The 69309-nt window shown below is 44.1% G+C and overlaps 5 protein-coding genes across 16 annotated transcripts; all 5 read right to left on the bottom strand.

Moving 5' to 3' along the window:
* Positions 1–21733: 21733 nt before the first annotated feature.
* Positions 21734–25685, bottom strand: LOC127005174 (uncharacterized). Its single transcript, XM_050873848.1, has 3 exons — positions 25588–25685; positions 22847–22897; positions 21734–22380 (listed from the first exon to the last, which is right to left on the bottom strand). Exons 1-3 carry the CDS (start codon positions 25597–25599, stop codon positions 22000–22002), a joined length of 444 nt encoding a protein of 147 aa, XP_050729805.1. The 5' UTR covers positions 25600–25685; the 3' UTR covers positions 21734–21999.
* Positions 25686–31152: 5467 nt separating this feature from the next.
* LOC127005169 (repetin-like) lies at positions 31153–35998 on the bottom strand. 4 transcript variants are annotated; one of them, XM_050873820.1, is made up of 3 exons: positions 35207–35998; positions 33670–33732; positions 31153–32336 (listed from the first exon to the last, which is right to left on the bottom strand). In XM_050873820.1, the coding sequence occupies exons 1-3, from the start codon at positions 35219–35221 to the stop codon at positions 31446–31448; spliced, it is 969 nt and encodes a 322-aa protein (XP_050729777.1). In that variant the 5' UTR covers positions 35222–35998; the 3' UTR covers positions 31153–31445. The 4 variants fall into 4 exon arrangements, 2 of the variants coding, with proteins under 2 accessions (XP_050729777.1, XP_050729776.1); XM_050873819.1 differs by lacking the exon at positions 35207–35998 and adding an exon at positions 34817–35157 and having other exon boundaries at positions 33670–34753; XR_007758359.1 differs by having other exon boundaries at positions 32215–32336; positions 33532–33732.
* A 7123-nt stretch (positions 35999–43121) lies between these two features.
* LOC127005168 (keratin, type I cytoskeletal 9-like) lies at positions 43122–46436 on the bottom strand. 6 transcript variants are annotated; one of them, XM_050873818.1, is made up of 5 exons: positions 46385–46436; positions 45104–45178; positions 43587–44800; positions 43386–43424; positions 43122–43340 (listed from the first exon to the last, which is right to left on the bottom strand). In XM_050873818.1, the coding sequence occupies exons 1-5, from the start codon at positions 46394–46396 to the stop codon at positions 43280–43282; spliced, it is 1401 nt and encodes a 466-aa protein (XP_050729775.1). In that variant the 5' UTR covers positions 46397–46436; the 3' UTR covers positions 43122–43279. The 6 variants fall into 6 exon arrangements, with proteins under 6 accessions (XP_050729775.1, XP_050729771.1, XP_050729770.1 ...); XM_050873814.1 differs by having other exon boundaries at positions 43386–44800; XM_050873813.1 differs by having other exon boundaries at positions 43122–43457; positions 43491–44800.
* A 3289-nt stretch (positions 46437–49725) lies between these two features.
* LOC127005289 (protein starmaker-like) lies at positions 49726–51988 on the bottom strand. Its single transcript, XM_050874083.1, has 3 exons — positions 51977–51988; positions 51616–51726; positions 49726–51511 (listed from the first exon to the last, which is right to left on the bottom strand). Exons 1-3 carry the CDS (start codon positions 51986–51988, stop codon positions 49904–49906), a joined length of 1731 nt encoding a protein of 576 aa, XP_050730040.1. The 3' UTR covers positions 49726–49903.
* A 6790-nt stretch (positions 51989–58778) lies between these two features.
* On the bottom strand, positions 58779–64709 carry LOC127005173 (pro-resilin-like). Of its 4 annotated transcripts, XM_050873846.1 has the most exons (4): positions 64613–64709; positions 64411–64473; positions 64214–64285; positions 58779–59301 (listed from the first exon to the last, which is right to left on the bottom strand). In XM_050873846.1, the coding sequence occupies exons 1-4, from the start codon at positions 64622–64624 to the stop codon at positions 59062–59064; spliced, it is 387 nt and encodes a 128-aa protein (XP_050729803.1). In that variant the 5' UTR covers positions 64625–64709; the 3' UTR covers positions 58779–59061. The 4 variants fall into 4 exon arrangements, with proteins under 4 accessions (XP_050729803.1, XP_050729804.1, XP_050729801.1 ...); XM_050873847.1 differs by lacking the exons at positions 64214–64285; positions 64411–64473 and adding an exon at positions 59498–59557 and having other exon boundaries at positions 58779–59373; positions 64613–64639; XM_050873844.1 differs by lacking the exons at positions 64214–64285; positions 64411–64473; positions 64613–64709 and adding exons at positions 59498–59557; positions 59714–60153 and having other exon boundaries at positions 58779–59373.
* Between the last annotated feature and the right edge of the window lie 4600 nt (positions 64710–69309).

Here is a 69309-nt window from a genome sequence, read left to right as displayed (position 1 = left end):
TTTTGTTGGTGAGTGATATCATTAAAAGTTCTTGTGCGAGACGTGACATTTTAATACTGTTTTTATTTTTTTTGCTACGTTGTGTTACTTTTGTGTCCCTGATTCGGTGTTCACGTTTTTCATTCTCTTTATGGTTCGTTTAGTCATGATTTTGTGAGGCGACTTTGCTTTGTTATCGTGGGTTGTGCTGCGTTGTGCTACAGTAATGTTTATAATTTGGTGTTCAGGCTTGTCTTCTCTTCTGGTTTACTACTTATAATTTTGTTGGTCACTGCTGTTATTGAAAGCTGCTGTACGCTGGCATTTGAATGTTGTCAGTTGTGTTACGCTTGCCTTCGTGTTCCTCATTCGATGCTGTTTTGTTTTCCGCGTAGTCAAGGTTTTGTTGAGTGGTCATTCTTGGTAACGATTCTCAGCCGTGTTTTGGGGTGATTTTATTATTTATTTATTTATTTTTGCTTGCGTCAGCTTTTTCCAAGGCCTCGTGAGATTTAACATCATTGTTGTTATTGTTTTTATTTTGTTTTTCAAGTTCATGGTTATTTTTATTTTTATTTGTTCAGTTTTGTCAAGGTTTACTGAGATTTTTCATTGTTATTGGTAATCATTATTTTTATGGGTTGTTACTTTATGATTTAACACACTGTAACATAACCCAACACACTCTAGTATCGCCTACTACTTAGGATTATAAATACTTCCACGTTTTTGCCCTTACAATGATCTAACGCACTCTAACCTAACCCAACACATTTTAACCTAACCTTAACACTGATATCCCCTCTAACCTTAGCATTACAAATATATCCCCGTCAGCCTCACACGCCGCCGACGTCTCAGTGACCCGACACATTTCACTTTTCCTCTTACACGCCGCTTTCACGTTTCATAATCGCGCCGGTAATACTGATGGCAAGACTTGCACGCCGGGCTCGCAACACTCGTTTCTTCAAGACACTTTCCTCCTTCCCTGTTTATCACTTTATTTAAGAGATGGGAGCTAAATTTGGACTCGCCAGACCCGTGTGTTTGGTAAGATTGGCATTGCTACATTTGAGCGAGAACTTTTGGATAAGATTTGGCACGGATAATGGAGAGATTTATTTATTCTATTTATTATTATTTAGCTTCTATAGAGTGATGCGTCTGTGAAATTCCAATGAAGGTTAGGGAAACATTATGGTCCATATTCTGAAACGTCTCGGGCTCCCACCACGACCATTTCCCAAGGCCACAGAGAAGATTAACCGGGGTTTCATGGGTGATTTTCCCGTTCCTGATGCAGAGGTCGTGTAAAACTATCAATAGGTTCACAAAACACTCCATGAAAACCCAAGCAACTTATATGAGAGGCTATTCAAACAGGCGAACTCGGATGTCGATACGTTTAAGATTTTTTTTTTTTTTACAACAAAGGAGACAGCTCAAGGGCACACAAAAAAGAAAAAATAATAAAAAAAAGCCCGCTACTCGCTGCTCCCAAAAAGAATCCAAAGAGGTGGCCGAAAGAGAGGTCAATTTCGGGAGGAGAGGTGTCCAGATACCCTCATACGGGCTTATGTATGTTTTTTTAAGAGAAGCGCCCACGAATATATAAGTCCTTGCTCCGCGGTTAATATGATAAAATGAAAGACAAACTCATGGCGGGTTGACGGCGCTGAAGTTTGTTGTAAGACTCCACAGCAGGTCCATTAGTGTGTTTAGCTGCTGTTGTCTGCTAGGGTTTGCTCAGACTTATTTATGTGTTGTTTGTAGACAGGAGGAGGGAAGATAAGGGTGTGTGTGTGTGTGTGTGGGGGGGGAACTGGTTGCTGCAGAGAGAGAGAGAGAGAGAGAGAGAGAGAGAGAGAGAGAGAGAGAGAGAGAGAGAGAGAGAGAGAGAGAGAGAGAGAGAGAGAGAGAGAGAGAGAGAGAGAGAGAGAGAGAATATTTGCTGCTGAGGTCTAATGAAAGTGAAAGGCTAATGGTAGCTATACTTGTCTTCTCACCGACTCACAGGCACGTCTTGTTTCTGGTCTGCCTCTCAGCTTCTTTTGCCGCCCAGTCCCTGTAACTCGTTTTAACGCTCGGTTCTTGGAAGTCAGTCTATGGTAATTTCTTCATAGGTTGTCAAGAAGTTGTTTTGTTGGGCTGTTCCTTGTAGGTAGAGTATGGGGGTTGCTGACTTACTGACTTGGTAACCTGCTGACATTTGATGTTTCCTTCGTTTCTTCCTCCTTCTTTGCTCTCAGGTGTTATTTTCCCAGTCCCTCCCGACGCGTGTTATCAGGGGTGATGATGCACGTTCTCCCTTTTTTATTGTCTAACATTCAAGGGGTGGTTGAGCAAGGAATGTGGTTGCTGCCGTGCTCACGTTGGCGTCCTGAGCCAGCGCCATCTAGCTGGCAGGTTCGTGTGGAAGAAAATGGGAGGTGTAACGTTCCAGAGAGAGCGAATCATTCAATCGGAGACTTACCTATATTAATAATTTTAGCCTTTAATCGAGGTACGAGAACAAGAAGGGCAAACGTCATAAAAACACGTTTTATGAAAAACGAATTTGAAGTTTTGTACGGATCATTAAAATTCAGCCAATAACAGCATCGCAGATATTCTTTTCAGTAAATATTAAAACTATGATCTGTCAACCGATGCCTTAATAAATTGTCTTTTAACATTAACCCTTTTTCCACAAACTTTGAAGACCATTTTTAAAGTAAACTTATAAGCTGAAACGTACTACTAATATATACACTCGGACATTACTTCATAATCCATGCGATCACTCCAGATTTTTTCAAAGAAATATAGTGCATCATTGGCTTCGAATATATTACGAATTTACTTCGTAATACTGAGCCTTTAAGACATCATAATTTTTTTAGTGTTTTGTTTCAGTGTCCGTGGCCCATAAACTGAAAACTGCGAAAATCATATTGCCACATTGGCTTCAAGAAAACAATAAAATTATTAGATTAGGTACTGTGAGCCATTGCCTAACCTTACATAAGCTTACAAAATTTCCAAAATACAGCCACTTGGGACAGTGAATCAGACATTGGGACCATCATCCAAATAATCACCGTGTGCACCGCCCGCTGCCTGGAAGCTCCTATACAAATGGCCGTATCTTGCAGCAACAAGTGGAAGGAGATTCAGCAAGTCCTTCAGCTGTTTTGAAGGAAGTGTTCCTGGTCCGTCTTCAAGCTGTGGGAGTCCAGCTTGATGTTCTTCCTTTGTGCCGTTCTTTTCAAGCCAGGCTGCTGCGTTGAAGCATCGTGGCTGAAGGATGTACTGCACGTAAATAGTTCAACTTAATTTGGAATGTTCTCCCATCCTTTTTTGTGACGACTCTCCGCCACCGGAGGCCCCCACGCGTAGCCAAGATTCTTGAATTCCTGAAACCAGTTGATTGCATTTCTCTTGCCTGTAATTCCTTCCTTCAGAGAATGGCTGCGATGGTTGTGATCCAGTCCCTTGGAACCTCAACAATGACACTTGGTGATTTCTAAAGTTTTTCAATCGCGGCATGCTTCCGTATCTGTGTGTATGGGCAAGCTCTAAGAAGGAATGAGTCATTCTCATCGTTCAAGGTCTGGACACGTACACAAGTATGGCTGCGAATATTTAGATTCTGTTCTGGCAGCCGCATGCGTCGCTACGGAGCCTGACTTCCTTGGTGTCGTCTGGCGGCCCATTCAGCCATTTTAGTACACACGACCCTATTTCTTGACCACTTCTTCTTGCAAGTGTTTCATCCCGCGTCATGCAGTGCTTGACTCCATCCACACTAGTTTCATGAATGGTTAAACTGTTCACTATAAGTTGTCTCTTGTAGTAGACCACTCCTGTCTGCCAGGGATGCATTTACTACTTCTGAGAGAAGATTGTTCCAGTGGCGGATGACTCGATTTGAGAAGAATCTCCTGCCAGTGTCTGTACTACATTGCCTCACTTGATTGGATAAATCGTTATTTCTAGTTCTTAAGTTGGTTTGCAGTTCAAAGGAGTGATCGACGATACTGAACTTTATCAGGCACTTAAGACTTGAATCATATCTCCTCGTAAGTGTCTTTTCTCCAGTATAAAGAGATTGAGTCGCTTCAGTCGTTCCTCGTAAGGCTGAGCCCTTAAGGTTGGAATAATTTTCGTGGCGCGTCGTTGCACCCTTTCCTTTGCAATTCAATGTCTTTCATGTAATTAGGGGACCAGAACTGTACTGTATATTCGTGGTGCGGTCTTACCATTGATTAAAACAAGGCTAACACTACTTCAGGCGTCTTTCACTCGAAGCTCCTGGCCTTGAATCCGATCAAAGTGTTGGCATTGTTATATGCTATTTCAGAGTGCTTCGCTTGTTTCAGGTCACTGCTGGTGGTGACTCAAAGATCCGATTCCTCCCACACAACCTGGAGAAGTTTCCCATGCATGATGTATGTGTGGCTACTATTTCTGGACCTTATTTGCATTTTCGAACATAACCTTTTCACACACACAAGCAAACCAATACTTCCCCAACCTAACTATACCCTGTAAATGCTATGCCGAAGTTATTACCACACTTACTTTTAACATGATGATTAAAAATATATTAGTCACTCCTTTAGCTTCGCTGTAGAGGAAGGTGAGAGGCTTCAGGATGCTGGTGTGAAGCTGAGGTGTTCGAACAGGACGCGACAGGAGAGGCTGAGGGGGAGAGGGCGGCGGGGAGAGGGTCATCATCAGTGTCTTGTAATCAGTTGTCAGTCAGTGCGTCCGTGTGTGTGTGTCCGTGAATGGCGTGGGTGGTTGGTCACTCTCCCAGTACATCGCTGCGGAAAGGCAAGTTGGTAGTGGTGATGGTGTTGGTGATGAAGGTGATGTTGATGGTGAAGGATACTGATGATGATGGAGAGAGAATGTAATTTGATGTGGTGGTGGTGGTGAATGTATAGTTGATTGTGATCGTGGTGGTAATTGGCGACAAAGGAAGGATGGAATAAGATGTGTTGGTAGTGACTGTAAGAATATTTGTAGTTGTGATGATAATGGTGATGGTGGTGAATGTAGTGTGGATGGTGGCTGAAAATGAATGATGAAAGAAAGAGACGGAAGCGTGTGGAGAGGAGGAAAGTAAAAGTGAAAGGAAGGAAGGGATGAGGGAGGGAAGCAGGTGTGTGTGTGTGTGTGTGTGTGAGAGAGAGAGAGAGAGAGAGAGAGAGAGAGAGAGAGAGAGAGAGAGAGAGAGAGAGAGAGAGAGAGAGAGAGAGAGAGAGAGAGAGAGAGAGAGAGAGAGAGAGAGAGAGAGAGCATATACGTTTAGCAAATAACAAGATCGCACATTTAAGGCAACAAAGAGAATTTCAAACATTACACAAAAAGGTTCGTGACTACATCGAATTCTATTTACCGCTTCATTAGGTTCGGTCAATGTACCTTCGTAATTATGTAAATGTAATAGTAGCAGTATATTATTAACTATGCATTGATTACGTAGTTATATGAAAATTTAATGGCACAAATATAATATCCGGCGTTCGGTATTCACGGATATTACAGGAATTTGATTTGAAGTGAATATATATTAAGTACAACGCGCCATCTATATACAGAACAACTTGTCGACTCAGTACCGCATAAAACTGAATATACTGAGAGGAGTGAACCCGCTAGTTAATAATGAAAACAATGAGAGTCAAAGCAACACGGAGGCTTGTCAGTGTCAGGATTGGAGGGAGGGAAAGGAGGGGAAGGGAGGGAGGGAAGGAAAGGGAGGGGAGGAGAAGGGAAGTTAAAGGTGGGGGATGCAGGGAAGGAAGGGAAGGTAAATTAAAGAGGTAGAAGTAAAACTGGATACTCAATGAGCTGTGTATCTTTCCGTCTACTGTGTTATGTGTTGCTCCTTATGACTCTGGCACCAAAAACGTCAACAGTTACTCTCTCTGATATTTGCAAAGTTCAGAGGGCGGAGGAGAAAGAAGAAGAAGAAGAAAGAAGGAGAAAGCTGGATAGTTCTGCAGAAAGGTTGTCTTATATTTTCATGAGAATTTAGAAAACTTAATTAAAGAAAATCCATCATATTCAGCTGATTTCGTGAAGGCATTCTGAGTGGTAACAAAAGTAGGACCTCTTTCTATCCAAACTCTTTAAGGTGAAACAGAAGCGAAAGTAAGTCAGAGAAAAAAGGAGTTAATGAGCTGGAATTGAGCAGCGGAAATGTTAGTACAAAATGGATGAAGTAAACGAGATAGAGATAGATAGATAGATTGATAGATAGATAGATAGATAGATAGATAGATAGATAGATAGATAGAGAGAGAGAGAGAGAGAGAGAGAGAGAGAGAGAGAGAGAGAGAGAGAGAGAGAGAGAGAGAGAGAGAGAGAGAGAGAGAGAGAGAGAGAGAATAAAATAAGAGAAAAAAAGAAAAGAAAAAGCCAAGCAAAGAAAAGAAAAGAAAATACAAAATAAAGAAAAGAAAAGAAAAAAAGAAGAAAAAAGAGGAAAAAAAGGAGGACAAGAAAAAAGACAAGAAAAGGAAAATAAAAGAAAAAAAGAGAAGAGAAGGAAAGAAAAGAAAAGAAAGAAAAGAAAGGAGAGAAAGAAGAAAAAGACAAGAAAAATAAAAAAAGAGAAAAAGGAAGATAATGAAACGAAAGAAAAGGAGAAGAAAACAAACGAACACACACACACACACACACACACACACACACACACACACACACACACACACACACACACACACACACACACACACACACACACACACACACACACACACACACACACACACACACACACACACACAAATTCCTGCTGTATCATTCACCTCGAGACCTCGCGCGGGAGTCACGGACTGCAATTACGCGAGATGGAGGAGGGAAGAAAAACAATTAAAAGAAAAAGAAAAAAAGAAGAAAAAAGCAAGGTAAACATGACAGGAGTGAACCCAGGAGTTAATAAAGAAAATAATGAGAGGAAAAGCAACAGGGAGGCGAGTCAGTGTCAAGGTTGAGGGAAGGGAAAGGAAGGGGAGGGGCGGGGAAGGTGGGGAAGTGTGGGACGGTGAGGGGAGGGGAGGGAAGGGAAGGGAAGGAAGTGGAGGGGAGGGGAAGGGTGAGAAGGTGAGGGGGGGGAGGGAAAGGAGGGGAAGGGTGGAAAGGTGAGGGGAGGGGAAGGGAAGGGAAGGGAAGGGAGGGGAGGGGAAGGGAAGGGAAGGGAAGGGTAGGGAAGAATGCAGAGAGAGAGAGAGAGAGAGAGAGAGAGAGAGAGAGAGAGAGAGAGAGAGAGAGAGAGAGAGAGAGAGAGAGAGAGAGAGAGAGAGAGAGAGAGAGAGGAAAGTAAATGAAAGAGAGGAAAGGCATGAAGAGAGGGAGTATGGAGGAAAAACAGAATAGAAAGAGATGAAGGTGGAGAGAAAAAAAGAGAAAGGGAGGCAAGTAGAGAGAGAAGAAGGTAGAGGAAGAAAAAGGAAAGGAAATAGAGGGAAGTAAGGAAGCGGAGGGATGAGAGAGAGAGAGAGAGAGAGAGAGAGAGAGAGAGAGAGAGAGAGAGAGAGAGAGAGAGAGAGAGAGAGAGAGAGAGAGAGAGAGAGAGAGAGAGAGAGAGAGAGAGAGAGAGAGAAAGGAAGGAAGAAAGAGAGAAAGACAAAGAAAAAGAAAGAACAGACGAGAAAGAGAAGGGAAAAAAGAAAAAAAAAGAAATACAGAAACAAAGAAAGAAAAGGACGCATGAGACCGAAAGAAAGAAGAAAAAAAGAAATATAAGGAGGCGTGAAAGATAATGAGGGTAAGAAAGAAGGAAAGAAAAGAATGAAAAAAGAAAGAAAAAGAAGAAAATGGGGCATACATGAGTGAAGGCTATTACTCTTCCCCCCTTCCCCCCCCACCCCCCCCACCCCCACCCCCTCACACCAAGCAAGACAACAGGTACGGCCAACACAAGAGTCCGCCGTGAGCCAACTGACCTCCACAGGCTTCTTTCCTCTCCTGCCTCGCCACCCCACCCCTTCCGAACATGCTCCTCCTGACCCCCTCACGCATGACCCCCCCCCCCCCCCCAGTTGATCCAGTGGCTGGCAGTCCCTCACGCCACTATGCTGAAGAGGAAAGAGATAGGTTGATATGAGGCGGGGACTTGGAAGGTGTGGTTATGCAAGGCTAGCAAGTGTTACCTGTTGGGGCGGGGTGATACCTGGCGAAGCGTGAGTGACCGTGATTCAGACAGGTAGGGCAAGGTGGGCAGGTGTAGGTGGTCAAGAGAGAGAGAGAGAGAGAGAGAGAGAGAGAGAGAGAGAGAGAGAGAGAGAGAGAGAGAGAGAGAGAGAGAGAGAGAGAGAGAGAGAGAGAGAGAGAGAGAGAGAGAGAGAGAGAGAGAGAGAGAGAGAGAGAGAGAGAGAGAGAGAGAGAGAGAGAGAGAGAGAGAGAGAGAGTTGAAATAAGAGAAAAAAAGAAAGGAAAAGGAAAAAAAGAGAAAAGAAGGAAAGGAAAGAAAGAAAAGAAAAGAAAAGAAAGAAAGAAGAAAGATTAAATTTTCCATCTGTGTGTGTGTGTGTGTGTGTGTGTGTGTGTGTGTGTGTAAGTTTGCCTCACTGTGTACACATTTCATAATTACCTGGATTATTTATATTTTCCCTTTTTCCATCTGAGTCGGGACGCGCCACGCCCTCGGAAAGGCCCCGCTTCCACTTCTTCCCTCACGCTTTCTCTTTCCTCCCTCGCTTCCTTCACCTTCTCCACTCTACACCAATATGCACTTCCCGCCTCCCTCGCCACGCCCTGTCTATTCAACTCTACCTCTCACCTCGTTTACATCTCCTTGCTGAAAAGATGCCGAACCCAAATCGTGAGAATAAACCAGCGTGAACCCAATACTCTGGAAACTATGGAGAGGCACTTGCGAGTCCGTACATTGGGAAGAGAAAGAAAGGTGGAAGGCACAGGTCGATTTTCTCACACGTATTATCAAACGTTCGGGGCTCTTGTTAGGAACGTTTTTCAAAGCCAGAGAGGAGCTACATCGGGTTATCATGAGTGTTTGTCCCGTTCACAGCGCGGAGGCCTTGCAAAACTACCGCCAGGCTCAGGAAACCACCCATGGAAACTCCGACAACTGCGAGAGCTTATTAAAATAGACGGACTAAGCCGAAAAGACCAGTCGGGCTCCAGTGAGTGTCTTTTTGGGTTCATGGTGCAGAAAAAGGGTCAAGCTACCAGAAAAGAAGAAGAAAACGAAGAAGTATAAGAAGAGAGAGGTAGAGGAATAAAGGTAAGAAAGATATAGAACTACATATGGAAATACTCAGAAGTCCTACGAAAGTCTTGTCAAATGTGTGTACGTGGGCGCCGAAGTGTTTAAAAATTTGGCCCACAGAGAGTTACAGTGTGATGGAAAGCTGTGATAAAGGGCTTCCTGCTTACTCCTGAATACCGTTGCTTCTTAGTTTCGATGTTATGGATTTTAAAGAAGATAATGAGCCTGTTACCTCTAAATCTTTACTGTGTTGTTGCCGTTCATATTTCCTTCACGTATGTATCGTTTTGTTTTCTTACGTTTGTCTTCTAATTATCGTGCAAATAGAATCGAAAGTAGGTCAGGAAAGTTATAAAAAGCGCTTATGTGGATAGGAGGTCAGAAGATGAATAGAAGAAGAATGGAAGATGAGAAGCGAGTAAATAGTAAGAAAAAAAAAGGAATTAAACCGGCAACTGAATGGAGATGAAGAAAGATGATTAGACGAAAAAGAAAGAAAAAGAGAATGAATGATAATGAAAGCTCAGAATTGGAAGAAAAATGGGGTTTGAAGAAGAAAAAGAAAAGAATAAAAAAAAGAATGAATGATAATGAAAGCTCAGAATTGGAAGAAAAATGGGGTTTGAAGAAGAAAAAGAAAAGAATAAAAAAAAGAATGAATGATAGTGAAAGCTCAGAATTGGAAGAAAAATGGGGTTTGAAGAAGAAAAAGAAAAGAATAAAAAAAAGAATGAATGATAATGAAAGCTCAGAATTGGAAGAAAAATTGGGTTTGAAGAAGAAAAAGAAAAGAATAAAAAAAAGAATGAATGATAATGAAAGCTCAGAATTGGAAGAAAAATGGGGTTTGAAGAAGAAAAAGAAAAGAATAAAAAAAAGAATGAATGATAATGAAAGCTCAGAATTGGAAGAAAAATGGGGTTTGAAGAAGAAAAAGAAAAGAATAAAAAAAAAGAATGAATGATAATGAAAGCTCAGAATTGGAAGAAAAATGGGGTTTGAAGAAGAAAAGGAAAAGAATAAAAGAAAAAGAGAATGAATGATAATGAAAGCTCAGAATTGGAAGAAAAATGGGGTTTGAAGAAGAAAAAGAAAGAATAAAAGAAAAAGAGAATGAATGATAATGAAAGCTCAGAATTGGAAGAAAAATGGGGTTTGAAGAAGAAAAAGAAAAGAAAAAAAGAGACTGAATGATAATAAAAGCTCAGAACTGGAAGAAAAATGGGGTTTGAAGAAGAAAAAGAAAAGATTGAAAGAAAAAGAGAATGAATGATAATGAAAGCTTAGAATTGGAAGAAAAATGGGGTTTGAAGAAGAAAAAGAAAAGATTAAAAGAAAAGGCGAATGAATGATAATGAAAGCTCAGAACTGGAAGAAAAATGGGGTTTGAAGAAGAAAAAGAAAGAATAAAAGAAAAAGAGAATGAATGATAATGAAAGCTCAGAACTGGAAGAAAAATGGGGTTTGAAGAAGAAAAAGAAAAGAATAAAAGAAAAAGAGGATGAATGATAATGAAAGCTCAGAATTGGAAGAAAAATGGGGTTTGAAGAAGAAAAAGAAAAGAATAAAAGAAAAAGAGAATGAATGATAATGAAAGCTCAGAATTGGAAGAAAAATGGGGTTTCAAGAAGAAAAAGAAAAGATTAAAAGAAAAAGAGAATGAATGATAAAAGCTCAGAATTGGAAAAAAAATGGGGTTTGAAGAAGAAAAAGAAAAGAATGAAAGAAAAAGGGAATGAATGATAATGAAAGCTCAGAATTGGAAGAAAAATGGGGTTTGAAGAAGAAAAAGAAAAGAATAAAAAAAAGAATGAATGATAATGAAAGCTCAGAATTGGAAGAAAAATGTGGTTTGAAGAAGAAAAAGAAAAGAATAAAAAAAAGAATGAATGATAATGAAAGCTCAGAATTGGAAGAAAAATGGGGTTTGAAGAAGAAAAAGAAAAGATTAAAAGAAAAAGAGAATGAATGAAAATAAAAGCTCAGAACTGGAAGAAAAATTGGGTTTGAAGAAGAAAAGGAAAAGAATAAAAAAAAAGAATGAATGATAATGAAAGCTCAGAACTGGAAGAAAAATGGGGTTTGAAGAAGAAAAAGAAAAGATTGAAAGAAAAAGAGAATGAATGAAAATAAAAGCTCAGAACTGGAAGAAAAATGGGGTTTGAAGAAGAAAAAGAAAAGAAGAAAAGAAAAAGAGAATGAATGATAATGAAAGCTCAGAACTGGAAGAAAAATGGGGTTTGAAGAAGAAAAAGAAAAGAATAAAAGAAAAAGAGAATGAATGAAAATAAAAGCTCAGAACTGGAAGAAAAATGGGGTTTGAAGAAGAAAAGGAAAAGAATAAAAGAAAAAGAGAATGAATGATAATGAAAGCTCAGAACTGGAAGAAAAATTGGGTTTGAAGAAGAAAAGGAAAAGAATAAAAAAAAAGAATGAATGATAATAAAAGCTCAGAACTGGAAGAAAAATGGGGTTTGAAGAAGAAAAAGAAAAGAATAAAAAAAAGAATGAATGATAATGAAAGCTCAGAATTGGAAGAAAAATGGGGTTTGAAGAAGAAAAAGAAAAGAATAAAAAAAAGAACTGAACAGATCAATAAAAAAAATGGGGGAGACGACAAAGAGGGATTAAAAGAAAGAAAAGATAAAGAAAGAAAAAGGAAGTTTCTTGAGGGGCTTGATTGGTAGTCGGCCCCAGCTCGTCATGGCGCAGGCAAGTGTTTATAGTGGCGCCATCTTTTCTTGGCTGATTCTGCCCCCCGGAGCTCGTTCTTGATTCACTTGGACGGTTTCCTCTAGAGTCCGGGTTGATGGGTGGTCTTCAGGACAGCATGTGGGTAGTTTTAAGCCACTCGGCGGTGACTGAAAAATCTCAGGTGGTAGCGGCGGATTCAAACACGCGTCGTCCATCACGCGGTGAATATGGGGCCCGCACGCTAACCACTCTGTCACCGCCTACCCAACATATAAACTTGTTATTAAGGAATGGATGATTAGCATAAAAAAGAAAGAAGGAAAAAAGAAGAAGGAAAGAAGGAAAAGAAGCAAGAAAAATAAGAAGAGAAAAAAGAAAGAAAAAGAAAACAAAAAGATTAGTAGAAGGAAACAAATAAAACAATGAATAGATTACCAGAAAAAAGAAAGAATGAAAGAAAAAGGCGAAAAGAAGAAGACTGATAAAAACAAAAACAAAACAAAAAGAAGAGGAGAAAGATGAAAGTAAAAGTACCAGTTAGTTAAGGCCTTTGTTGTTTTTGCTGTGCCCGATGACTGGCCAAAACAGGGCAAGCAGGAGAGGGGAGGGAGGGGGCGGGATTGCAGGGGAGGGGGAGAGCGGGGAGTAGAGGACAGAGCAGGGGAGAATAGGGATGGGATGGGAGGGGACGGAAGTGAAGGTATAGGAAGGGCAGGGCAGGGGAGGGATGGGACGAGGAGAGGGGGGGAAGGGAGGGGAGGGTAGGGTAGTGTGGGAGAGAAGAGGGGAGGGAAGGGGAGGGTACTGTGAGAGAGGGATGGGGAGGGGAGGGAAGGGCAGGAGAGGGAAGGGGAGGGAAGGTATAGGAAGGGGAGGGAAGGGAGGGAGGGGAGGGTAGGGTAGTGTGGGAAAGGAGAGAGGAGGGAAGGGTAGGGTAGTTGAAAGAAGGCTGGGGAGGGAAGGGAAGGGCAAGAGAGGGAAGGGGAGGAGAGGAGAGGGGAGGGGAGGGTGGTGGAGGGGAGTTTAGGCAGGGCAGGGCAGGGCAGGGCAGGGCAGGGGAGGGGAGAAGGGGGAGAGGGGGGGGCAGAGTGGTGTGTTGCACGAGCAATGGCGGCCCCAGCAGGTCATATGCTGAGAACTGGAGCAAAGAATCATCGGACCACCACCACCACCACCACCATCACCACCACCACCACCACCACCATCATCATCATCATCATCATCCACATCACCACCATCACCACCACCACCCCAGTCAGAACCTCAAACACCACCTCTACCACCCTTGTTAATCCTCACTACCACCACCATCGCCTCCTACCCCGACCACCACCACCACTACCCAATCATTGTCCTCCACCCTGAGCTTCGTCACCTCCGCCACCAACACCAGTCTCACCACCACCACCACTAATATCACCACTATCATCACCACCATCATTATCACCACCTCCACTAATACTATCATCCTCACCACCACCCTCACCATCACCACCATAACGCCACTTAACCTAATTTACAACTCTTCCTTTCACAACAACAACAACAACAAAATGACCCTGGAGACCATTTTTTTACACTAGAAAAACAAACAACAAAACAACAAAAACATATACAACAAAACAAACAAACAAAAATGTAGTGATATAATTTAAGTGTGATTTACATTTACTTCAACTTCTTTAAAACTGAAAATGGTGACTTAAGGCGTATATGATTATGTTCTACTTATTGTATCTTGTTATCTTCGTTAAAACAAATAAATATCAGAGTTTACCTTTCAAAGTTAAGAGAGACAGTGAAATGGTGTTCCGTAGGCTTAGGAGAGTGACAAGGCCGTGTAGAGAAGGGCGTGTACGTGTTAGGAGAGGGCGTAGGTAAGTGCTGTCTCTCGTTAACGTCAGCCACGGCCACCTTCACATCAGTTAGCGTCAGCGTGGTTAGGGGTCGAGAGGAATGAACAGAAAACGGATCAAGGTTTGCCCGGGTATACGTCCGTTCTCTCAGACTCCAACTCTCTCGATAGATACTTCCAAATGCCACAAGAGAGATTATTCAGGTTCTCAGGAGTGTTTTTTCACATTCATGGTGCAGAAGCCTTGTCAAACTATCACTAGACTCATGAAAGTACCCAAGGAAATGCTCACAACCTCTTCGAAAGCCTTATCCAGCGTGGGTGTGAAAGCCCCGAACTACTTGAGAATATGGGTTCAGACATGTATTCTCAGTTGCTTTCGGCTCTCTTAACAAATATTTCACAAAGGCCGCGAAGGAGATTAGTTGGGTTTTCATGAGCGTTTTCACATTCATGGTGCAGAAGCCTTGTCAAACTATCACTAGACTCATGAAACTACCCATGGAAATACTCACAACCTCTTCGAAAGCCTTATCCAGCGTGGGTGTGTAAGCCCCGAAATTTTTTAGAATATGCAGAGTCCCGGGTTGCTTGGTGGGGGCGATGACGTGTCTCTTATAATAAATAAATAGACACTTGATGCTTTTGTTAATATCTGATTAGGATAAAATTCTGACTCATAGAAGACTAATATAATATGTAATTTCTTTTTATGTATTTTGTAGACTGCATTACCTAGCTTATCAATCTATCCATCTATCTTTCTCTCTGTCTATCTATCCATTTATCTGTTTATCTGTATCTATTTATCTATATCTATCCATTTATGTCTGTATCTATCTATCTGTGCTTCAAGGCTCTTTACTGATTATCGTTACCAGTCGTGTCAGCCGTAGTGTTAATGTTTTCAGCTGAGTGCGTGACTAATTTGCTATCAAACGGAAAATAAATATCTCGGGGCATAATTTTTCCCTATGAGGATAATCGATTTGATGGATTTTCATATGAGTTTCTTCTTCTGTCTGTATCTGTCTGTTTGTCTGTCTGTTTGCGAATCCAACATCGTTTTTACCCTAGAGTTGCCTTGTCAGTTTACGTTCTGAGAGAGAGAGAGAGAGAGAGAGAGAGAGAGAGAGAGAGAGAGAGAGAGAGAGAGAGAGAGAGAGAGAGAGAGAGAGAGAGAGAGAGAGAGAGAGAGAGAGAGAGAGAGAGAGAGAGAGAGAGAGAGAGAGAGAGAGAGAGAGAGAGAGAGAGAGAGAGAGAGAGAGAGAGAGAGAGAGAGAGAGAGAGATTCTTTTGATGTATTATTTTCATTCTTTCTTAATTCCATAATGATTTTTATTTTTTTATTCATATATTTTTGCGTCTTGTTATTTTTATTCCTACTACTACTACTACTACTACTACTACTACTACTACTACTACTACTACTACTACTACTACTACTACTACTTTTACTACTATTATTACTGAGATCATTACTATTATTATTTTTGTCATTATTATTATTATTATTATTATTATTATTATTATTATTATTATTATTATTATTACTCCTGAGCGAAGAAGAAAGGCATTATTTAGGTCGATTTAAAAGTTTTCTGATATTTCCGAGGGAGTGTCAAAACCAGTTCGCTGTTCATATCATGCATTTCCCTTTAACATTTACTCGCCGCATCTGTGTCTGCATGAACTTTATTTTTCTCTTTAGACCTGGCGACTTCTTTTTATTGTCTTTCTCCCTCTGTTTGTATGCATAACTTCCTTTCACTACACCTCCCTCACAAACAAAGTGCAGCTTGTTACAACACAGTGGCGTATTTGTGTGTGTTTACGAGAGAAAGGTGTGTGTGTGTGTGTGTGTGTGTGTGTGTGTGTGAGGGGGGGATGGGGCAAGACTTAAGACAGGTGCCCAATAAACAACTACATCAGAACAATTAACGAACTAACACCATACAGCTATTATTATTATTATTATTATTATTATTATTATTATTATTATTATTATTATTATTATTATTATTATTATTATTATTATATGAGGCGAATCAGGTAGAGAGGGAGGAGTGCCGACGCTATAAGCCGCCTGTACAGCATCCCCCAAACACCTGAGATGAGAGAGAGAGAGAGAGAGAGAGAGAGAGAGAGAGAGAGAGAGAGAGAGAGAGAGAGAGAGAGAGAGAGAGAGAGAGAGAGAGAGAGAATGAAAGTGAAAGCAATGTGTGAGGAGGAGGAAGAGGACGAGATAATTTAGATGATTATATTTTTTAATTAATTATAGAAGTGGTGGGACAGAGATATACATTCACATTGTCTTTCCTCCTCCCCCCAACTGTACCTTCCTTCTACATATATAACGTTTCCTCCCTCCTTTCCTCCCTCCCTCCCTCCTTCCTCCATCTCTCTCTCTCTCTCTCTCTTCTTGCTGTACTCTTGACAAAAAATAATAGTCAAAATAATAATCTCAATTCTTTTTACCTCTCCTTCAATTATATACGTTAGTTGTGTAGTCAGTCCTTATAAATGGTTTATTCGGAGACATTTGACCATACGAGTGCGCCGCCATGGTCACATACATCAATCAGTCAGTCAGTCAATCAATCAGTCAATTACTTGTTCATTGCTTTCATTTATCTTTTTAGGTGCTCCCTGTAGTGGTGGTAGACAGTCTTGAAGGGCCTCCCGGATGGCCCCAGTCCTATAGTGGCACAGGCGTATTTTATTTATAGTGGCGGCCGTGATAAAAAGTGCTCCAACGCTCAAAGGAAGGAAGCAGAACGGATTTAACTTGAGGGGATAAAGAGGAGACCTGGCCGAGTGACCCTTCCACTTATATTCGCTTTTGTTATCATATGTTTATTTTTTTAGGAGAATCAAATTACCTTCATAAAAAAAGTGTTCCAACGCTCAAAGGAAGGAAGCAGAACGGATTTAACTTGAGGGGATAAAGAGGAGACCTGGCCGAGTGACCCTTCCACTTATATTCGCTTTTGTTATCATATGTTTATTTTTTTAGGAGAATCAAATTACCTTCATAAAAAAGTGTTCCATCGCTCAAAGAAAGGAAGCAGAACGGATTTAACTTGAGGGGATAAAGAGGAAACCTGGTAGAGTGACCCTTCCACGTATATTCGCTTTTGTTATCATAGGTTTTTTTTTTTTAGGAGAATCAAATTACCTTCATAAAAAAAGTGTTCCATCGCTCAAAGAAAGGAAGCAGAACGGATTTAACTTGAGGGGATAAAGAGGAGACCTGGCCGAGTGACCCTTCCACTTATATTCGCTTTTGTTATCATGGTTTTTTTTTAGGAGAATCAAATTACCTTCATAAAAAAGTGTTCCAACGCTCAAAGAAAGGAAGCAGAACGGATTTAAGTTGAGGGGATAAAGAGGAGACCTGGCCGAGTGACCCTTCCACGTATATTCGCTTTTGTTATCATATGTTTGTTTTTTTAAGAGAATCAAATTACCTTCATAAAAAAGTGTTCCAACGCTCAAAGAAAGGAAGCAGAACGGATTTAACTTGAGGGGATAAAGAGGAGACCTGGCCGAGTGACCCTTCCACTTATATTCGCTTTTGTTATCATATATTTTTTTTTTTAGGAGAGTCAAATTACCTTCTACCTCACAGTTTTGTCTATCAACGCAGCGACTGATTCTTCTTCTTTTTGTTTATTTGCTCAGCTCCTGCAAGAAGTCACATGCACGAGGCAGTTTTATAAATAGTTACCGACAAAAAAACTTATGCTGAAAATAAATCACTTAAAAATTCGTACCAAACACAAAGCAAGAATATTAATGGTAAAAAAATTAATTACATAAACTTATCATTCCTTATCAGCGTTTACACACCAAGTTTATTCCATTCATTTATTAGTCTCTCTCTCTCTCTCTCTCTCTCTCTCTCTCTCTCTCTCTCTCTCTCTCTCTCTCTCTCTCTCTCTCTCTCTCTCTCTCTCTCTCTCTCTTGTCTCGTCCCATTTTCTTTACGCCTTTCTTATTTCTCTCATTTTTCCTGCCCCACATCCGTCCAGCATTCCTCCTCCTCCTCCTCCTCCTCCTCCTACACACCCTTACCTTGTCATGTGTTGCAATAAGGAAGGGAAGGAAAGGAAGAGAGAGTGAGAGATGAAAAAAATACATGGAGGAGGAGGGAGGGAAGGGAGGGAAGGTTACATGTACAGAGGGAAGGGAGGAAAGGCAAGGGAGGGAGACAGAGGAAAGGTGGAGGGGGGAGAGAAAAGAGGAGTAATGGAGATGGACAGGAGGGTATGTAGATGAGGGAGGGAGGGAGGGAGAGAAGACTGATGGAGAGAGGAGGAAGAAGTGATGGAAGAAGGGCAGGAGAGATTTTGTAGAGAGGATCGGAAGAGGAGAAAGGGAGAAGGGGAGGGAGAGAAGGGAGGAAAGACAGAAGGGAGAGGAGAGGGAGGAGAGAAGAAAGAGGATAATGTAAACATGGAGAGAAGATACGAAGGAAGGAAGAAGAAGGAGATGGAAAGAAGGGAGGAAAGGTACAAGGGAGAGGAGAGGAAGGAGAGAAGATACGAAGGAAGGAAGAAGTAGATGGAGAGAAAGGAGGAAAAGTAGAAGGGAGAGGAGAGGAAGGAGAGAAGATACGAAGGAAGGAAGAAGGAGATGGAGAGAAGGGAGGAAAGGTAGAAGGGAGGGGAGAGGAAGGAGAGAAGAAAGAGGATGATGTAGATAGGGAGAGAAGATGCGAAGGAAGGAAGGAGTAGGAGAAGGGAGGAAAGACTGAAGGGAGAGGAGAGGAAGGAGATAAGAGAGAGAAGATAAGAAGGAAGAAAGGAAACTGTGAAATGAATAACAGAAGCGGGAGGAAAAGAAAGGAGGAGGAAAGGGAGGGAGGAAGGAAGGGTGGAGAACTCAGATAGAGGGGACGAGAAAAAGAAAAGGTCAGGGAGGAGGAAAAGGAGGGAAGGAAGGAAGGAAATGGAGGAGGAAGAGAGGAGAGAAGGGAGGGGAAGAGGAAAGAGGGAAGGAGATGTGGACTGGAAATGGAGGAGAAAAAAAAAACGGGTGGAGGAATGCAAGTGGAAGAGGAGGAGGAGGAGGAGGAGTCTGTGGGAGGAGTTTTGGGCGTCACACACACACACACACACACACACACACACACACACACACACACACACGACCTTGGTACACACACTTCCCCAAGGTCAAACGAGGTGCATATGTTCGTACCTCCTTTCCCTTTCTCTTGATTTGCTTTTAGTCTTTCCTTCTTTTCTCTTCTTTCCCTTTATTTCCTTTCCTCTCTTGTCTTTTCTGTCATTTTCTTTCTTCCGCACAGTTTGTTCGTTTGTTTGTTTTGTTGTTTGGTTTTCTTTCTTGTTGCTTTGTTTGCGTGTGTGTGTGTGTGTGTGTGTGTGTGTGTGTGTGTGTGTATCAGAGAGAGAGAGAGAGAGAGAGAGAGAGAGAGAGAGAGAGAGAGAGAGAGAGAGAGAGAGAGAGAGAGAGAGAGAGAGAGAGAGAGAGAGAGAGAGAGGTATACCCAACACACACACACACACACACATACACACACTAACGAGATCACTTTCACTTGAACAGGTCGCTTGCTCAACCACGCCGTGCAGGCATTAAAAAAAAAGGCATTAGTCCCTTCTCTCTCTCTCTCTCTCTCTCTCTCTCTCTCTCTCTCTCTCTCTGTCGTGTAATAAAGGTGATTTTTTTTTTTACCTGCGTTTCTCGTCTTCGTGTAATAAAGTGTAATTTCCTTTTTTCTTTATTTATTACTGAAGGAGACAAAAGACCAAGGAGTGTATTGTTGTTGTTGTTGTTGTTGTTGTTGTTTTAATGTGATGTGTTTCTCGTCCCGTGTAATAAATTGTGATTCTTATTTTTGTTTTGTTTTATGTGGGATGGAAGACTGAGAGGTGTAATTTTTGTTGTTGTTGTTGTTGTTATCATTGTTGTTGTTCTTTATTTCTCGTCTCCTTCAACTTGACGTATGGTGTTTGTCTTGCCAGTGTTGCCATCAGTGTATTTTGGCAGGCGACACGCGTGGGCTCAGTGTTGCTAGTGGCTGTCTTTGTTTTTATCATTTATTTTATTATTGTTTCATGTTTTTGACTTGCCTGTTTTTATATTTATTTTTTACTTTTCTATTTCCGTTTTTTATGCTTTTTTTCAGGTACTTACTATTTCTTTTAACTGTTTTCATGAATTTCTTCTTATTATTTTTGCGTTTATTGTATATTTTATGCTTCATTGATTCATCATGTTCGTTTTTAAAGGTATGATTGATTTGTCACTATTTATGTTTTTCTAATTATTATTTGACGTTTATTATAATTATGTTTTTATGTTTTCTTATTGATTAACTATTTGTCTTTGTCTTTTTACAGGTGTTTATTATTTGTCACGTTTCATTATTTTCTTATTATTATTTTGATTTTCATATGTTTTTTTTATGTTGTCTTATTGATTAACTATTTGTCTTTGTCTCTTTACAGGTATTATTTTTTGTCGGTTTTCATATTTTCTTATTAATATTTTGCGTTTTTATTTGTATTTTTAGTTTTCTAATTGACTGACTGTTTCTGTTTATCTCATTTTACAGGTGTGTGCTATGTAAAACCAGAAGCGTGGCGGGACTCAGGTGTGGAGCAAATAAATTAGACGCAAGTTGTTAAGAGCAATAAGAGATAAGTTTGAACTTAAGGTAAATAGAGTTTGATTTGATTTGACATTTATATGATCAAGTGTACATTTGCACAATTTACAGATAATAGCATGTGAAATATATGATATCCTCATCTTATAATTATTACGTTTAGGATTATATATATATGTATTTAAAATGGTGGATAGTCATGTATTATTATGAGTACGGGTTGAGGTAACCATTATAAGAAAAGTATATTTAAACTGAATGATTTATTGAATGATACATATATTTACAGCAAGCATCATTCTTGTATTAATTGCAGAAGCACAGAAAGGAGAGGACGGGAGACTGTTTTACCGTGAATGAAACAGACCAAGAAATAAACACACACTCGCAAGAAACAAAAAACAGAAACTGAAACACGTTGCTTCTATAAAGAGAACAGAAGATTAGCAGCATAAGGAAGCAACCAAAAATGTAGCGATCAAGGTTGGTTCCAGTGATGGCCGCCAGAGGGATGAATCTCGGTGAGTGTGAAAGTTCCCTGTGCTTGTGTTGTTCCTTATTATTGTGCTGTGACTTTTTTGGCGTTTATAAGGAAGTGAGTCGAAAGGGAAACAAATATGTACTCTCTTTCTTGTTTCTTTCTTTGTCTCCGTCTTTCTTTCTTTCGTCGTTTCTGTTTTTTTTGTTTTTTGTTTTATTTGTCTCTTTCTTTTTCTTTTTTTCTTTCTTTGTTCGTTTCTATTTTCTTTATCCCCCCCCCCTCTCTCTCTCTCTCTCTCTCTCATTACACCTACCTCATTCGTGCGTTATCCTCACCTTAACATAACACAACCAAGCCAACACGTCAGTCACCACAAACAGAATCAGTCATCTCAGTTCAGTCTCTGCAAGTCGCCTCTTTCACCCTCCACAACAGGCAGTCCGTCAGTGAGTCAGGTCGCCCCACATAACCCGGGTTCGGAGGTAAGAGGAGGTAAGAGGTGCCGCGGCCTCCCTCTTATAACTTTCTCAGCGGCGAGTGATGTGCGGTGTGAGAGTGGAAGTGGAGCAGGGCGGGGTGGGGCGGGGTGGAGTGTGTGTTGCCTGTCGCTGGGGAAATGTGTGTGCTGCCCCATCCTCTTATGGAAAGGTGTTATCTCCGTTCTCCACAAAGGACCTCCTCCTCGGTGCCTCGTATGCGGAGGTGTATTATGGCAGACAAGCACATTATTGGCCTTTATTCCGCCGCCACAACTGTTACCGGAGAAAACAACCCAAACTCGTTCTTTTTTCTGTGTCAAAGTTGTTTGTCTTCTCAGCCTAATGCTGCGGCGTAGATAAGAAAAAAACAACAACAACAGAATTTCGTTTTATATATTTTATTTTTTTATTGTAAAGTAGTTTTCTCAACTTTCAGATAAACCCTTTTTGTCTTTTTTCTTAATTTTCTTATATCAAAATAGTATTCAAAACCTTATAACAAAGCAAGAGGTGAAGACACATGGTGTCACAGAAAGCGAGACTAGCAGGCTTGGCGCAGCAGCCGTCAGCGTCGCGGCGGCTGTGCCAAGCCTCGACACATCACAGCCCAGCCGACGCAGCCCGCAGCCAGCCACGCTTACTTTACTTGGACTCGTTAGAGCCGTAAGGCGGCCTGTAGGACTCCCGGGAGCCGGAGTTCTGTCGACCGTAGTACTCCCTGGACTCCCCGGAATCATACCGGGCCTCGCCCTCGTAGCTGACGTCGGCCACGTAGCCGGAGTCGCCGTCCACATAGTAGGTCACTTTCTGCAGGCGGCCGTCGGGCAGGTGGTTGTAGTAGAAGCCCTCCGTCAAGTCGTCGTCTCGCTTCTCCTGGTGGCCGTAGTCGTTACCGTAGTAGTCCTTGACGGAGTAACTAAATTCGTACTTCGCCTCCCTGGACTCATCGGATTGGCCGTAGGATTCTTCGGAGGAGCGGTCGTAGGAGGGGCGGCCGTAGGACCGCAAGGAAAGAGAAGTTTGCTGTGGAAGGAACGAAGATTTTCAATTATTAGGAAGTTATCCAGGAAGGAAAGAGCCCCCCGTAAAGTAAGACTGAAGAAGCTACCGGAAACAAGGTTCTGGCGTAATACTAGAGGTGTCGATGCTTCCCTTCTTGACAGGTGAAAATACAGGAGAAAGAAGACTGTTCTAGAGTTTACCACCAGTGAGATGGATGAAAGACTGGAGATATTTATCAACTCTTGCATTAGAAAGTCGGACAGCATAGAATGATGAGCTTGAGTATGAGTAGAAAGTCTTGAGTTGCGAAACCGTGGGAAGGGCGGAGACATGCAGTTCACACATTTACAAAAACAGCATCAAAAGAGCGATAAAAGACGTATCATGCTGACTACAGAGACCCACCACCAAGTGTTTACATCTATCACCCTCAGGCACTCCAGTCAAGCCTTAACATGTGTGATAGGGCCGCGGCACTGTCACCTACCTCACGAGACTCTGCGGCGACGGCGGCGGCGAGAGCCAGGAGGAGAAGGACCTGTGTGGGAGAGAGGAGGAGAAGGATTAGTGAGGGAGAGGCAACGGGAGGCAAAGGCAGGATAGAGGGGCGTTATAGAACATCCCCTACATTACAACCACTGTAGTTATGGAAAATACGGGGAAGAGAGAGAGAGAGAGAGAGGGAGAGAGAGAGAGAGAGAGAGAGAGAGAGAGAGAGAGAGAGAGAGAGAGAGAGAGAGAGAGAGAGAGAGAGAGAGAGAGAGAGAGAGAGAGAGAGAGAGAGAGAGAGAGAGAGAGAGAGAGAGAGAACGGAGAACCAAGAATTTACCAGTAACAAATATAAAGTTGAAATAGATAAGAGAGTATGAAAGATTAATGAACAACACGTAGAGAAGGAAAAAGATGAGCATGCTGAGTGGCCGGATCAAGATAGACAGATAGATAAAAGAGAGCGAATAACTTACCAGGAGGAAATAGAGTTGAAGTAATAAATAAGAGTAAGAAAGGCTAATGAACAGCACGTAGGAGTAGAGAAAAAGCTGAATAGGATGAGTGGGCAGATATGATATAGTTCACAAGGTTTATGAAAGTGAACATACAAAAAGTGGAGAATAGAAGGGTATGAAAGGTTTGTTAGCAGCACGTCAAGTTAAAGAAATAGATGGAACAGTTATTTAACCGGAAGAAAATGATGACTGAGTATGTAAAAGTGAACCAACCTGCAGAGAGTAGAATAAATAGATAGTTTGAAAGGTATATAATCAACACCAAGTTAAAGAAATAGAAGAATCCGAAGAAATTGATGACTGAGTATGTAAAAGTGAACCAACCAGCAGAGAGTAGAATAAATAGATAGTTTGAAAGGTATATAATCAACACCAAGTTAAAGAAATAGAAGAATCCGAAGAAATTGATGACTGAGTATGTAAAAGTCAACCAACCAGCAAAGGGTCGAAAAAAATATTGTTTGAAAAGTTTATCATCAACACGCCAAGTTAAAGAAATAGATAGAACAGTATGAAGAATCAGAAGAAATTGACAACTGAGTATGTAAAAGTCAACCACCCAGCAGAGAGTAGAAGAAATAGATAGTTTGAAGGTTTTATTAGCAACACGTCAAGTTAAAGAAATAGATAGGACAGTATGAAGAATCGGAAGAAATTGATAACCGAGTATGTAAATGTCAACCAACCAACAGAAGGTACAAGAAACAGATGATTTTTTTTTTTTTTTTTTTTTTACAACAAAGGAGACAGCTCAAGGGCACACAAAAAAAGAAACAATAATAATAAAAAAAAACGCTACTCGCTGCTCCTAAAATGGCAGTATGTGACGTTAATCATCAATAGATAGATAATTAAGAGAAATAGATAAGAGATACCAAGACACCGTTAGAGGCAGCATGCTGATTATAAAGTCAGCATTTTTTATCATATGGTGCTGGACTCAGTTTTGGAGGGTGCTGGAATAGGCCTCAGTGTTGAAAATGTCCAGCAGCTATGTCCCTTTAACCAGACCTAAAGGGTGCTTAAAATTGGGTACTCATATAGGAGCGTAGGATAGGGATGTAGGATAGAAATGTTGGATCCTTGTAAGCAGATATAAATGGGTGCTTAAAAACGGTTTTACAGAAGTATTTGAGCTTTATCCCTGTAACCAGACTTAAGGGAGAGCTCGAAAAAGGTTAATTCTTGTATAAGTGTAAGGTCAGTATTATAAGATACTTTGGCTTCTCACGTCAACTATTTCTAAGGGTCAAAGAGGGGGTCAGACGGGTTCTAATGAGTGTTTCTTTAGGTTCATGCTTCTGAGGAAGGGTCAAACTACCACCAGGCTCATAAAACTACTCCTGGAAATGCCTAAAACTCCTACGAAAGCCTTGTCAAATATGTGTTCTTGGGCGACGAAATGTTTAGTAATACTGCTCTAAGAGTTTTGTCCTTGTAACCATGTCTAAAGGGTCAATGCCAAGACAGGCTTACTCGTGTAGAAAAGTATGAGCCGAATACCAGTGACCAGACATAAGGGTGTGATAGGTAAGGCTTATTCCTGTTGAAGCTTCGTAGGCTCGTCCCCGTGATCAGATGCAAGGGGATGCCGGACTGCTGGAGCTAACCACAAAGAATGCTGTGCTCGGAGAAGGCTAAGGATGGCATTCTCAGACGCTTCTTCCTCTCGCAACAAATATTTCCAAATGCCACAAAAGTTATCAGAAAGGTTCCCATGAGCGTTTTTTCACGTTCATGGTACAGGAGCTTTGTCATGTTACCACCAGGGTCATAAATCTACCCATGGAAATACCCACAACTCCTACGAAAGCCTTATCAAATGTGGGTGTGTGAGCCCTGAAACGTTTAAGATGTGGGTGTGTGAGCCCTGAAACGTTTAAGATGTGGGTGTGTGAGCCCTGAAACGTTTAAGATGTGGGTGTGTGAGCCCAGAAACGTTTAAGATGTGGGTGTGTCAGCCCAGAAACGTTTAAGATGTGGGTGTGTCAGCCCTGAAACGTTGAAGATGTGGGTTTGTGAGCCCTGAAACGTTTAAAAATATGCCCCTTTGAAAGTCTTGTAGAGGCCTAGCAACCTTATCCCCCTAAGACATGTGAGGGATGGTTGAACTACCTGGGCCTGATTACAAGCAATGTCGAAATAGGAAAAGGTTAAAAAAATGGCTGTGAGTGGAGACAGATGTGTAGGGGGAGGCTGTGTAATGATTTCCCGGGCTCACCTTGGCGTTCATTGTGCAGTGGCGGCGGAGGAGGTTATGCTGGAAAGACAGACTCCGCCGGTATATATATACTTACTTCCTTTTTTACTGACAAGAAGAGAAGGGGGTGGATGCTCTCCTGTCAAGTCTCCTCCGAAATGTAAGGAAGCTGAGCAGTGAAAGTGATTGGCGATAATCTCAACCGGTCACCCGCCAGCCGGTGTGAGGGGGTGACCGGTTGTTGCGAGGGTGGTGCCTGGCTGGGCGGGGGAACAGACTTGTCATCCTCGGTTTTTGTGCCTTACTGAATGTCTGTGCCTGCTATATTTTGTGTCCGGAGAATGTAGGTCTAACTTTTATTTCCTGCCAGGTGTCGGTGATGGTACAAAAGTGGTGATGGGGGCGGTGATTGTCGGAACACTAGTCATCCAGTTTTGCTTTTTCTGATGAGTCAAATATCTGTGGATTGTACGTCGTCCTCCTTTCGTTTCTGATGACACCAGCGGGATGGCACTGATGCGTTGGGAGTCAGTCATGGGCTGTGATCTTGCCATAATAATTCACAATAATGCCACAGTAAACCACAGCAAGTTATAGATTTCCGCTTTACTTTTTCTTTCTTATTTGAAGCAGAAATGAGCTTGCGTCCTGTGAGTCTGAAGTCTATATCCTCAAACATTTCAGGGCTTACACTCCCGTATTTGATAAAGCTTTCATAGAGGTTGTGCGGTATTACTCGCTATCTTACTTGAAGCAGAAACGAGGTGGCTTTTGGTGAGTCTGAAGTCCATATCCTCAAACATTTCAGGGCTTACACTCCCATATTTAACAAAGCTTTCATAGAGGTTGTGGGGAATTACTTTTTCTCTTACTTGAAGCAGAAACGAGGTGGCTTTTGGTGAGTCTGAAGTCCATATCCTCAAACATTTCAGGGCTTACACTCCCATATTTAACAAAGCTTTCATAGAGGTTGTGGGGAATTACTTTCTCTCTTACTAGAAGCAGAAACGAGGTGGCTTTTGGTGAGTCTGAAGTCCATATCCTCAAACATTTCAGGGCTTACACACCCATATTTAACAAAGCTTTCATAGAGGTTGTGAGGTATAACTTTTTCTCTTACTAGAAGCAGAAACGAGGTGGCTTTTGGTGAGTCTGAAGTCCATATCCTCAAACATTTCAGGGCTTACACTCCCATATTTAACAAAGCTTTCATAGAGGTTGTGGGGAATTACTTTCTCTCTTACTAGAAGCAGAAACGAGGTGGCTTTTGGTGAGTCTGAAGTCCATATCCTCAAACATTTCAGGGCTTACACTCCCATATTTAACAAAGCTTTCATAGAGGTTGTGGGGTACTACTTTCTCTCTTACTAGAAGCAGAAACGAGGTGGCTTTTGGTGAGTTTGAAGTCCATATCCTCAAACATTTCAGGGCTTACACACCCATATTTAACAAAGCTTTCATAGAGGTTGTGGGGAATTACTTTCTCTCTTACTAGAACCAGAAACGAGGTGGCTTTTGGTGAGTCTGAAGTCCATATCCTCAAACATTTCAGGGCTTACTCTCCCATATTTAACAAAGCTTTCATAGAGGTTGTGGGGAATTACTTTCTCTCTTACTAGAACCAGAAACGAGGTGGCTTTTGGTGAGTCTGAAGTCCATATCCTCAAACATTTCAGGGCTTACACACCCATATTTAACAAAGCTTTCATAGAGGTTGTGGGGTACTACTTTCTCTCTTACTAGAAGCAGAAACGAGGTGGCTTTTGGTGAGTTTGAAGTCCATATCCTCAAACATTTCAGGGCTTACACTCCCATATTAAACAAAGCTTTCATAGAGGTTGTGGGGAATTACTTTTTCTCTTACTAGAACCAGAAACGAGGTGGCTTTTGGTGAGTCTGAAGTCCATATCCTCAAACATTTCAGGGCTTACTCTCCCATATTTAACAAAGCTTTCATAGAGGTTGTGCTGTATTACTTTCTCTCTTACTAGAACCAGAAACGAGGTGGCTTTTGGTGAGTCTGAAGTCCATATCCTCAAACATTTCAGGGCTTACACTCCCATATTTAACAAAGCTTTCATAGAGGTTGTGGGGTACTACTTTCTCTCTTACTAGAACCAGAAACGAGGTGGCTTTTGGTGAGTCTGAACCACATATCCTCAAACATTTCAGGGCTTACACTCCCATATTTAACAAAGCTTTCATAGAGGTTGTGGGGTATTACTTTCTCTCTTACTAGAAGCAGAAACGAGGTGGCTTTTGGTGAGTCTGAAGTCCATATCCTCAAACATTTCAGGGCTTACTCTCCCATATTTAACAAAGCTTTCATAGAGGTTGTGGGGAATTACTTTTTCTCTTACTTGAAGCAGAAACGAGGTGGCTTTTGATGAGTCTGAAGTCCATATCCTCAAACATTTCAGGGCTTACTCTCCCATATTTAACAAAGCTTTCATAGAGGTTGTGGGGTATTACTTTCTCTCTTACTAGAACCAGAAACGAGGTGGCTTTTGGTGAGTCTGAAGTCCATATCCTCAAACATTTCAGGGCTTACTCTCCCATATTTAACAAAGCTTTCATAGAGGTTGTGGGGAATTACTTTTCTCTCTTACTAGAAGCAGACACGAGGTGGCTTTTGGTGAGTCTGAAGTCCATATCCTCAAACATTTCAGGGCTTACTCTCCCATATTTAACAAAGCTTTCATAGAGGTTGTGGGGAATTACTTTTTCTCTTACTTGAAGCAGAAACGAGGTGGCTTTTGATGAGTCTGAAGTCCATATCCTCAAACATTTCAGGGCTTACACACCCATATTTAACAAAGCTTTCATAGAGGTTGTGCTGTATTACTTTCTCTCTTACTAGAACCAGAAACGAGGTGGCTTTTGGTGAGTCTGAAGTCCATATCCTCAAACATTTCAAGGCTTACACTCCCATATTTAACAAAGCTTTCATAGAGGTTGTGGGGAATTACTTTTTCTCTTACTTGAAGCAGAAACGAGGTGGCTTTTGGTGAGTCTGAAGTCCATATCCTCAAACATTTCAGGGCTTACTCTCCCATATTTAACAAAGCTTTCATAGAGGTTGTGGGGAATTACTTTTTCTCTTACTTGAAGCAGAAACGAGGTGGCTTTTGATGAGTCTGAAGTCCATATCCTCAAACATTTCAGGGCTTACACACCCATATTTGACAAAGCTTTCGTAGAGGTTGTAGGTATTTCTAGGGGTAAGTTTATGACAGTGGTGGTAGTTTGATCATTCTTCTGTAGCATGAATGTGAAAAAACACTCATGACAATCCGACTAAACTCCACTGCGGCCTTTGGAAATTGTTGATGTGAGATTTGAAAGCGTCTGATAATACGGGCCTGAGTCTTCCCTCATTACCCCCACGTTTTTTAGGCTTTGGACCTTACAGGTATTTAGAAGCATATTGACGAGAGCGTTGGGAAGAAGATGCCAGTCTGAAACCATCGTAACAGAACCAGAAATATAAAAAGTCACGCATGCTGAGATCAGTGAAAAATAAACACCTAAAAGGACAAGAAGGACAAGACGAGAGCGTTGGGAAGAAGATATTAAAATGATGCCAGTCTGAAACCATCATAACAGAACCAGAAATAGAGAAAAGTCACCTGTGCTTGGATCAGTAAAAAGCAGAAAATCCACGGACAACATTGCTCTCAGCGTGACGTGTTAGTCTAGTAAAAACGTATTATTATGAAGAACGAAGAGAACGCTGGGAAGATGTTGCAGTGATACCAATCTGAAATCATCGTAACGGAACCAGAAATATGAAAGAAAGTCACGTATATTTAGATCATTGAAAAACAGCACCACCAAAAAGGGGAAGAAGGACAAAGAGAGCGTTGGGAAGAAGATACTGAAGTCATGCCAGTCTGAATTAAGCCACCAACACAGAAGTGGAGAAACTGACAGGATAATCTTATATATTCTGTAGAGGGTTATTCTTATAGTATGTTTTGTAGAGGGTTATTCTTATATATTCTGGGCTATATATTCTGTAGACGACGTTGCTCATGATACATTAGGTTAGTGACTGTACAGGAGGAAAAGGACGGGCGGGAGAAAGTGCCGGGACACGGAAGACGGCCGGACGAGTTGGCATGGCGGGAAGCTGGAAACTTTTGGAATGTAGACCACTTGAGATTCTTGCAGGTCACTCACTCTACGAAAGGTTGGAGGTAAAGTGTGAAGAGACGCGCTGAACCCTCACATATTGACGAGGAAAACAGCGGCTCATCATCATCATCATCATCATTATCATCATTAATCATGTTGGTCTCGCTGCAGGACAAAAGCTCTCCCCTTCGTTTTCCACTTTTTGTCTGTTGTTTGCGCTCCTTCCTACTCTAGTGCATGTTCTGCGCCCGTAATCTCAGACGCTTTCGCCTCTCATAATAAATTTTACCAGAAGCCACAAAGGAGACTAGTCTGGTTCTCATGAGTGTTTTTTTACATTCATGGTGCAGAAGCCTTGTCAAACTTTCACTGTAAGCTTATGGGAATATCAATAACCTCTGCGAAAGCCTTATCCAAAGTGTGCGTGTGTGTGTGTGTGTGTGTGTGTGTGTGTGTGTGTGTGTGTGTGTGTGTGTGTGTGTGTGTGTGTGTGTGTGTGTGAAATGTTTGAGAATATGGCTACTTATCTCATCCCTTGTCATACTGAAAGATACATTGGGTAACTTTACATACCGAGGAGGAAGAAATTGCTTAATCATCTCTATCATCAGCTGCCAGATTACTCCACAGCAGGACAAAGGTCTTCCCCAACGCTCTCCGCTTCTCTCTGTCCGTTTTTAGTGCACTCCGTCCATAGGCGTACGAGTCGGGGGATTGGAGCGGGTGCAGCCCCCCCCATATTTGGGGTAACAAAGATTTTTCGGGCAGAGTAACCAGGACTTAATGAACTGGCTACTAGGAAAAAAAAAAACAGGAAAATTAATAACATAGAACTTATTATATTTCTCTGACATAACGGACAATTTATATTCAATAAAATCACTTCGTTACCTTGAGCTGGCCTTCACCCTATAACGTCACGGTGCGGGTTATGTTCGGAGGCGATTTTGACCCTATGAATATTTTTACCTCGTGACGAACCAGACACCATCAGAAGCAGAAAAGCATACAGATTTAGGATCTGTGCTTAAAAAAAGTGATGCGACGAAAACCAGCTGAGTACTAAGGAGTTGAAGGGAAATAAGTACAAAAAAATGTTTACTCCATAGTTTACTTAACTCTGATTTTCCTATGTGGAATTCTACATTATTGTTACAATTTTATGCTAATGTGATGCAGAATTTTCTCAGGAAGATGATGGTGGTCTCAGTTTTTCGTAAAAATGAATGTTGGGGTCAGGAAACAGGGTGGGAATGAGGTGTGTGAAGTCGTCGGTTTGGGCAGACGAGGATGGGGCGGGGCTTAATTAGACTTGAGGAAGAGGCGGAACTTATCGAGACGCTACCCAATCATCGTCCAGGATGAGATGCCGCGAACATTTCTATTTTTATTTTTTTATTCACCGACAATTGCTTCATAGGGTATATAACAAAAAATCCACATCTTATTTTATTTAATTGTAGTAGTTTATAACATAAAAAAACATCCGAGAGGTCCAATAAAAAAGCTCATTTCAAAATTTGGTTCTTCACGTTCTATGAGAGTGACGATACCTCTCTATACTTGCTTTGGAGCAGAGGGGAGGAGAGGACCCGCGGGAGCCAACGCCACAACGGACTCACCAATTTGGTTTCATAGTGGATCTGATCCCTGAAGTTGGCGCAGAACTCACCGGAACATATCAAGCCAGTCTCTACTGTCCTTTGTTTATAATTCTGTTCGTGGGCTGCCTGGAAGTACAATCAACTTTCTTGACTCGGCTGGTAGCGGATCTGAGGCCTGTAGTTGAGAAGTTCACTGGTGTCCAAAGACCTCGAGTCTTCACCGTCCTCTTCACTGACGCTGAACGGGGACTGTCCTAAGTCTACCACTGGACTGAAGTACACTGGTCTCTTGCTTCCATTGAACACAGAGTCCTCGATGCTTCTCTCGGACTCGGACTCTTCGTTTTGCCCAGATTCTGATTGGTTTTCCTTCTCTATAGACTCTCTTGGGCTTTTGAACACTGATCCATCGCCTCCACCATTCACCGAGTCCCTGCTGCCGCCTTCAGACCTTGATTCATCTCCTCCTTTTGATTCTTGATGATTTTCTTTCTTTCTGGGCTCACTAGGTCTCTTGAACTCTAATCCATCGCCTCCACCATTCACCGAGTCCCTGTTACCACTCTCAGACCTTGATTCATCTCTTCTCGATTCTTGATTTTTTTCCTTTCTAGATTCTCTGGACTCACCCTTTTGCCTGCTGCGTCCATCAAATTCAACTTTCCTATCGCTTTTCTTAGGGCTTTCTTCTCTTTGCCTTAAGTCTGATTGGGTTTCTTCCTCTCTGGATTCTCCGGAACCTCTCCTTTGTCTGTAGTAGGACTCCTGGGACTCTCTGGAGGTGGAGTCGTAGTGGGCCTCACCCTCGTACTGCACGTCAGCCAAGAAGCCAGAGTACCCGTCGACAACGTAGCTTACCCTCTGCAGGCGACCGTCGGGCAGGTGGTTGAAATACGACCCTTCCGTGTAGTCGCCATCCCTCTGTTCCTTGTGGCCGTAGTCATTGCCGTAGTAATCCTTCACCGTGTAGCTGTACTCGTATTTGGGTTCCTCTGACTCGTAAGACTCAGGTGAGGCGCCGTAGGATCTCTGAAAGGGAAAAGTTTGCTATTAGCCTTGGCTTTCAATTGTCCTAATCCTTGTCCACATCCACTTCTGTATTCCACAGAGGAAAAATGTCTTGCTCTTTGAATCAACACACGATTGTTTTTTGTGATGTATTTTTTTTCTGTTTAACTCTGAATGACACTACGGCTCATATCTACAGTGATGGCTCTGTGTAGCACTCATGTCTCTCACTGGTAAACGTATTACTGGCCTTAGGGATTAACACCTCGCGAATACACGGACAGAATACAGATTCCAACGCGGTCACGTATAACGGGTCACGGACGAATGGATGCAGTGATCGCGGCGCACCGGTGTCTGGCGTGAGCGCGTCAAGACACCAGCAAGACTGTTAGGAACTGACCCTCATGATAAAAGTAAATGCAAAAGAAGAACAGTAATAACAACACATCCAACAACAGCAGGAATAGTACATATAAAGTGCATTGCGGCATCACTAAGAATGAGAATCCGCCCGCGCCACTAACCGTCTGGGGCCGGTCACCAGCGCCACTCAGTAAAGCTTTCCGGCACATTGAGCTTGATATAAAAAACAACAACACTGAGAACCGTAGCAAAGACAATCCCACCATTCATCTGATTTGGTCTAAGCTCCTGAAGAACAGACCGTATTGGCTATCAGTTCACAACAGGAACGCTTTACCCTTTGTCAACCAACTTTTTACAGATTCGGTGTTGCCCACCGCAGCACCGTGTGTGTAAAACACTTAAGACCAATAGTCAAAATTACCACACCTTCAGAAATATACCCATCTAACATCAAGTTAATTAAATTGTGTTAGAGATACTAGAAAGTAAAATAAAGCCATGAACGAAATATTCAGGAGACGAAACATCTCGTGTTGCCAGTACGGGGCTGTTGATGAGGTAGACACAGGCCCGCATACATTCGGCGCTCAGTGGTCATATATATATATATATATATATATATATATATATATATATATATATATATATATATATATATATATATATATATATATATATATATATATATATATATGTATACTCCATAAATAGACGCAAACCTAAAAAGTGTAAAATATGTTTTTCCTGATCAGCATGTATCATGTTTGGACATTTAGCACTAACCAATAACTTATATTCCGGAATTCCGAAATAGAGAAGAGAACGAAGTTTACCAGGAAAAAAATACCTCTAACTGTTCTTCGGGTGGCCGCGTGAGGCGCTGCGTGTATAGCCAATACCGTCTATTGCGTCATTGCGTTGAATCATCCACGACTGTGTAAGGCCAAACCGTGGCTGGCCGTGTCCACCAGGAAAAGAAGCGTACCTCAGGGGATCCTTCAGGGGCGGCGGCGACGGCGGCGAGCACGAGGGCCAGGGGGAGCAACACCTGTTGGGGGAAGAGGAGGAGGAGGAGGAGGAGGAGGAGTGTTGACAAGGACAGCGGTGAAGTGAGAGGCAGCATGTGAACGACTGTTAGACTGTAGGTCATTATACTATCTATTTGTCAGTCATACTATTCCTCAGCCAACCACTCACTCAACCAATCTACCAGTTTATCTATTTATTTGTAAATTTATCTATGTACATATTTATCGATCTATTTAGGTGACTGTGGGTGATGGTGAAGAGCGGTGTGGTGGTGGTGGTGAAGGGTGTGGTGGTAGTGGTTGGTATTGTTGTTGTGGTGGTGGTGGGGGCGGTGGTGGTGGTGGTCATGAGCAGTGTGATGAAAGTGGTGGTTGTGGATGGGATGGGAGTGGGGTTGGTTGGGGTGGAATGAGGGTTATCACACGTGGTCAAGTTATCTGCTGGTTGAAGGTGGAAGGGTAGTGTCCATACATAGTAATCCAATATTCTAAACTACATTCCATTTTTCCCCTCATCATCTTATATGGGAGCCCATGGTGGGGAGGGGCAAATTTTCTCCTAGGCGGGGTCTTTTCCCCCTAAACCCTCTCACGGCTGCGGCACTGAGGCGATGGTTGTGGTGGTGGTGGTGGGCTGCAGATTACTGTGGTGGTTGTGGTGCACGTTGTTATTGCTGTTGTGGCGGTTGTTGTTGTTGTTGTGGAGGTGGTGGTGGTGGTGGTTGTGATTATTATTGTTGTATTGTTGGTGGTTGTGGATATTATTGTTGTTGTGGGGGAGTTGCACGTTTTTTTATACTTTATTCTCGTTTAGTTAGGGCTTCCTGATGGGGCCTGTTGGTCGGCTCCAACCCTTTATTGAGCAGGCAAGTGTTTATTGTGGCGCCATCTTGCTTGTGCCTTGCTGCCCCCCGGAGCTCATCTTTGATTCTCTTTGAGATAATCTAGAGTCCGGGTTGATTAGTGCTCTTCAAGACAGCATGTGGGTAGTCTATCACTCGAGGCCACCGATGGTCGCCACTGTTGGCCGCCACTAATTACCTCCCATAGGCCTCTTTCACTCGAGGCCACCGATGGTCGCCACTGTTGGCCGCCACTAATTACCTCCCATAGGCCTCTTTCACTCGAGGCCACCGGTGGCCGTCACCACTGACCGCAACTAGTTAGCTCCAAAAAAGTATTTTCAATGGCGCCTTTCATACAAGGCCACTGCGATTGCCCGTTGGCGTAACCGGGTTTGATGGTGGCTCGCTTGCGGTGTTTGTTGTTGTTGTTGTTGTTGTTGTTGTTGTTGTTTGTGTTGTTGTTGTTGTTGTTGTTGTTGTTGTTGTTGTTGTTATTATGGTGATGGTGGTGGTGGGTAAGACATTTGTTGTTGTTGTTTGTTTTTGTTCTTATGTTGAGGTTGTTGTTGTTCTTATGTCGAGGTTGTTGTTGTTGTGGTGGTGGTGGTAGTGGTGGTGGTGGTGGTAGTGGTGGTGGTGGTGTACTCACCGTGACGTTCTTCATCCTGCAGTGGTGGAGGTGGTGGTGCAGGAGGTAGTGCCGCGCGCGTGCAGTCACCACCGATATTTATACTTGTTTATAAGCTGTAGTTTTGTGAGGCCAGAGATCTTTACCACTTCCTCCCCTGCTCCCGTCCTCCTCTCACGCCTCCCCCGTCGTGTCCTCGGTGCCCTTCGCTCTTACGTCTGACCGCTGAAGGCTGTCGGTGGCATCTGCGCGGCATAGGTCGTTTACCTGGCGAGATAAAGCTACAAGTGGAAGCATAGGTGGGACGGCGCTGAGTCTGATGGCTTAGAAAAAGTAGATCCTCTCCCCTCTCCTTACTCGCGACTGCTTCCTCTCGTATTCACGCAGAAAATGGGAGACGGAGAGTACAGTCAGCTCACTCTCCTCCTCTTTATCAAAGGTGAGACGTCGCCGAGTCTGGTTGTACAGAAAAAGTATATACATATAGATCTACTCGGCTCTCCTTACTCGTAGCTGCTTCCTCTCGTATTGACGTAGAAAACGGGAGACGGAGTGTACAGTCATATCTCTCTCCTCCTCCTTTTCCTCCCCACTCTCTCTTTCTCTACCTGTCTTTGTCTCTGGATCGAGGTCGTCGTGGATAAAGGTGATAGTAAGATGCGGGACAGTTTTAAAATGTCGGTGTGCTTCCTGAGTTCAGTGGTCGACAGTAAACTCCTTTCATCAGTTTCAGTCGGGCTGGGATGACATTTGCGGTGAAGGTGACGAAGCTACCTGACAAAAGTTACAGGGTTACCTAATCTAATAACGAGGTTGATTAAGCGTTAAAGCATAACGATTAGTGAAGAATTTGTGGGGTAGCAGAATAGCAGTACAGTATGCTATTATTTATTCTTTCTGTTACAAATAGTTTTCGCAAGATAAACCGGTTTTCAAAATGTTATGTGTTTTGTAGATTTAAAATGGCGTTGTATTATTATTTTCTTTTTATTACTTTATTTTTTTAATGCCCCAGATCGTGTCTGTCGTTAATGACAATCACGTTTACTCTCCATGCAGGAATTTGTATTATTTTTTTTCTTAGCTGAAGGTGACGCAAAATGGCGGGTCATCCACCCTTCCAACACTAAATATGAATTATTGTTATGATATGCCTGCATCAGTTTGCTTATCGTGGGTACAGTGGCACAGATCTTGGTCTACATTTTAAACGTGCCCATCACGAGCCCATTCTCTTGTACGGTAAAGGAGTCAGGCCAAGGGCGAAACTCGGTTAGCAAAGTTGGTGGCCGGGTGGTAAGTACGCGGACCTGGTGATCCCGAAGACCTGGCTGAGAGTGTTGCCTCACCAGCTGGCAGTTTTCAACCATCACCGAGTGGCAAAGCGTTGTTCAAAATAACAATTAACCCAAACTTAAGTGACTTTCGCCAAGAAGAACACTGAGGGGCAGCATGACCCTCTTGTCCATTATGTAGCGGTGGTGGGGTCGTGGTGGTAGTAGTGGTGCAGGTGGATGTAGTGGTAGTGGTAGTAGATAGATAATGGTCGTAGTAATGGTGGTCGTGTTATGCTTACCCTGGCGTTCATACTGTAGCGGCGATGGTAGTGGTGGTGGTGGGGTCGTGGTGGTAGTAGTGGTGCAGGTGGATGTAGTGGTAGTGGTAGTCGTAGTAATGGTGGTGGTGATGGGGTGGTCGTGTTATACTTACCCTGGCGTTCATACTGTAGCGGCGATGGTAGTGGTGGTGGTGGGGTCGTGGTGGTCGTGTTATTCTTACCCTGGCGTTCATACTGTTGTGGCGTTGGTTGTGGTGGTGGTGGTCGTGGTGGTCGTAGTGGTAGTGGTAGTAGATAGATAACGGTCGTAGTAATGGTGGTCGTGTTATGCTTACCCTGGCGTTCATACTGTAGCGGTGATGGTAGTGGTGGTCGTGGTGGTAGTAGTGGTAGTGGTAGTAGATAGATAATGGTCGTAGTAATGGTGGTCGTGTTATGCTTACCCTGGCGTTCATACTGTAGCGGTGATGGTAGTGGTGGTCGTGGTGGTCGTAGTGGTAGTGGTAGTAGATAGATAATGGTCGTAGTAATGGTGGTCGTGTTATGCTTACCCCGGCGTTCATACTGTAGCGGTGATGGTGGTGGTAGTGGTGCAGGTAGTGGTGGGGGTGGTGTAGGTGGTTGTGTCCTCCGCCAGGTAAACACATACGCATATATACCACAGACTCGGCATGAGCTGACAACCGGTTCTCGAGTCTGGTAATGTACGAGGCCTGTTGGTTGTCCGATCTCCCACGAGTCCACTGGGTCGATATTCTTCATTAAACATACCGGGCTCTCCTTACGACTCTTCAACCGGGTTTTCATCGGTGTTTTTCCCATTCAAGATGCAGAAACCGTGTAAAACTATCGGCAGTATCGCAAAACAGTCCATGGTAATCCTAACAACTTCTACGAGAGGCTATACAGACAGGTGGACTCAGGTGGCGATGGGGGTTGAGGCTGGCCCGCGCGCGTGTAGTGGCTTGCCCGCGTGGGTCTGGCAGGCTCGTCGGAGTTGGAGAGTGTGAGGTAGCTATTTTTTGTTCCCCTGCTGTTGCTTCTGATGCCTGTTCCTTTTTTTCTATCTTGTTATCTTGTTCTTTTTTTTTGTTATTGTTTATTTTTATTCTTGTGCTGTTCCTGGTTCTTGTTCTTTTTCTTGTTATTGTTGTATTTTTGGTCTTGTGGTTTTCCTTGTTCCGGTTCTTTTTTTTTTGTTATTGTTGTATTTTTGTTCTTGTGCTTTTCGTTATTCTTGTTCTTGTTATTGTTGTATTTTTGTTTTTGTGCTTTTCGTTGTTCTTGTTCTTGTTATTGTTCTATTTTTGTTCTTGTGCTTTTCCTTGTTCTTGTTCTTTTTCTTGTTATTGTTCTATTTTTGTTCTTGTGCTTTTCCTGGTTCTTGTTCTTTTTTTCTTCAGTATCATTTTTTTTATTATTCGCGTCTTGTTCTATTTTTTTTCTTTCATTTAATTCATTATAATTTACATTCTTCCATCTTCTTCGTCGTCATCATGTTATTTTCTTATTCTTTTCTTATTTTTATACATATTTATCTATCATTATCGTATTGTTTTTTCTTTTATTCATCTCCATCATTATCATCTCTTTTTCCTTCTTCAGTATCATATTAGACGCCTCCGTGGTGCAGTGGTTAGCGTGACAACAGTATAATGATAGACTGGGGGCGAGACTGGCTACGAATCCGAGGGCCCCAGTTCGAGTATCACGTTATTTTTATTATCAGTATTAGTTTCATAATTATTGTTACTATTATTATCATTTATTATTATTATTATTATTATTATTATTATTATTATTATTATTATTTTTGTTATTTCTTCTTCTTCTTCTTCTTCTTCTTCTTCTTCTTCTTCTTCTTCTTCTTCTTCTTCTTCTGTCTTCTTCTTCTTCTTCTTGTTTCCATATATGTCAGGAAGTGAAAGAGGATCGTTTTTTCTTCGTCTTTTTTCCCCTCCTGACCGGTCGTTTCCTTCTCCGCTGCGTCTCGTGGTGCAGGTTTTAAATGTCCTCCGCATCAGGCGAAGTCGCTCACCTGGTTACGTCTGTTCCGCTCGTCCACTTTTTCCGCCCATAGCCGAAAGATGCGTGTCATGTCGATGCCCTTTAAGTGTGATATTCAGTTTCAGCAATCATGATTCTACGCTACAGTGGCTTTTTACAAGGAAAAAACCGGAGCAACGGCTGGACAAGAAAATGTGATTCTGTTAAGAGTAGACTACTGGATAAGTGTGTGTGCGTGTGTGTGTGTGTATGTGTGCGTGTGTGTGTGTGTGTGTGTGTGTGTGTGTGTGTGTGTGTGTGTATGTGTGCGTGTGTGTGTGTGTGTGTGTGTGCATATCTATAACAAACATACATGCAGACAGACATACGGACAATTTCACGCAATCATACAGCTTGATCCACGGTGTTTTGGACACGCCCAGCACGTGTATATGGCGATGTCAACACCTGTCCAGTCGCTTGTGCTCCCTGTCTTACTCTATGGGTGTGAGACATGGACACCGAATAGTGATTTGTAGAGGCGGATTGATGTCCTTGGTAAGAAATGATTGCAGGGATGACTGTCAAATTGGCGATTACTCCGTGAGAATGATTCGAGTTCTGTTACCTGCATAGTCCGTTATGAGAGAGAGAGAGAGAGAGAGAGAGAGAGAGAGAGAGAGAGAGAGAGAGAGAGAGAGAGAGAGAGAGAGAGAGAGAGAGAGAGAGAGAGAGAGAGAGAGAGAGAGAGAGAGAGAGAGAGAGAATCACACTTTATTCCACACTTTTTTGGGGGTATAGGTCAGACATCGTGCCGGCAAGCGTAGAGGTAGGCAGTGCAAGTTGGCCGTAGCTCCACTCCACTCCACTCACCACTTTTTTGCTCCGCCGGTAGTCAAGTTTTTACCCTTTCTCCCTTGCAGTCGATATACAAGTATCCCATCGCTTCTTCCCTTCCGTTTTCTCTGGTTCTGTTCTCTCCGGAATGCATTATTCTTTATCACATTTAATTGAATAACGATTGCGAAGATCTATTGGAGTATCTCGATAATTGCTTGTATATTATTTATTTTGCCCTTCCTGGTTCTCCATGAATAAAGAAGTACCCCTTCTCTCCTCACCTCCCGTTTTCTTTTCTTTTGTCCATCCCCATATGCTTCGTTCGTCCTTATAGCAGAGGGGGTCGGTAGTGTAGATCGTAATATCATCAGCACCTCAGTTCGCCTGTTTGAAGAGCCTCTTGGAAGTTCCTGGGATTTTCATGGACTGTTTTGTGACCCTTGTGATAGTTTTACACGATTTCTGCAACTTGAACGGGAAAAAAATACCTATGAAATCCTGGTTAATCATCTCTCTGGTCTTGGAAAATACTCGTAATGGAAGCCCGATAAGTTTAAGAATATGGACGTATGTAGTGTTAGAAAAAGCTCTATAGTCATTTGTTTATTGTTATCCGTCAGTAAGATTATTGTAGTGCGTAATATAATTTTGCTTGAAGATCTTTATACGCATGCTGTGGTGAGCGCCAATGCAAGAGATGCCTTCAGGGATTTAATAGGTTAGATTAGGTCATGAGCAGGGAGGAAAGAGGGTATAACAGGGAGAGTAGAGGATGTATAGGGAGGATAGATGGTTGTATTGGGAGGATGGAGAGCTGGATAGGGAGGATAGAGGGTGCACCTACTCTTGGATACGTTCAGTTCACTCCCGATGCAGCAAAGTGGCGATCAGTGCGTTTCTTGAATGAGTTGATGCTCTCTGCGCTAACCACTTCTGCAGGAAGGCTGTTCCAGTGGCGAACAACTCTATTCGAGAAATAACTCCTGCCGATGTCGGTATTGCATCGCTTTGCTTGAATCGTTTTTCCGTTGTTTCTTGTTCTCAGGTTAGTTTGGAGCGTGAAGAGCTTGGAGTGATCAACGTTGCTGAGCTTGTTCAGGTACTTAAAGACTTGTATCATGTCTCCCCGCAGTCGTCTCTTTTCCAACGTGAAGAGGTTGAGTCGCTCGAGTCGCTCTTCATAGGGCTTCGTCCTCAGTGATGGTATCATCTTCTTGGCGCGGCGCTGTACTCTCTCAAGTAATTCAATTTCTTTCCGATAATTTGGAGACCAGAATTGCACGGCGTATTCCAGGTGGGGCCTTACCAGCGAATTATACAAGGATAACATAACTCCCGGCGTCTTGTATTCGAAGTTCTTCGCAATGAATCCAAGCATTGTATTGGCTTTCTTACAGGCGGACTTGCAGTGTTTTGTTTGTTTCAAGTCACTACTGATGGTGACCCCGAGGTCTCTTTCCTCTTGCACAACATGTAGTGGTTCGCCACCCATGTGGTATGTGTTATTGTCGTTTCTGGATCCGATATGCATTACTTTACATTTGGTAGTGTTGAAGGACATCTGCCATTTTTCCGAACCGAGTGATCTGGTCCAGGTCTCTCTGGATAATTTCGAAGTCTGCCGTCGTGAGGGCCCTCCCACCCACCTTTGTGTCGTCGGCAAATTTTGAAAGATTGGTTTTTAATCCTAGTTCTAGGTCGTTGATATATATGATGAAGAGTATGGGCCCCAGCACTGACCCCTGTGGCACTCCACTTGTGACCGGGAGCCACTCGGAGGCCTGTCCGTTGAGTACAACTCGTTGTTTTCTTCCTGTGAGCCAGTCTTTGATTCACGCTGTCAGATTGTCGCCTAACCCCGCCGACTTGAGTTTCTTGAGGAGTCTTTCGTGTGGCACTTTGTCAAAGGCTTTCTGAAAGTCTAGATATATAACATCACTGGGGATATGATTATCCCAGTTTTCATAGATACCTTGGAAGAAGTCCAGTAAATTGGTTAAGCATGAGCGCTTATTCCTGAAACCGTGCTGAGCATCGGAAATGATGTTGTGGTCTTCAAGGAACCTAACGAGTTTGTCTCTGATGATCTTCTCGAGGATTTTTCCCGCCACTGAGGTCAGGCTGATTGGTCTGTAGTTTAGGGCCACGCTTTTGTCTCCCTTTTTGAAGATCGGTGTTACGTTCGCTTGTTTCCAATCGTTCGGGACTTTGTTTTGTTGTAGTGACAGATTGTAGATGGCGGTGAGTGGCTTGAGGATTTGCTGCTTGAGTTTCTTGAGCAGCCTGGGTGACAAGTCGTCGGGTCCGGTGGACTTGTTTGTCTCGAGTTTGTCTAGGTACTTTTTCACATCCCGTTCGTCGATTGTGTCAATTTCTAGGGGAGTGATTCCCATCGGTGGGGTAGGGCTCTCGGGTACGGACTGGGTGTTCTCGACCGTGAACACTGACGCGAAGTTTCTGTTTAGGATTTCGACCATTTGTCTGCTGTCCTGTGTTAATACTTCACTTTCATCTTTTAGGGGACCGATATTGTTTTTTGTCTTCTTTTTGGTTCTTATATACGTGAAGAACTTTTTCGGGTTGGAGGATGAAAGCCAAAGCTGGTGGTGAACATTGAAATCTCACAAGATGGAGATTTCAGCGAAGGGAGAGTGAGTCAAGATGTGCTCCACTTTAGAGTTCAAATAGTCAAAGAATTTTACATAGTTAGTAGAGTTAGGTGAGAGATAAACAGCACAGATGTATTTAGTAATTGAATGACAATGAAGTCTTAGCCAGATGGTGGAAAATTCAAAAGAGTCGAGGTCGTGGGCACGAGAGCAAGTGATGTCGCTGCGCACGTAGGGGCAACATCCAGCTTTGGATTGAAATTTAGGATAGAGATAGTAGGAGGGAACAGAGTAAAGATTGCTGTCAGTATCCTTAGAAACTTGTGTTTCGGTGAGGAGGAGAAGGTGAGGTTTAGAGGAGGAGAGATGGTGTTCCACAGAATGGAAATTAGAACTAAGACCGCGAATGTTGCAGAAATTGATAAGGAGGAGGTTCGAGGAGTTATCAGGACACCTCTCAAGTCGGCAGCCAGAAGGGGAGTCCTACCTGTGGGAATTTATGGTCACCCCCCCACCAAGGCGGGGACTCCGAGGCAGTGTTATTGTGCGCCATTTTGAATTTTGAATTTTGGGAAAAGGTGAGAATGTTGTGTGAATGTAGTGTGGTGTAGAAAGAGAGAGGATCTGTCTTTAGAGAGCATGCTGAACTACTCTCTGGTGTTGATGAGACAATAGGGAAACGGTTAGTGAGGACATGGGAAGGGTCTTTGAAGGAGTTCAGCACCCTCCTCGCTTCCCATATATCCTCACCGGGAGTAGCTCACGCCTGTTCGGTAGGTGTCTCCCTACCTACTCCTATAAAGGTAACAACATGAAAGAAAGGGATACAGCCTTTCTCCCTCTTCAAAAAGAAAGATAAACCATCTAAAAAAAAAAAAAATAGACCCCCAAAGAAGTAACATAAAGGTAATACCATGAAGGAAAGGAATACAGTCTGTTTCTGTTTTACATATATAATATATTCTTTATTTCTGGCATGGCATGATTAATGGGATGCGCAGTGAGGGGTGATACACACAAAGCAAGGTGCGATGTGGCGGCGGGGAAATGTAGAGGCGGCGGCGACTTAAGACTATCTCTACGACTACCTACAGGCGCGGACTAGTAGTAATAGCCCCGCCTCGACTCACCGGACCCACGCGACCCAGACCCAAACCTGAACCTGGACCCGCCCGATTCACCGGATCCGCGAGACCCAAACCTGAACCTGGACCCGCCCGATTCACCGGACCCGCGAGACCCAAACCTTGACCCGCCCGATTCACCGGACCCGCGAGACCTTGACCCGCCCGATTCACCGGACCCGCGAGACCCAAACCTGAACCTGGACCCGCCTGATTCACCGGACCCGCGAGACCCAAACCTGGACCTGGACCCGCCCGATTCACCGGACCCGCGAGAACCAAACCTGGACCTGGACCCGCCCGATTCACCGGACCCGCGAGAACCAAACCTGAACGATTCGCGGGACCCAGAACCGCCCTCCCTTGATTTATCTGAGCCTCCCCTGAACCTTCTGAACGATTCGCGTGATCCAGAACCGCCCTCCCTTGATTCATCTGAGCCTCCCCTGAACCTCCTGAACGATTCGCGGGATCCAGAACCGCTCTCCCTTGATTCATCAGAGCCTCCCCTGTACCTCCTCCTGAAGGACTCACGGGATCCAGAACCGCTCTCCCTTGATTCATCTGAGCCTCCCCTGAACCTCCTCCTGAAGAACTCACCAGACTCGCCGGACTCACGGGAGCCGGAGCCAAACCTCCCCTCACCTGACTCATCGGAGCCTCCCCTGAACCTCCTGAAGCCCTCGCCGGACTCACGGGAGCCGGAGCCGAACCTCCCCTCACCTGACTCATCTGAGCCTCCCCTGAACCTCCTGAAGCTGGACCTGAAGGATTCACGGGAGCCAGAGCCGAACCTGGACTCGTCTGACCCCTCGCCTGAGCCGCGGGACCCAAACCTGAATCGTGGTCTGTAAGACTTGCGTGAGCCAGACTCGCCTGAGCCGCGGGACCCAAACCTGTATCGCGGCCTGGGCCTGCGTGAGCCGGACTCGCCTGATTTGTCGCCGCCAGACCCCTTGTCGGACTCGCCTGATTTGCCGCCGCCAGACCCCTTGTCGGACTCGCCTGATTTGCCGCCGCCAGACCCCTTGTCGGACTCGCCTGATTTGCCGCCGCCAGACCCTTTGTCGGACTCGCCTGATTTGCCGCCGCCAGACCCCTTGTCGGACTCGCCTGAGTTGCCGCCGCCAGACCCCTTGTCGGACTCGTCCGACCTTCCTCCGGAGCCGCCGTAGCGGTAGGCGGGTCGGTAGTACTCGCCGGACTCGCGGGAACCGGACTCGTAGTGGGCCTCACCCTCGTAGCTGACGTCGGCGAGGAAGCCTGAGTAGCCGTCCACCACGTACTCCACGTTCTGCAGGCGGCCGTCGGGCAGCTGCACGTAGTACGACCCTTTGGTGAAGTGACCGTCGCGCTCCTCGGAGTGGCCAAAGTCGTTCCCGTAGTAGTCCTTCACCTCGTAACTGAAGTCGTATTTGGGTTCCGCGGATTCATAGGATTCGTCGGAGCCTCGAGAGTAGCGTCCATAGGAGCGTTCGTTAGAGCCTTCAGAAGAGTGCTGTAAAGGAGGAGGCTTTGAGTTAGTGTGTGGTGATTGTCCCGCCGCTGCTGGCACCCGAGACCCGTCCGCCAGCCAAAGACGCAACACAAGGAAGTAAGAACATGAGGAGCCTGCAAGTTAGCCCCATGACTCTAACTACACGTGGAAAGGAAGACTCAGGACCAGATACCGCGGTGTGTCCTGTGCCGGCACGTGAGATCAGCATAAAGCAGGACATCCTTAACAGACAGCAGGACATTATCGGCAAGCAACAGACATAACAGACAGAAGGTAATTCTTCCTATGCCGGAGGAAACTTACCTCGGAACCCCCTTCTCGAGATCCTTCAGAGCCTTCGGCGGCAGCAGTGGCGGCGAGAGCCAGGAGGAGCAACACCTGTGTGGAGGAAGAGGAGGAGGAAGAGGAGGAGGAAGAGGAGGAAATTCAGAAATAACAGATAAATGGAGTGGAGGAGAGATTGAAAGGAGAAGGAGGAGGAGGAGGAGGAGGAGGTGGAGGAGGAGGGGGAAATTCAGAAATAACAGATAAATGAAGTAGAGGAAAGATAGAAAGGAGGAGGAGGAGGAGGGAGAGGAGGAGGAGGAGGAGGAGGAGAAGGAGGAGGAGGAGAAGGAGGAGAAGGAGGAGGTGGAGGAGGAGGGGGAAATTCAGAAATAACAGATAAATGAAGTAGAGGAAAGATAGAAAGGAGGAGGAGGAGGAGGGAGGAGGAGGAGGAGGAGGAGGAGGAGGAGGAGGAGGAGGAAATTCAGAAATAACAGATAAATGAAGTAGAGGAAAGATTGAAAGGAGGAGGAGGAGGAGGAGGAGGAGGAGGAGGAGGAGGAGGAGGAGGAGGAGGGGGAAATTCAGAAATAACAGATAAATGTAGTAGAGGAATGATAGTAAGGAGGAGGAGGAGGAGAAGGAGGAGGAGGAGGAGGAGGAGGAGGAGGAGGAGGAGGAGGAGGAGGAGGAGGAGGAAATCGAAATAACAGATAAATGAAGTAGAGGAAAGATTGAAAGGAGGAGGAGGAGGAGAAGGAGGAGGAGGAGGAGGAGGAGGAGGAGGAGGGGGAGGAGGGGGAAATTCAGAATAACAGATAAATGAAGTAGAGGAAAGATAGAAAGGAGGAGGAGGAGGAGGAGGAGGAGGAGGAGGAGGAGGAGGGGGAAATTCAGAAATAACAGATAAATGAAGTAGAGGAAAGATAGAAAGGAGGAGGAGGAGGAGAAGGAGGAGGAGGGGGAGGGGGAGGAGGGGGAAATTCAGAAATAACAGATAAATAAAGTAAAGGAAAGATTGAAAGGAGGAGGAGGAGGAGGAGGAGGAGGAACAGAAAGAGGAGGATAAGGGGAGGGAATGGTCAAGATGAAGCAGGAAATTTTGAAGAGGAAGAGACACATGAAGTGGCAAGAAGAGGAGGAGGAGATGAGAGCAACGAAAACCAGGAAGAAAAGAAGAAGAAGAAAAGAGGAAGAGGTGGAAGATTAGTGAGGACTTCAGTAACGCGTGGCGAGGGGCGTATGAAGACACCCACAAAATATCGACACGTTATACTGCGGCTCGGGAGGCTGGGGCGGTGACAGGCATGCACTCACCCTGGCCGTCATCTTGCTGGGCTGGGCGATGTGCTTGTGCCGGCCTTCAGCTGCTCTCAACTATATATACCAGCCGAGGCACGTGTTTCCCCGGTTTTTGTATGACTGGCAAAGTCGAACTAGATCATTTCCGAAATTGCCAACAGTTTAATAATTAGATAAAGTCGCGTTGATTCACCTCTTTCTATGCCAAGGTCAGTGCCTGATACTTTTTGTCCTCAGAACCTGCCAACCGGTCTGCCTGCGCCTTTCGCCGAGATGGTGCCCAGAAGGGAGTTTTTACTGTTGTTTTCTAGGACTCCGTTCCCTCTCTCTTTTACGGCAAGAAACCCAGACGATAGAATAGTGAGCGCATGCATGCCTTCATACACACATACTTACACACTCACGGACCCCTCCCCCCGCACTCCATAGTTAGGAAAGTGATTATACAAAGCATCTTGGTCGTGCCCCTCACCACATACTCATAAGCTTGGCAAACCCCCACAAGATAGACTAATGTAATGGAGCTGAAAACTGACCAGTGAAGATCATCAGGGAAGCGCCGATACAAAGGCCAAGCTTCCCGAACGACTCCTGACCTGACCTGTTTGGAGATGTATTAAGAAGTGAGCCCGTGGAAGGATACAGAGGTTAGATTTGGCCCTAGAACTGATAGCAGATGGACAACGAAAGTAACAGAGCAGTAATCCAGAAATTGTCATCCAGAAATTGTCATCCAGAAATTGTAATCCAGAAATTGTCATCCAGAAATTGTAATCCAGAAATTGTCATCCAGAAATTGTAATCCAGAAATTGTCATCCAGAAATTGTAATCCAGAAATTGTCATCCAGAAATTGTCATCCAGAAATTGTCATCCAGAAATTGTCATCCAGAAATTGTCATCCAGAAATTGTCATCCAGAAATTGTAATCCAGAAATTGTAATCCAGAAATTGTCATCCAGAAATTGTCATCCAGAAATTGTCATCCAGAAATTGTAATCCAGAAACTGTAATCCAGAAAATGTAGACAGAGGGCAGACAGAGGATCAAGTAAAGGGATGAAACTATAGCATTCGCCGGAGCAGGACGGAGAACGTTGGGGAAGTCCTTTATCTTGCAGTGGAGGAAGGCGACGACAAGGAGCAGGAAGAAGAAGTAGTAGAAGTAGACGAAGAAGAAGAAGAAGAAGGATAAATTATTCCATCATTTGCATATTTATCTTTTATTCGAATATAATCAGCGAAATAAAATTATTTTCTGACGACCTTATCAGAACTTTTTATACAACGGTGACTTGGACAAACGGAAGACCGAACAAAAAGCGTATAGTTGAGAAAAAGCTTGCAAGAAGGCGGTTTCTCTGAAGCTGTTTCCTTGAACCTCAACACAGAAACATTGCGAATTAAACTTGGAAGGCTGCTGAGTTGCGTAATTTCGGCAGCATAATATTGCCTGAGCAGTGTAATGTGTGGGGGCAGCGTTTTGGAGGCGCTCGTCTGTTTTGTTATGCCCTCGTCCGCCACCCTTGTAAAAAATCAGTAAAGACACATTGGATCATACTAAAAAACAGTGACTCAAGCCCTTTCAGGAGAGGAGGTTCAAAACACCTCCGGAACAAAGCATTTTTACACACACACACACACACACACACACACACACACACACACACACACACACACACACACACACACACATTAAAATATTATAATCAGTGTTTGTCTCGTTTTCCGTTAGCAAAATGTTTTTAACTGTGCTGTTCTTAGGGACGTGCGCTAAAAAGCTGAAGAGTTAATGATATCGACATAGCAATGAGCGCAGGTCAGGCCGCACCTGGATCACGCCTCGCAGGTCTGGTTCTTGAGCATAAAGTGTGTGAACGCGGCTGCGCTAGAATGCGCGTAGAGAGCCGTTACAAAAACTATCCGACATAACAACCTTGCCTTACAGGGCAGACTTAAGACACCTAAATATACATCGATTTGAGAGGCGTTTGTTGTGTGCTGACCCAACTGTAGGAATATGATGCAGTCAAGGGACTTGTGCGAAATAAGTAGGACGCTTTCTAGTAAGTACGACCTAAATACTTTTAGGATACAACATATAGCCAATAATTTTCGCGTAAATACAGCTGAAAATGTCAAAAGGTTAGACAGATTGACGGAAGTGGACGGCAGATGTTACAGGACTTTTGCAAGCTCCTTATTTTCTTGTGTGTGTGTGTGTGTGTGTCTGTGTGTGTGTGTGTGTGTGTGTGTATGTGTGTGTGTGTGTGTGTGTGTGTGTGTGTATGTATTTACCTATCTGTAGTATACAGGGCCTGAGCATAAGCTCGGACAGTCCTGCCTCCCAATCTATATTTGTCCATCTTTTCCTTCATATTATGGACACTGACCGCTTCGGCAATGTCTTTGCTAAGTCCATTCCATGTATCCACACTCCTGTAAGAAAAACTGTACTTCATTATGTCTTCCAAACAAGTCCCCTTTCTCAATTTTTTGCTTTGTCCTCTTAGTTGCCTCTTCCCTTCTGTCTTGATCATATCGTGTGTGTGTGTGTGTGTGTGTGTGTGTGTGTGTGTGTGTGTGTGTGTGTGTGTGTGAGAGAGAGAGTGTATTTGTGTGAGTGTATGTGTGCATGTGCGTGTGCGTGATTTTTTTTTTTTTTTTTTACGTCTTCGCCTGTAGTGCCGGCAGGCTTTCTTCAGGGCCTGGTGGTCGGCCCAACCCGTCATGGCGCAGGCAGTTTTAAAGTGGCGCCATTTTTGCTTGGCTTTTGCTGCCCCCCGGAACTCATTCATGATTCACTTGGACGGTTTCTTCTAGAGTCCGGGTTTATGGGTGGGCTTCAAGACAGCATGTGGGTAGTCTTAGGCCACTCGGCGGTGACTAAAATATCCCAGGTGGTAGCGGGAGAATTCGAAACGACGTCGTCCATGGCGCGGTGAATGCGGGGCCCGCACGCTAACCACTCAGCCACCGCGCGCGCGCGCGCGTGTGTGTGTGTGTGTGTGTGTGTGTGTGTGTGTGTGTGTGTGTGTGTTTATATATATATATATATATATATATATATATATATATATATATATATATATATATATATATATACATATAAATATATATATATATATATATATATATATATATATATATATATATATATATATATGTCTGCATGTATCGTCATTCTGGGCCGAGGAAGACAACAGGGTTGGGTGATATCGTATATTCTCTGGACAGTACATGGCGGGGTGACGGATGGCATGGACACAGTGGCACACATGAGGGGTGATGGACGCGGCGACACACTGACACAGGCGACGAGACACAGACACAGCGACGTGTCGTGGCGAGGCGGCGACTCCCCGCGGCGACACGCGGCGGAACTAGTAGTAGGAGTCCCGCCCCGAGGACTCCCTGGACGCGGATACAGACACAGACCCTGACTCATCGGACTCATCGAAGTCATAGCTGTAGTCTGACTCATCCGACTCGTGAGAACCTGAAGTGAACCCTGACTCGCTTGACTCACCGGAGTATTAGTAATATCTGCTCTCGTTTGACTCCTGGGAGTCACTGTTATACACTGACTCATCTGAGTCTGTGAGGCCAGAGTTAAACTTTATTTCGTCCGACTCATTAGAGGAGCTGTTCCCGAACTCATCTGACTCATGGGACTCCTCACTGTACTTGGACTCATCTGAATCATGAAAGCCAAAGCTCAGTACTGACTCCCCTGACTCAGGGGAATCATAGCTGTACTTGGACTCGTCTGACTTTGATTTGCCGGAGTTGAAGCTGGATTCGTCTAACTCATGGGAACCAAAGCCAAACTCTGACTCACTTGACTGACGTAAGCCAGCCTTGAAGCTGGACTCGTCTGACTCATGGGAACCGAAGCTGAACTTTGATTTGCTTGACTTGAAGCTGGACTCATCTGATTCGTGGGAATCATAGCCGAACTTTGACTTTCCTGACTCACGGAAGCCAGACTTGAAGCTGGACTCATCTGACTCGTAGGAATCAAAGCCGAACTCATACTTGCCTGACTTGAAGCTGGACTCATCTGATTCGTGGGAATCAGAGCCGAAATTGGACTTGCCTGACCTGAAGCTGGACTCATCTGATTCGTCGGAATCAGAGCCGAAATTGGACTTGCCTGACCTGAAGCTGGACTCATCTGATTCGTGGGAATAAGAGCCGAAATTGGACTTGCCTGACCTGAAGCTGGACTCATCTGATTCGTGGGAATAAGAGCCGAAATTGGACTTGCCTGACTTGAAGCTGGACTCATCTGATTCGTGGGAATCAGAGCCGAAATTGGACTTGCCTGACCTGAAGCTGGACTCATCTGATTCGTCGGAATCAGAGCCGAAATTGGACTTGCCTGACCTGAAGCTGGACTCATCTGATTCGTCGGAATCAGAGCCGAAATTGGACTTGCCTGACCTGAAGCTGGACTCATCTGATTCGTCGGAATAAGAGCCGAAATTGGACTTGCCTGACTTGAAGCTGGACTCATCTGATTCGTGGGAATCAGAGCCGAAATTGGACTTGCCTGACCTGAAGCTGGACTCATCTGATTCGTCGGAATCAGAGCCGAAATTGGACTTGCCTGACCTGAAGCTGGACTCATCTGATTCGTCGGAATAAGAGCCGAAATTGGACTTGCCTGACCTGAAGCTGGACTCATCTGATTCGTCGGAATCAGAGCCGAAATTGGACTTGCCTGACTTGAAGCTGGACTCATCTGATTCGTGGGAATCAGAGCCGAAACTGGACTTGCCTGACTTAAAGTTGGACTCGTCTGACTCATGGGAACCAAAGCTAAACCTTGACTCGCCAGACTCACGGGAGTCGTAGTGAGCCTCGCCCTCGTAGCTGACGTCGGGCTTGTAGCCGGAGTGGCCATCCACGAAGTACTTCACCTTCTGCAGGCGGCCGTCGGGCAGGAGCACGTAGTACGAGCCATCAGTGTAGTCGTCGTCACGCTTCTCGGCGTGACCGAAGTCGTTCCCGTACTTGTCCTTCACCTTGTAGCTGTACTCATACTTGGGCTCCGATGACTCATAGGACTCGTGAGAGTTCTCGAAGGAATATCCGTAAGTCTCCTGCAAGGGAAATATATCTTGTTTTAGAAAAGTCGTCTGAAGGGAGTCACAATGTGGGTTCAAGAGTCTTAGTCAGCCACCTCTTCCACAAAGATTGTTTGAGAACAGTGACGTCCTGGGGCAGCGTGAACGTGGCCCACGTGGCAGCCTAAGGGTGGATCTTTCTCATGACCTCCCAGGTAGAAACACACCTCAAGAGACCGAATTCCTCGGCCGGTGGCGGCGGCGGTGATGGCCAGGAGGAGCAGCACCTGTGTGGGGGAGGAGGAAAGGATGGTTGGGGAGGGCAGCAGTGAGGCTCACACCAAGACACCGAAACTAGTGGGCAGCATGTCAACAGGTTCACAAACTGTCAGACCAATAAACTTTTCATCTACCTATTTATATAAGTCTGTTTGGCTATATCTCTATATGTCTATTTCTGTATTATCTACTTATCTATGTAGGTGATAGGGGCTGAGCTTGTAGTGTTGGTGTCGGTGGCGTTGGCTGTGTGCTCACCTTGGCGATCATTGTGTATGAGTGGCGGGGGTTCGAGTGAGTATGTGTCCAGCAGGTAAACACACGCATATATACCCGCCGCTTCAGCTGGTTTTCCCTCTTCTTGTGTGACAGTAAAAGTAGACCAAGATCATTCCCAACCTATTCCATGTTTTTCACACCCCTAAAAACAGCTGAAGGGACCCCGCATGCCCGTACCATCTCGCAGTAGTGTTCCCTCTCGTTCTGTCTATGGCAGTAAAAGTGGCTCAAGATTACTCGCAACCGGTTTAATGGTCTTCAACACCCCAAAAGTTGATTGGTTGACCCCACATACCTTCGTCGTGCTCCTCCTCCTTGTATGGCAGGAGAAATAGAGCATGATCGCACGCAACCTGTTTTGAGTTTTTCACGCCTCCAAAAAGCTGGTTTGCTGGTCAGTTGGCCCTCATTCAGAACCACCTCGCAGTACATGCATACCTTCCCTGCTTCTTCTTGTATGGCAGGAAAAGTAGAGCAAGATAACAAGCAACCTGTTTTAGAGTTTTGAAAGACCCCAAGTGACTGGTTCGCCGGTCACTTGGCTCACATACAAAACTATCTCGCAGTACATATATAGTTTTTCTCCTTCTTGTATGGCAGGAAAGGTAGAGTAATATCACACGCAACCTGTTTAGAGTTTTTCACCCCTCCCAAAATTTGGTTCGGTGGTCAGTTGGCCCACATTCAAAACCATCTCTCAGTACATACTTTTCGTACCTCGTGTTTGGCAGGAAAAGTAGAACAATATCACACGCAACCTGTTTAGTTTTTCAAGACCCCCAAAACCTGGCACTACTCACTTGGCCCACATCCCGCACAGGCTTACCAGATTATCGTACTCAGAACACTGCATCGGTTTTGAGAGCCCAAACTGTCTTCCATATACAAATAACGATATCAGATTAAAGTTAATGTTAAAACCGCTCATTCTTGATGTTCTTGGCAATAGGTATATATCGGAAGCCGGAAAATATAATGTGCTAAGTGTGATGATCTGGTAACACTGATCCCGCACCGTCCCTCTGTAAACAGGTTGAGCGCCGGTTCGTGGGTGACGTCAGGGCGATCCATACCCAGCAGCATCCCAGGTCAGATTACTAGGTCGTGGGTCCTCTCCCTTGCCCGCCTCACCGCCCCTTTATCTAAAATCTGTAACAGTCACATTAGGACTCCTCTCACTCTCACTCACTCTCACTCTCACCTCCCAATGCAGGTTAATGTGAGAGGTATGTTTAGTTCACTTATACACAGGTCTACTCAAACGGTAGGTTAAGTATCGTGGAAAGGCGATTTTTTTTTTTGTTGTTGTTGTTGCTGTTGTTGGGATCATAATTTATAGCTGCGCGTGGTCTCGGTGCTCATATCCGTCTACAGCTTAAAGGAAGACGTTCTGAAATTTGTTATAACAGGATATTATTAGCAGGAGACCATATATGAAATGAAGACGAGTATGGGGCAGGTGTTTTGAAAGCTTAGGAGATTGTTATGATGGTAGGTTACGTTAGGTTAGGTTAGATCACATTACTTAGGTATAGTGTAAAGGCACAGTAACTCGAGCACAGGGGGAAACTTTAGATAGAGAAGGAAAGTGAAGCAAAGAAGAGAAAGTTGTGTTTTTATGATTCGGAGAAAGGCTGTCAGGTTAGGTAGGGTTGTGTTAGGGTTCATTCACACTACAAGCAGAACAGGGCAGAACAGAGGAGAGCGGAGAGGAGCGGCGTGTTAGGTGTTCACATATAAACAGAGCAGGGCGACCTGCACAAAAATCATTCGCAGGCAACAGCCCGATAAACTCCTCGGTGTTTATCTGGAAGGATGATGAAAAATGTAACGATTTACAAAGGAACATGGAATTTCATTGTTAAAGCCAAGGCCCATGGCTGTGTGGGTCACTGATGATTGGGTATAGGATCAGAATATCACCAAATTAGCTTTTCTAAACATACGGCTATTATATATCGTTAAATTGTACCTCAACTATGCACAATCTGGTCAGTTTTTGTAATTTTGGCTTCAGCAATAAAAACTCACCTATGTAGATAGCTTCTTGGCCATGTTGATTGAAGGGTGGAGCCGTGGAGGGTCGCTAGCTGTGAGCAACAAAAAATACGGCCAAATTTCCCGAGGGTGCCGCTCCGCTCCGCGTCTGTACATTCAAAACTAAGTAAAAATTAATGCCGCTACTAACCGCTCTGCTCTGCCCTGCTTGTAGTGTGAACGAACCCTTATGGTGAGTGGCAGAAAGGCACTATTATTTAAGCAAAGAGTGAAGCATTGAACAAAAAAGGAATATAAATGAAAAAGAATATGATGTGTCTGTTATTAAGATTAGAAAAAAAAAGTTATTAGGTTGCAGTATGCCAGGCAGTGTAAGAGTAACATAACTTAAGCAAACAGTGAAGCATTAAACACCGGGAATATGAAACGAAAAAGAGTACGATGCTTGTGTTATTAGAATTAGGAAGGTTTGGTTAGGTTGCATTATGTTTGGCACAGTGTAACAGCAACATCTTCTGAGCAAACAGTAAAACATTAAACGCACCGGGAAGAAAAAGGGAAGAACAGTACGATGCTTGCGTTATAAAAAATAGAAAAAAATGGTTGTTAGGTTTGGTTAGGTTGCATTATGTTAGGCACAGTGGAGAGGCAGCGTAATATAAATAAACGGATAATCATTAAACACACAGGGAATATGAAGCAGAGTATGTTGTTTGTGGTATTGAGGATATTAAAAAAAAATGTTATGTTGCATTATGATCGGCACAGTGGAAAGGCAGCGTAATATAAAGAAACAAAAAAACATTAAACACACAGGAAATATGAAGCAAAGAAGAGCATGTTGTTTGTGGCATTGAGGATATTAAAAAAAATGTTATGTTGCATTAACTTTGGCATATTGGAGAGGCAGCGTAATTTATGCAAAGAGAAAAGCATGGAAACGAGAGAGAATGTGAAAAGAAGAGAACTATGACGCTTGTGTTATTAATATTAAAAAAAGGGTTTGGCTAGCGTGCAATATGTTAGGTAGAGTGTAAAAGCAACATGATATAAGGAAAAAAATAAAGCATTAACACACATAGAGAATACGAAGGAAGAAGAGTAGAGGAGATGCTTATGTTATTGAGATTAGAAAAAGGTCGTCTGGTACATCACAATTGAACCCGTTTCCCGCGCAGAAGGTGGACCAGGTGACGCGAGCGCTTGATCAGTGGCGTCTGCACACACACACACACACACACACACACACACACACGAACACACGAACACGAACTCACACACACACAAAAAAAAAAATAATAATAATAAATAAATAAATAAATAAACAAATAAATAAATAAATAATAATAATAATAGAATAAATAAATAAATAAGTAAATAAATAAATAAATAAAAGGCCTGCTATACGTTAACGATGAAAATACACCGTCATATTGCTTTTACCCGCGTGTATAGTGTTGCCTCCAGTTCTTGTTTCTACCCTCACTGTCATGCACTCTAACCACCTCTTAAATATCACTGAATACGTCACTTTTTATTCTTCTTATATTAATCTTCTGCTGCTTGATCTTTCCGTTATCCAGTCTTTATGTGTTCTAAGTAACTGTCTACTTGATTTCCTGCGTCATTAATTCTTGTCTATGATCAGCGGCCTCGCACTGAATACGACACATGTTCTTTTTCCTTCTTAAACTCATTTTCTGTTGTTTGATTCTTACAGTTAACCGGTCTATATTTATTTAAGTGTCGTCTACTTGATTTCCTTTATCATGAATTTCTTGTCTATGATCAGCGGCCCCCTATTGAACACGCCACATAATTTTGTTTACTTTAACTAATTTTCTTTTGCTTGATTTTCTCCGTTCGCGTCTTTACGTATTTTAATAACTGTCTGCTGCTTGATTCCCTGTAGTCTTAATTCTTCTCTATGTCTCAGGCGTGTCAGTGTTACAGATTTCTTAGCTTATTGCATCGGTAATCGTCTGGCTTTACCGCTTCACCTGTGCTTTGTAATAATGATGATGATGATGATGATGATAAGGCGCCCAAGTGGGTTAATGTGATCGGCGTGACACTTTTATAACTCTTTTCAAGTATATCTTCGCGTCCTACTTTCTCGGTGTCCATCACAAAAAGTATATTGTCTCGGTGGAGGAGTTTTATTTTCTTTATTTCTTATCATCATCGCCGCGCGTAATCGTTTCATCCGAGGTATATATTTTTTGCCGCCGCGTCCCTTCTTCCTCTCAGAAAGGTATGTTGTTTTAGCAACGTTGCCAGATTATCGTACTCAGCCTCCTATGTTTGCCTATTTCCGACCCAAAAACAGCCTCCTCGACCACAATAACTGCCTTCATATATACTTAACGTTAAAATGGTTAATTATTGCTGTTTCTTGGCAATAGTTAAGGATCAGAAACCGATAAATACGATGCTCTGAGTACGATAATCTGGCAACGTTGTGTTTTAGTCGAGTCTGCCTAACCTGTTTCTCATTATAACTGCACGTCTGGGGAGTACTTATTAGGTCGAGCTATTATTTTCTCCCTAAGATGAGCATTGAGAACAAAAATGCAAAGCTTCAAGTACAGGATGGTAGACTATATTGCCGCTATGACCAGGTGTGTGGTAACAGATGCCTCCCTCACCAACACCTGACCCACCAGCAGCGACCTTATTTAATCTTTTTTTCTTATATGCTGCCATAACCCCGGTAGGCTCTCTTGATGGACTTGGTAGATGGCTTCAGCCCGTTGGTGGCGCAGGTGAACTTTATTTCAAATGGCTGCCGTGATGTATGACCCCACGGTGCTCCTCTTGACTCCTGACGCTGAATTTAGTTAGTAAAGGTGGGTGCATACGCTATAGCTGCGCGTGGCTGCGGTGCTCATCTCCGATCTGTTGGCCTGAATTTATGGTTGATAGAAGATCTGGGTAGCGTGTGAGTAATCTTCCGCCACTCAGCGATGGTTGAAATTGCCAGCGTCTTGCGGTGGAATTTGAACCTGGGTACTCGGGATCAAATGTTCGCGCGTTTACCACTCGCCCCCCCCCTCCCTCCCCCCCTGCATCTAATAGTTTTATCCCCCCCAAAAATACCTTGTTCTTTCTTCCTCTCACAAATAGTGTGTCGTTCTCCAAAGTCTTGTCTTGCTTGCTTTCATCATAACTGCTTCTCTGGTTAAGTACATTTCTTTATTGTTGGTCTATTTTTTTCTCCCTGATTTTCCTGGAAACTTGACATGTTCGAGTTTGTTTTCCTCAGCGGCCACTAAAGTCACTCAAGTTTTCGTTTGCTTTGATGTTATATTCTATTTTTTGCTTCAGCTTGAAAGGCGAATTCTCCGATGCGTGCCACGGTTTCGTTTGTAGCCGGTCAAATTTGTCCCGTTAGTTGCGCTAATATTATTCTGCTTCTGAAATTTCCTTTAAAAGCTTTCATTAGTATTGCCTTAAGTGTTGTCTTGAAGGGAAAAGTTAAATGACAAAGAAAAAAGAATGTTATGAGACCACTTTCTTGTATTAACTCAAAGGCATCCCTCTAAGTGCTGCTTAAACTGTGGGGCGCACTCTCCTAGAGGGGCTTTAGTGATATCCAGGGGGGCGCCAGCCTTGGAGGAAAAGTTTAAATTTCTGTTATTGAAGTAGTTGGTATTATCGTAACAAAAGCGTGGCCTAAATTATAGAAGTTTATGAAAAATACAAAACTATCTCCTTTATTAATTTTAGTTTTCTATAGTCTAGTTAGGCCTACCATTGTTAATAATTCTGGGAGCGAATTTTATCTATATGTCCAAGGGTGACGTGGAGGGAAGGACCCATTCCTAGGAGGGGCGTGGTAGTGAAGAGTTTCAGAACCACTGCTCTAAGGCTCGGGGCTCTGCTCTTGCTCGCTAACATGAGGGAAAAGTTAAAAGTCAAAGGAAAAAGTTGATAATTCTCATTTTACTTCCAACACCGACTCACCCCCGCACTATAGATCGGTGCTCGTGGCTTGTGCTCATGTAAGACCGCCACGCATGCGCCCTGTCACTCCTTTCTGGGCCTCACCGCGGCACCACCCGGCAGTCAGGTGGAGGGACTTCATGAGTAAGTAACCTGTCTCGAGTTTTTTTCCTTCCGGTTAAGGAGACGGAGCAAGAACTAAACAAAAGTGTAAAAAAAAAAAAAATCTTGAAACATGCTTCTCACCCCCGGTGTGAGATGAAAGGAAAATGACGAAAAGAATTAACACATCCACTTTTTTTTTTTTTACCAGAATGTTGAAATCTTCACTGAGAACCTCGTTACTTTCCTATATCTGTGTTGGCACCAGCTGCCCCAGGAGCTGAGGTGATGCCGGGGACACTCTTCTTGCTGGCGTGTTTCCCAGGACTGCTTGCTCCCACGTACAACAGGCAACATATTGGATAAAATGTTGCCCCACAACAGCGGCTTGCTTAGGTTATCATGGATGTCGTGGCGGTCATGATATCTACCGAAGCCTAACCGATATAATAGATAGAACCACCTGAGACAAAGCAACACACCGACAGTATTAATGCATTGCTAACAGATGCAGAGCGTCGAATGGACGACTAGTTTCCTTTACTGGCAGCTGCAGGGTAACAGATGCCTCCCTCCGTTGGCTAACAAATGGAGGCAGCTGCAGGGTAACATTTGCCTGCGTCTGTTGCCTCCCCCTGTGACATACCAAAAGCCTCCCTTACCCACACCTGACCCGCCAGCCTGATAATGAGTAACTTAGGAACCCTTGATCGCCCGGGTAAATAAGATGCACAAGTTCTTTGAGTTTCTTACGTGTATTTATGAATGGTATGACAAGACCTGACGCAGCAGGCAGCATGATGAGAAGGTGAAGACGACCCTGTCGCCTGTGTCGACGCGGCGATGACGGTGACGGTGACGGTGATGGTGATGGCGATGACGGTGATGGCGCCTCAGTACGCTGGGCAGGACTACTTGCACTAAATGACGATTACAAACATTAATTCGTTGAAGCCGTGAGGAAGCCGGGCTCGCAGGGCTCATAGGAATAAGAGTTCCTTAGCTCCATAGGAATAGATCTACTTAGACTCGTTGGAGTCCCTGCCATAGTAGTAGGACTCCCCGGACTCCCTGGAGTCGGAGTCGTAGCGGGCCTCGCCCTCGTAGCTGACGTCGGCCACGTAGCCGGAGTCGCCGTCCACGTAGTAGGTCACCTTCTGCAGGCGGCCGTCGGGCAGGTGGTTGTAGTAGAAGCCCTGCGTGTACTCGTCATCGCGGCTCTCCCTGTGGCCGAAGTCGTTACCGTAGTAGTCCTTCACCTGGTAGCTGAAGTCGTACTTGGCCTCGTCGGACTCGTAGGACTCGGAGTCGTCGTAGCGGCCGTAGGAGCGCTGCGGGGAAGAAAAGCAAGGATGAGTGCATGGTCGTGACCCTCGGCGGGGTCGTGTTACTGGCGCTGCTGAGTCAGCGTGTGTTGGACTGTTAGGTGCCCGCGGCCCGCGCTTTGCTACGTACCTCGCGAGAACCGGAGTCATCGGCGACGGCAGCGGCGGCGAGGGCCAGGAGGAGCAGCACCTGTGGGGGGAAGAGGACGATGATTAGTGAAGGAGTGATGGAAGGAGTCATTAAGAGGGCGTTTGAGGCACTAACACCCTTATAGTAGTAATCTTGTGTACAATTAGTAATAGAATATAGGATGAGAGGCTGTAGTGGTGCCGCTGATGTTCTCACCTTGGCGTTCATGGTGTGGTATTGGCGGCGGCGGTGGCGGCGGCGGTGGTGGAGATGATTGTGCTCCCAGTCGGTGAACACACGCATATATACCTGACGCGCTTGGCGGTTTTTCTCGATCTTTTCTTTCGTGGGTCTGACGGTCTGGACGATGATTGGTGGAAAGGAAAAGTCAAGGTTGCCTGCCGGAGTGTTTTGCCCAGGCGGACCGGTTTGCAGGTTAAGGCGGGCTATGCAAGTGAAGGTGGAGGCAGCGCGGTTGGTGCACAAGTTGGGTCAATGGGACGCGGATAACCTCCCTTCTCTATCGTACACACTCACTGTCCATTGTAGGCAACACAGATTAAAGGTGTATCGTCTTAACATTCCCTTTCCCTCAACACACATCCCGCAGTGCAAGTGTATCGCCTCAAACGAATGGATCAATTTGAACATTACATTTCTTTTGTCTGCATTTTATCCTTCATGTAAACATCGTGAATGTCATCCACTGGACCAGGAATGACACTTGCAGCTCTGACACTCAAGGGAAAGGTCTGCGATGCCGCGTGAATCAGGTGTTAAGCGAATTAAGGGATCCGACAACCTTGATATTACACTAGTACTTCAATCGTTAATCCTCCCTCTCTTGCCTCAAACCTCCTTATCGTGACGGCTTGAAGTGAACAGTTTTCGTCATAATATATTCGGTACTTATCAATCGTTTATAATATACTGATGGAGGAAGAACTGTTAACTGACTTCTTTATCCCCTCGTGGGTTATATTAAGCGGAAGTGACATAACATAAGGAACATATAGGCCTACATTCTCAAATATTTCGGGACTTACACATCCACATTTGGCAAGGCTTTCGTAGAGGTTGTGGGTAATTTTTGGGGGTAGTTTATTATGAGCTGAGTGATAGTTTAACAAGGCTTCTGCACCATGAACGTGAAAGCTCGCATGAGAACCCGACTGATCTCCATTGTGACCTTTGGAAATAGTTTTGTGAGCCGAGAGCGTCTGGAAATTTAAGAAAGTGACAAGATGCTGGAATGTCGTGATGATTGTTTTTGTGAGTGGCCGAAACGAACTTGCGTCATTGCGGGAGCGTCTGGAAATTTAAAAAAAGTGACAAGATGATGCAATGTCGTGATGATTGTTTTTGTGAGTGGCCGAAACGAACTTGCGTCATTGTGGGAGCGTCTGGAAATTTAAAAAAAAAAGTGACAAGATGATGCAATGTCGTGATGATTGTTTTTGTGAGTGGCCGAAACGAACTGACGTCATTGTGGGAGCGTCTGCCGCGGCCCGTGACCAAGCCGCTGAACCCAAAGGAGCAAGAACCGAGGAATGATTTTAGTGTCTTTGTCGCCTCATCGTTGTTTTCATTATCACTTATTATTATCGTTATTACTATTGTTTTTATTAGTCTCATCGTCATATCATTTTTACCGCTATCACTATTTTCACCATTGCCATCATTATTATTGTTACTGGTCGCATTATCGTCTCAATATTTGTTGCCAGTGTTATTTCTACGATTATCATTATCTTTGTTATTATTAGTTTCATTATTGCTCGCTACTACTACTACTACTACTACTACTACTACTACTACTACTACTACTACTACTACTACTTTTTTTTTTTTTTACAGCAAAGGAGACAGCTCAAGGGCACAAAAAAGTAAACATTAATAAAAAAAAAAGCCCGCTACTCGCTGCTCCTAAAAAGAATCCAAAGAGGTGGCCGAAAGATACTACTACTACTACTACTACTACTACTACTACTACTACTACAACTACCACCATCATCAACTTTATCGTTATTAGTCTCATTATCGTCTCATTATTGTCATGATTACCTTTATTACCGTTGTCATTGTTACCTTCATATCTCTTAATTCATGACTCTCCGTAAAGACACGAGACTTGTAATGGGCATCAGGGTCATTTTTCATTAACATTATCATCATCATCACATTTATCATTTACCTTATAATCATCTACATTATTACCATCATTATCTTTGTTATGGGAAAGTCTGTTTTCTCCAAGGACTGTGGCATTGCTTTATCTTTCTGGCCACTCTACTCTATTTAGGAGCAGTAAGTAGCGGGCTTTTTTTTTATTATTTGTTTTTTACGCCCTTGCACTGTCTCCTCTGCTATAAAAAAAAGAGATACGAGAACCATGACATAAACACCATTATCATTTCATTATCAGCACCATTATGACAGAGGTACGATAGCCCTGCCATTGCTAGCACCATTGTCGCCCCATCATTATGCTGCTGCCCCGCCTCTCTCCCTCCACTTCTATAATCTTCTATCGCTGGGGCGGACCATCGGGCCCCACCAAGCAGCCCACCGGCGCCATATGCAGAAACGAAAAACAAGAAAAAAGAAAGATTTTTTTTTTTATCTCCTTACTTCACTTTCATTTTCTCTTTGTCGGCGCCTCAGGTGTTTGGAGGCTGCTGGACAGGCAGCTTATAGCGTCTGCACTCCTTCTTCTCTACCTGATTCGTCTCATAATTTTTTTTATAATAACAATGATGATAATAATAATAACAATAATAGTAATAATAATAATAATAATAATAATAATAATAATAATAATAATAATAATAATAATAATAGCAATAACCAGCTGACCAGGCCGGTTTTCATCCTTAGTCATTATCGTCTCATCCTTGTTGCGTCATCGTCCTAATCAGGTGAGTCAGCCGCTGATCAGTAATACACCGCATCACTCGGCACCAGCACTGTCATCATGCCGCTCACAGAAGTTCAATCAACATGTGGTGCCAGAACAATGTAAGTGTTTGTATCATTCGTACCTCATCAACTCCTTACAAAAGGTCAGTTAACGTTTGATATTTGTTAAATGGTTGACGAATAAATGATATTTTGATATTTAATATTACGTCTTTTTATCGTCACATCTGTTTTGTGGTTTCATCATGAAACCGCTTAGAAACGGACAGTTAACCTGCGGTACCAGAACCTTTTACTTGGTTATTAGCATTATCACCGCCTCACTCTCATCACCTGATCAGAAAGAGAACGTGTGAATGCGCAGAGAAGCAGCGAGTTTCTGAGATGACTGATAATGTAAATTCATATACCTTTTTTTTGTTACCTCATTGCACCATAGGGAATACTTATTGAGACGGTTGAAAATAGAGCATAATCTTCAAGATGACTGCATTATTTCTGGGCCACGTGTCGGGGGGCGCCAGTTCGAGCTCTGCCCTAGAGCAAGATGGCTGTCGTCTGCGTCGTCACACACGAGGAAGGCAAGATGGTGCAGGCGGTGGCTGAGTGGTTAGCGTGCGGGCCCCGCATTCACCGCGTGATGGACGACGCGGGTTCGAATTCGCCGCTACCACCTGGGATTTTTCAGTCACCGCCGAGTGGCCTAAGACTACCCACATGCTGTCCTGAAGACCGCCCATCAACCTGGACTCTAGAGGAAACCGTCCAGGTGAATCAAGAACGAGCTCCGGGGGGCAGCACGAGCCAAGAAAAGATGGCGCCACTATAAAACACTTGCCTGTGTCATGACGGGCAGGGTCCGACTATCATGCAGGCCCCTCAAGAAAGCCTACCGGCGCTATAGGCTGGCACGTAAAAAAAAAAAGGACCATGTTTAAACACCTTTGGCCGAAAAAAGCTATTTCGTTTTGGTAATTCCTACTGTCGGATCGCTGCCATTAAAATCAAGTCACCCCCTGTCTGTGTTGGCACGGCAAGAGTTATATTGTCGCCGATTGATTATCAGGCGCTCCACGTGTCCGATATTGCAAGTTAGTTTGCGTGCTGGCCGGCGTGTAAGTGACCTGCCACTTGTCACAACGACTGTCTGCCGAGCTCCAGCGATGCACAGTCTCCTCACAATCTCGCTTGGTAACTAAGTAATGCAAATTAAAGCAGCTGAATGAAAGTAACACACCAACAGCGCCAGCCCTTCCTAGACACAGACCGGGCGGCGCATGCTTGATCGAAGGTTGCCGGTTACCTGTACGGCCAGGTGTGGCCAGCAGATTTCAGAAGCTTTTCACTTACCAGGCCAATGATCTTACGATTACTGAATGTCAGGGGAAAAATTCAGAGGCAGTGATATTGCTTTTCCATATTTATTTCAGGAATAACATAACATGACGTGACGAAGCGGAAAGCTTAACGTGAAGGTGAAGTCGACTCGGCGGTGACGGTGATGACGATGGCGATGACGATGATGCCTCAGTATGCTGAAGAGAACTACTTGGACTCATTGGAGTCGCTTCCCCTGAAGCCTCGGCCGTAGTAGGACTCCCCGGACTCCCTGGAGTCGGAGTCGTAGCGGGCCTCGCCCTCGTAGCTGACGTCGGCCACGTAGCCGGAGTCGCCGTCCACGTAGTACGTCACCTTCTGCAGGCGGCCGTCGGGCAGGTGGTTGTAGTAGAAGCCCTGCGTGTACTCGTCCTCGCGGCTCTCCCTGTGGCCGAAGTCGTTACCGTAGTAGTCCTTCACCTGGTAGCTGAAGTCGTACTTGGCCTCGCCAGACTCGTAGGACTCGGAGTCCCCGTAGCGGCCATAGGAGCGCTGCGGGGAAGGAAAGCAAGGATGAGTGCAAGGTCGTGACCCTCGGCGGGGTCGTGTTACTGGCGCTGCTGAGTCAGCGTGTGTTGGGGTGCCCGGTGCCCGCGGCGCGGCGCGTTGCTACGTACCTCCCGAGAACCGGAGTCGTCGGCACTGGCGGCGGCGGCGGAGAGGGCCAGGAGGAGCAGCACCTGTTGGAGGAGGAGGGGGATTAGAGAGCCTCACAAGGTGGGAGGCGTATCAAGAGGCACCAGACACCCTTATTGGCAGCATGTGAACAGAAATATTACATAGGAAGTCTGGTGCGGTGACCGGCGGTGCGGTGCTCACCTTGGCGTTCATCGTGCGGTGTGTTGTGGTGTGTGTGGTGGTGGCGGTTCAGGCGGTTGTACTGACAGCAGGTTGGGCACCCTCATATATACCTAGACTGCTGGATGAAGGAGTTTCTTATGCCCAATAGTAAAAGTATGCCCAAAACGTTCACTGCCTTCACTAGCTCGCCTGACAGGAGGCGGCTTCTACAACAAACCGGTTGGGAGGTCAGACCAGGGTGTGGGCGTGTGCTGGTTGACTGATGTAGCGGCTCGTGACAACCACTCCTCTCACTTTCGTTGTATCTCTCTCTCTCTCTCTCTCTCTCTCTCTCTCTCTCTCTCTCTCTCTCTCTCTCTCTCTCTCTCTCTCTCTCTCTCTCTCTCTCTCTCTCTCTCTCTCTCTCTCTCTCTCTCTCTCTCTCTCTCTCTCTCTCTCTCTCTCTCTCTCTCGTTTATGACATCCGTATCATTATTTGCTTCATTCAGATCTTTTTACCTCCTTTGGGTTTATGCTTTGTCATGTTTATTGACCCATCTTCTTTCACACCGTTTCCATTTATTCTCATTGTGTTATCGTTGCTGAAGTGTCATGGTCACTAGTTTATGACAGAGCAGAAATATATATGAGAGAGAGAGAGAGAGAGAGAGAGAGAGAGAGAGAGAGAGAGAGAGAGAGAGAGAGAGAGAGAGAGAGAGAGAGAGAGAGAGAGAGAGAGAGAGAGAGAGAGAGAGAGAGAGAGAGAGAGAGAGAGAGAGTGTGTGTGTGTGTGTGGTGGGGGGGGGGGTCAAGGACATGTACTACATCTTATATGGCAGATTCATCTCATTCTGCACGTGGAATGATGCAGTTTGTTGCTCTTCTGAATATAACAACCTCAGAATTTCAGGTTCGCATCTCCATTATCTAGACTTTAAAAGGTTAGCATCCTCGATTGAAAGGTGTTTGCAGACAGGAAGAGGGTTTATGAGGGTTAAGTACCGCTGGGAATTAAACATTAGAATTTAACTCGAACATCTTCGTTAAGAGTACTGATAAAAGAGAAAACAAGTGGATCTTACGTGCAGGATTCAAGATTAATGTCCCCACCACAGGCACAAGGGTTAATGAGTCGGAGATGAGCACTGAGGCCACGCGCAGCTAAAAAATATGCTCCCAACTTTACTTTACTGTGAACAAACTCAGTTAAAATGCGCATAAAAGAGAAGACAAGTAGATTTTACGTTCAGGATTTCTGATTAAGATCCTCACCATAGGCACAAGGGTTACTGAGTCGGAGATGAGCACTGAGGCCACGCGCAGCTAAAAAGTATGCTCCCAGCTTTACCTTACTGTGAACAAACTAAGAATACGGATAAAAGAGATGATTTTACGTGCAGGATATCTGATTAAGATCCTCACCATAGGCACAAGAGTTAATGAGACGGAGATGAGCACCGAGGCCACGTGCAGCTAAATCACATGCCCCGAACTTTACCTTTGCTATGCCTACGAAGTATATTTACTGCCGAAGTGAAGAAGACTGACCGACAACTTAACACAAAATAGTAATACAAATAATAATTCCCTCACCGTATACACCCTATAACGAAAACGGAAGAAAATCAGAGACTTGAGAAAATAAAAAGCAAGAAGATTGAATGTAAGAATGAAGAACTTGCTGCTTTTTAACAAGTCTCGCGGCCACATGAAAGTTCTACGTCTCCATTTCACGACAGCAGTGTTCAGAAAGGCGCTGCGGTGTATCTAGCGGTCTTGACATCCTAACGCTGGGGTTGTCGGGGGAAAGACAAGTGCCTGGAAGCGTGAGACGAGGCCGGTGGTCGTCTGGGTATGTCCGTGTCTGTCTGTGTTATGGACTGTCTATTTCTTTGTTTCTGCTTGTCTTTGTGTGTCACTGTGGTTCTGTGGTTGTCTGTATCTGTCTATGTCTGTCTATCTATGTATTTCTCTCTGTTTCTTTCTGTTTCTGGTTGTCTTTGTGTGTCGGTGTGGTTCTGTGGTTGTTGTCTGTGTATCTGTCTATGTCTGTCTATCTGTGTATTTCTGTCTGTTTCTTTCTGTTTCTGGTCGTCTTTGTGTGTCGGTGTGGTTCTGTGGTTGTTGTCTGTGTATCTATGTATCTGTCTATCTTTGTGTATCTCTTTCTGTTCCTGGTCGTATTTCTGTGTCCGTGTTTCTTTGGTTATTGTATGTGTATCTGATGTGTCTCTGTGTCTGTCTGTGTATTTGTCTCTGCTTGTTGTATATTTGTCTGTCTGTATGTGTTTTTGCGTCTGGTTTTCTTTTTTGTCTGTCCATGTCTATCTGTGTCTGTGCCTGTCTGCTTATCTGTATGGCTATTGTCTGTGTCTTGTTGTACCTGTGTCTCTATGTCTCTGGTTATCGTCTGCACGTCTGTCTGTCTTTCTGTGCCATTCTGCGTCTTCTTTTTATGCCTGTGGTTGAATTTTAGATATGATCCAGGGAAAGGGAGAGGGAGGGCACTGGTTCGGTTCCGCAGGCTTGCAAATCTGGCCTGAATGGCGCAGTGAAGGGAGAAGGAAAAAACATGCATGCTTGCTCTTAAATGCGAACGCGCAGAAGAGAGTGGAGGGTATGGACACCGGTGTTGAGGGTCTGCCCTGAATCGCTCAGTGAAGGGAGAAGGGAAAAAAACGAGTCTGTTTGCCCGAAGATGCATGTGTGACCTTTTGTGATCGAACCGGATAACTGGTAGATGAGGGTCAGGTCAGTCGCTTCGGCCTGGGTAGTGTGGCTGCGGGGACGGGACTGCGAAGACAGGGCGTGGCGGGGCGGGGCGGGGCGGGTCAAGCCACTGGTAGCTAGAGGATTCTTCAAAGTGCGGGTCGCCCCAGCACAGCACAGGGTTCTACATAACTCGCTGGCCAGTCTACCTTTCCGCGCGCCCGTCGCCTAGATGCAGGAGGAGGACGTGGAACCTAAAGTCTTGTAGATTTTTTTCAGTAAAGGTTAAATCATTTTACTCAGTTGAGGTGCCTTGTGTCGGCCAGGAGCTGCTGCGTGTGAGCCGAGTGAACTTTGCAGTCCCCTCACGTCCTTGTGTATCCATGTTCAAATATGACTGAAGGGGAGACTGAAATACAGAAAAAATGTCAATAAAAAGTATTTGGATTTAAGACTTGAAATTTTTAAGATATATATTAAAAGTAATTTTCTTCATCGTGGTTGATCCTGATGGTCGGTCCAGGCTTCTTTTCCGGGTAGTCTGATGGTCGGCCCATCCTCCCGTGGCGCAGCAGAGTGTTTATAGTGGCGCCATCATCTTTGGCTCATGCTGCCCTCCCAGCTCATCATTTTGATCCTAGAATCTGAAAAATCCAGCTTGGTTGAACTCGCGTCCTCCTGAACACGAGGCCGTTACTTTGACGACTCAGCCACCGCATATGAAAGTATTACCTGCATGGCGTCATGACCATATGACATCATGTTGATAATGGTAATAAAAATGCCCCAACGGCCTTATTGTTTTCGTTGAGCAGCGCGTTGGTGCTGTGAACACGTATATGTTATCTAAGTGGACGTCCAGATGTTTATTTTTTAATTCCTCATGCGTCATGAACTGCTGCGGCTGCATGACGGTACATGTCATGACGTCGCGCAAATATGCGGTTTTGCATATTTTCTTCCTCCTAATTTGTATTTTGTTCACTTTTACGAAGACTGGTCGGAACGATTGTTTGCGCCCTCGTTCCCAATAAACATGATACTGCAGCGATTGCCTGGACCGCTGCGTGAAAGCCAAGCATCGTTGCTTGTGTGCTTTCGGCTGCCAAACGAAGCTGTGAGCTTCGCCGTTTTAAGTCCGCTAAGACAGCCTTTGTAGGTTAAAAGAAACAACTCATAACCTTGTGGTGACTCCATTGAGGAAGACATTTATTTCTGAGAATATACATGTTTTTGAATATTGTGAATGAATATTTACAATGGTTGATATACAGTAATATTTACAATAATGGCTCTTTGGTGATGCAGCTTGAACATAATGTTGCTTATAATAATAAGAATGATTATATACATTTATTTATATGTATTGACTCGTAACAAGAGAAATTAATGTGTGATGAATATGTGTAATAGATGAAATGGAATATTCAAAATTTCCTGTCTTGGGTAATGGCCTTTCAAAGTTTTGAGAGGCCTGTATGAGCCATCGTTTCTTTGAAAAGTTGGATGATTTTTGCATATGCCACCTTTGCACATAATTATAATGAAGCTGCGCCATAACAGCCGTGTAATTTTATCAATATTTGCTACTAATTATTGCGAGGTCCTCCTCACGGGGTGGCATTGTCGGACACATGAAAGTTTCTAGTTTTCGGCCTCTTCGTGGCAAGCTGACTCTACCTCACTGCTTGGGTTCATCAGAAGGTCACTTCATTGGAGAGAGGAATATTTTTTCTAGCAGTGGGCGCCTTCCCTTTCCTCACCAAATTCTTTCTTCCAGTCTCCCTCAGGGCGCACTGTGTCCAGAGAGTTGTCAAGACTCCCCAGATTCACAGTGTGTCCACCACATGTGCCTCCTGCCAAGTGTTGTGGCGGGAGGCATAAACTCAGCCACGAAAATCACGAAAAAACAGTAAAGGGTGCGAGCGTAGAGGCAAATGTTGCGCCACGCTCCTCCTTTATTGGAAAAAAACTTCTTGAAATGGCCGCCAGCGCGCGGTAGTGCCACTTCGCTCCACAACAATACT

This window comes from Eriocheir sinensis, chromosome 29, assembly GCF_024679095.1.
Source record: "Eriocheir sinensis breed Jianghai 21 chromosome 29, ASM2467909v1, whole genome shotgun sequence".
Taxonomy (NCBI): domain Eukaryota; kingdom Metazoa; phylum Arthropoda; class Malacostraca; order Decapoda; family Varunidae; genus Eriocheir; species Eriocheir sinensis.
This window is presented reverse-complemented; position numbering and strand designations above follow the sequence as displayed.

Coding starts and splice junctions, on each gene's coding strand:
- LOC127005168 (XM_050873812.1), bottom strand. Junction 44,801..45,103: donor CTCGAGAAGGGGGTTCCGAG/GTAAGTTTCCTC, acceptor CCTCCTTTACAG/CACTCTTCTGAAGGCTCTAA.
- LOC127005174 (XM_050873848.1), bottom strand. Junction 22,381..22,846: donor TCGCCGCAGAGTCTCGTGAG/GTAGGTGACAGT, acceptor TTCCTTCCACAG/CAAACTTCTCTTTCCTTGCG.
- LOC127005173 (XM_050873844.1), bottom strand. CDS start 59,800: ATGCGTGTGTTCACCGACTGGGAGCACAATCATCTCCACCACCGCCGC. Junction 59,558..59,713: donor ACCACACCATGAACGCCAAG/GTGAGAACATCA, acceptor TTCCCCCCACAG/GTGCTGCTCCTCCTGGCCCT. Junction 59,374..59,497: donor ATGACTCCGGTTCTCGCGAG/GTACGTAGCAAA, acceptor TCTTCCCCGCAG/CGCTCCTACGGCCGCTACGA.
- LOC127005169 (XM_050873819.1), bottom strand. CDS start 33,834: ATGACCTACAGTCTAACAGTCGTTCACATGCTGCCTCTCACTTCACCG. Junction 32,337..33,669: donor CCCCTGAAGGATCCCCTGAG/GTACGCTTCTTT, acceptor TTTCCCTTTCAG/AGATCCTACGGCGCCTCACC.
- LOC127005289 (XM_050874083.1), bottom strand. Junction 51,512..51,615: donor ATCCACCCTTAGGCTGCCAC/GTGGGCCACGTT, acceptor GACTCCCTTCAG/ACGACTTTTCTAAAACAAGA.